This window comes from Suncus etruscus, chromosome 3 (assembly GCF_024139225.1).
Source record: "Suncus etruscus isolate mSunEtr1 chromosome 3, mSunEtr1.pri.cur, whole genome shotgun sequence".
In the NCBI taxonomy this organism is placed as follows: Eukaryota; Metazoa; Chordata; class Mammalia; order Eulipotyphla; family Soricidae; genus Suncus; species Suncus etruscus.
In genome coordinates this window covers 4940618-5012706 of record NC_064850.1, presented here as the reverse complement: position 1 = coordinate 5012706, position 72089 = coordinate 4940618, and the positions used below count along the sequence as shown (strand labels likewise).

The following is a 72089-nucleotide window of genomic DNA, read 5'->3' as shown; positions in this document are numbered from 1 at the left end:
ACACAGACGCGCACGGACACGCACGCCCCGCGCCCGCCGCCGTGGACTGCGCGGCTCCTCTCCCGCGGGGACCGGACCGGAGGGGCCTCTGGGGCGGCCGGCGGCCACGCGAGGCTCCGGGGCGGCTGAGACTGGCGGCCAGGCAGGCCGGCGGCGGGCGCGGCGACTGCGGAGGGTGGACCGGCGGCGCGGGCGCCATGGAGACCCCCTGTCACTCAGCCGCGCGCTCTGCCAATCGACGCGGCCGCCTCGGCGCCCGCGGGCCCCCCCGCCCCGCCCCGCCCCGCACCGGGGAGGCGCCCGAGGGCTTCGCGGGACCTGCAAGGGGGGGCGGATGAAGATGCGCGAGTGGTCAAGGGAAAGGGGACCGTCGCGGCCGAAGGGCGCGCAGACCCACCTCCTCCGGGCCGGGCACTCCTTCCCCGTCTCCCCCGCCCCTCCCCAGAAACCCCAGGAATCCACTGGGAGGCGAGGCGCGGGCTCGGGTCCGAGGGTGGGATCAGAGGGGAAGGGGCCAAGGAGAGTTGGAAACAAATAGCATCCTTAAAAAGGGGGAGTCCAGGGGCGGGGAGGGAGGAGCCGGGCCGTGCCATCTCTTCCCAACACCTAAGCCCCCCGCCCCCCGCTCCCTTTCCCTTGGGGGCGCTTGGAAGAGAGCCCGAAGCCCCCCAGAGATCCGGGCTGAGGATCTGTGGGGTTCTCCCCCAGTCTACAGCGCCCCGTCTTCTGGATTCAGAATAGGACCTGGGCCCCTCAGCCCTCGAACTCAGGTGCGAGCGAGGAAGCCACCTCCTCAGCAGGGATCGGTTTCGTCCCCCAGACCGATCTGCTGCTTTCCCCCGGCCCCGTCTCTCCCCAAGATTAACGGACTTGAGTCGACGCGCAGCCTAGCGACGCGGGGAGTGAGTCAGGTAGGTCGGGACGCAACCGAAAAGCTTCTTAACACGACCGTGCGTGTCTCCGGGCGTCTTAAAGACAGCGACTTGCTTTTTCCTCCTTCCCGGTTTGCGACCAAGTTCGCCCTCCTCGGTGGGAGGACGTGTAACTCTCGAGCTGCGACCAGAAACTCTCCCCTAGGCCTTCTTGCGACCACCAAGCGATTCAGTTGAATGCGGCTTAGGGAAAGGGAAAAGCACAGCGACTGGAGGGGGCAGAGAGCACCTCCCTGCCCACTGCCCACTGCCCACCGCCTCCCTTGGCAGACAGGACCGAGACTTGGCTGCTGCGGGCACCCCCAGCCCAGCGGGCCGAATTGACTGTTCTTAGATCCCCAACGAATGGCCACAGCATCCCACTTTTTTTGTTGTTTGTTTTTTTGTTTTTTGTTTTTTGGGCCACACCCGGCGATGCTCAGGGGTCACTCCTGGCTGTCTGCTCAGAAATAGCTCCTGGCAGGCACGGGGGACCCTATGGGACACCGGGATTCGAACCAACCACCTTGGGTCCTGGATCGGCTGCTTGCGAGGCAAACGCCGCTGTGCTATCTCTCCGGGCCCAGCATCCCACTTTCGGAGAACTCGGTCAAAAGAAGCCGCGACCTCGCCTGGGCCTTTGTCTGGGTTTATTTTAGTTTCGAGAAAGGACTGGGAAGAGGAGGGGAGAGTCCAATGCAAACCCCAGCCCAGCTTCTTGGGGAGACAGAGCCCGGCCCAGGAAGGAAGCGGAGCTCAAGAAGCGACCTGGCCTGGCCTGGGCCGGGCCGCCGGCTCTCCTTTAGTATCAAGCACAGCCCGAGAACCGCGGGTGCAGATCCGCTCACTTGGAAGGCAGATAGATGGCACCGATGGGCGGAGGTGTCGGGTCGCATCGCGCCACGCCTGACTTCAGGCAAAGCGCATCTCGCGCAGGAAAGCCTGAGATGATTTCCACAGGCCTGCCCAGTTCCCTCGAGTATACGTATAGATGGAATACAGATATTCTATGCTCTTTATATATCTATATTTTATAGTCTATATATCCTATATTTTGTGTATATATATACACAGAATACACACATAAATATAAATATATAAAAATATCTGGGAGAGAGGGAGAAAGGCACACACAAACACAGACCCAAGTATTGGAATCCTTTCTCTGAGGCTGCCGGCCGCCTCCCCCGAGAGTCTCGGGCCCCCCTCTTCCACAGCTCGTCTTCCTAAAAATGCGACCGGGGCACACCCCAAGGATCCTAAGGGGAAGGAAGGCCAGTGCAAACCTTCGCCCGCTCGCTCGCTCGCTCGGGCCGATGCCCGAGAAACCCTGCCTGGGCAACTTTCGGCAAGGAGCAACGTCCCCAAGACCCCCTCCTTCACCCCCAAAGCGAGGGAGCCATGCGGGCTGGGCCTGGAGGGCGGGGTGGGGGCCGCGTTCCCGCACCCCCAGGCTTCAATTTTCTGCCCTAATTTTCCCTCCCGGGCTCTCGGACACAGATTCGCCTCTCGCCCGCCTTCAGCTCCGCAGCAGTCCCGCGAAGCCCGAGGGAGCCCCGAATCCTGCGTGTCGCCCGCCCGCGGGAGGTGAGAAGTCGTTTGCACGCCAGGGACCTCGGCGCCTTCTTTAGGCAGCGGCTGCAAAGCGGCCAGTTCGGGGGTCGGCAGTTTGGGGGAACGCTGAAGTCTTTGGAGCGAGCCCGACTCTGTTTTTCGTTCCCCTTGTTTCGCGGTCCGACCTCAGGCGCCCGAACTCATTCTCTGCACCGCAGACCTGCAGCTGTTTGGGGAAAGGGCAGATGCACCTTGGGGCGCAGGCTCGGCTGGGCTGGGGAGGCCAAAAGCCTGCTCCAAGTCGCCCCAGAGCCGCCGGGGTCTTGGGCCCAGCTGCAGGCGGTGAGCTTCGACCCCCCGGACCGCCGGACCCGGTGGCGAAAGGCCTAGAGGCCGTTTTAGCCTTTGTGGGGGACTTGTTCCGATTTTCGTGGACCCCGAGGAAATAACCCGCCCGAGGCACCTTGGAATCAATCGCGTCTTCATTCACTCAGCAGCTTCACGCCGAGAAGGGACAAGCGGGGAGGAAGTGGCGAGTGGACCCTTCACCCCTGCAAAGGAGAAACGCTTTAGAAATAGGGCTCCTCATTTCTTCTTGTTCCTTGTTCTAGTGCAGAAGTCACCCCACCACCCCTACCTCGAAGGCACTTGGGGCAGGTGAGCCGAGCCGGGCAAAGGCTGCCTTCCGCTTGGCTTTGCGGGTGGACGAGGCCAGTTTTGTTGTGGTTTCAATACTCCTTCGGGAGCTTTGTGGCAGCCCCCAGGGAGCCCCCAACTTGCCCCGTCTTGCGTTTCCTGTTCTTCTGGACCAGGAAACCTCCAAGTGCGGCCAGGCCCCCTCAGCTCGGCGTGGGCCTATCTGGGTTGCAGCTCGATTTGGGGTGTGCAGCCTCAGGTGAATACTGACTTTTTTTCGCCAAGGAATCATGAACTTTGATTCTGCTCTTTGCAGATGTTTTACTTTATGGAGAGAGGCCATATCAAGAGGACAATGACCGGGGTCAGATGCTGTGCACAAGTCATTACTGATTTTCTTCAAGAAGAGTGCCCCAAAGAAGCTGTGAGGTCCTTTCCAGAAATAATAAGAATTCAGCCAGGACTTCCAGACACGTTTGGGTCATCTTCCTCCTTTTGCTCCTTTCAGTTTTCCTCTCAAAAACACACGAAGAGTGGAACAGGCTATATCTTACCAAATTTTCATTTTCCGCATTTCCCATTGGAACTCGTTTCCTGGTCAATACATTTTTACCTCTAGGTTCTAATCTCATCTTTTTTGGCTTTGCCTTTTTTTTTTTAAACTTTTCCTAAAACAAATATCTATTTTTTTAAAAAAAAACTTTTCCTAAAACAAATATTTTTTTTTCTTTGTTTTCTTTTCTACACAATTTCACAGGCAGGGATTTTAGGAAAGTGGCAATTGAATGCTTTTGGAATCCTTGATGAAGACATTCTTGTTGCCTGTGAGTCGCATACTGGAAAACAATGAGGCCACAGCCTTTTGTCTATGTCCATTTTCACTCTGGTGGGGGCACGGATCTTGTTTTCTCTCCGCTGTGCCTCAAAGCCCATCCGTGTGCTGCCAGAGGATGAGTCTGAGGTTTAACAACAAAATAGAAAAATTAAAAATCTTACTTTAGAATTTGCTTTAACTGTATTTGGAATTTTAGTTTAAAATTTTGCTTTAACTATATTTGGAATATTAGGCTAAAATGTCACACTAACCATTTACTCATTAATTTAGGGTTATGATATATCCGTGATGCTATAGTATCAATATAGATGTGTTTATGGAGTGGTCCAGATCTTCAGTTATGAAATGAATTCAATGTCTTAGTTTTAGCGTCCCAACTATCTCAACAAGCTTCCAAGACAGAGCTCTGTTTCAGGCATCCCTTTGCCATCAACATCCTAGAATAAAGAACAGGCATGCTTCTTTCTCAGGCATTCTAGGAATAAATACAACATGAAAAATATTTTGTAGATTTTCTGTCGCAGAGAAATTAATTGGCTAACGGCATCATTACAGTGGAACTATGCACTTGATTTTAATGAATGAGGATAGTTGATGTGGCTCGAATTGCTCACCAGCTATATTTTAAAGGATGAAAAGTTGCCTATCTGCTCACTGGAGGACATTCTTATAATTTTAAAATGGAGAAAATGTGCCCTTTCTTGGCTAATCGTAGGCTAACTAGGCAACTCCGTTTTGACCTCAATTTAAGGTTTCATAGTCATTTTGGTAAGTCTCGTAGTTAGGTCAATTTACAAGCCAATCTACATTCTTCTTTCTTTTTCCTTTTAATTTTTAATTATGTGAACAATGATGCAAAGGAAGAGGACAAGGTAAAGTTACTGCAGAAGGACAATCACCCAAAAACAGAGTTCTCAGAAGAAATCCCCCTGCTGACGTCTTAATTTCGAACTTACAGTCAAAGAAAGATAAAACAGAACCCATGTACAATTGCTTTGTCCCTCAAGACCCCAGATTGTAGTACATTATAAATTTTCTTAGCGGTACACCAAGCAATCTAAAGCCATAAGATTTATGTAACTCCTTAAACTTGAAGGCATAGCAGTTTTTTTTTTACATTTCCATGCACATGCATATTAGTTTAAGTGAACCTGAAAAGTTTAAGTTTAGAGTCAAAGGAGCACAGTAATAAGGGTGTTAGAGTGGCAATTATCATTTGCATAGGCCCACCAAAACACTGGGGGGGGGCATGGGAAGATAAAGCCTTGGCTTAAATACAAGGAGACCCTACCCCTGGAGTTTCCTGACACAAGACCAACTCTAGGCTCCGGGCAAACTAGTCTGTCCAATCCAGGTCATTGTAGTGCCAATACAGTTTTATTTTTCACACAGTCTCTGTTGTTGGTATCATGTTTCTGTATTGAAGGTCCTGGAATCTGTACATCCTACATTGAAGTCAGGATGGTGAGGAGCGTCCTCTAGTTTCAACTCATAATTTAAGGACAATGCAGAGAGCCCTGTTCAGTATGCAGGTCGTTGCTGTTGTTTAAGTCTTCTTAGTGTTAAGGGAAGTCTCTTTTGAGCAGCTCGATGTCAGAGCAGTGGCAGGGTCTCCCCGGTAGAGGATTGCTTCCAGGTGATGTCATAGACAACTTTGGATGTTTCATAGATGGCTTCCCTGGGTCAGGGGTGAATGGAGAATGCCCAAACATCTGAGGCCTGTGCCAGGTCATCATGTCAAAGTTCAGGGTGTAAGGTTCCCGTTGCACTACAAGATTTGTGTGTTCCTATCTCTAGTAGATAAGAACTTAACGATGGTCTTAGATACACTTCTCTCTCTCTCTCTCTCTCTCTCTCTCTCTCTCTCTCTCTCTCTCTCTCTCTGTCACTCTCTCCCTTTCTCTTTTCTGTGTCGTTTTCTCTTATTCTGGGGGTAAGCCTAAACCTCAAGAGGACTGCTGTTTGAACACCACTGCTTGCTTTATGCTGTGTATCATTAATTTCTCATGTTTAAAAATGTCATTATTCCCATCACTTACACATACTTTATTAGTGGTAATAAAACAGTAGTGGAATGATGAAAGAATCCTTACGTCATTGTTATTTACTGGAGTGTTCTTTTACCTACCAGCCAATCAAAAATCAAAAATTTAAAAGTTTGCGTAGCCACCTTTTATTCAAAGATGTGAAAGAGTATTACTCTAGGATGACTTCAGTATTATTCACATCGCATTGCTGGTGTGTCAGATATATGGATTCATCGCGTCTATTATACGTAAAATAAAAAAAAACTTTCAGAGTACTGCAAAAATAAAACGAAGCATCTAGTGAATAACATTAATTCCCGAATTGATCCAACTGATCAGCAGAAAATACTTAAAAAAACCTGCATAGAAAGTATTTTGCATGACAACTTAGCCTTCCAAACTGCACCTTTTATTTTTTATTTCTTTTTTTTTTTTTTTTTTTTTGATTTTTGGGTCACACCTGGCGGTGCTCAGGGGTTACTCTTGGCTGTCTGCTCAGAAATAGCTCCTGGTAGGCACGGGGGACCATATGGGACACCGGGATTCAAACCAACCACCTTAGGTTCTGGATCGGTTGCTTGCAAGGCTCAGGGGTTACTCCTGGCTGTCTGCTCAGAAATAGCTCCTGGCAGGCACGGGGGACCATATGGGACACCAGGATTCGAACCAACCACCTTAGGTTCTGGATCGGTTGCCTGCAAGGCAAACACCACTGTGCTATCTCTCCGGGCCCAAACTGCACCTTTTCAACGAGGACTTTGCTCCCTCCCTCGGGGGACATATCACCACGTCTGAAGATGGTCTTGGTGGTCACAGCTGTTCTCTCTGAATAAAGGCTAGAGAAACTGCTACCATTACAACACAGCCCAACAATTGAAAAAAAAAAATGTCCCTGGTACCACTGTTGAGAAATCTTTCTTGGGAGAATCTTAATCCTCAAGGCAGGCAAACAAAACCTGCTTAAATTCTGTTCTGGAGGGGCCTGAGAGAGAGCACAGTGGTATGGTGTTTGCCTCGCAAGTGGCCAACCCAAGACCAAAGGTGGTTCGAATCCCCGAATCCATAGGGTCCTCTGAGCCCGCCAGGGGCGATTTCTGAGAGTAAAGCCAGGAGGAACCCCTGAGCGTCACCAGGGGTGACCCCAAAACAAAACATAAAAAACGAACAGACATAAAATTCTGTTCTGGAGTTGAAGCCCTTTTGGTACAATCCGTTTTCTTTTTATTTCCCTTTAGGTCTAGGCCAGAGCTCTTAAAACTTTTTCTACTCCTGACCTTTTTACCAGAGAAACGTAAAAAAAAAAAATCTTGGATTCAGAGCTAGAGCAGTGGTCCAGCAGGTAGAGTGCTTGCCTTACATGCTGCCAAAATGGGTGGATCCATCCTGGGCACACCGTATGGCTCCACGAGGACTGCCAGAAAATATTCTGGAGCGCAGAGCCAAGGAGTAACCCCAGAGCACCACCACCAGGTGTGGCTGGAAACAAAACAAACAAACACAAATTTGGGTTCATTAGATGGTTGTATTCATAAATTTTTGCCTCCGAAGCCTTCTACTGTTGTCAATTTTTTTCCTTCCCCCAAATACATTTATGCGACATCATGTTGGGTTGCAACCAACTTAGGTTTCATAAGGTAGGGCTGGGCTGGGAAAATAGTGCAAGGTAGGGCCTTTGTCTAGTACACAGTTGACTCAGGTCCAATGCTTGGAGCCCCATTTGGTCCCCAGAGCCAGCCAGGAGTGACGCCTGAGTGTAGAACCCCAAAACTAAACAAACAGGAAATAAGCTAGGACCTAGGCTGTACCCATGAAATCTGTTCTTACCAACGATTTTTGATGATTTTCATTTTGGAGCCACACCCAGCGGTGCTCAGGGGTTCCTCCTGGCTCTGTGCTCAGTAATCACTCCTGGTGGGCTCAGGGGACCAAATAGGATTTCGGGTATCTAACATCCAGCCATAGCTTGCTAAGCTATGCTGTGCTATTGCTCTGGCCCCCCATTTGGGCTTTTTTTTTTATTTGTTTTTTTTTTTGATGTTTTTTTTTGTTTTTTTTTTGTTTGTTTTTTGATGTTTGTTTGTTTGTCTTCTTTTCAGGTCACACCCGGCAGCGCTCAGGGGTTCCTCTTGGCTCTACACTCAGAAATCACTCCTGGCAGGCTCACAGGACCCTATGGGATGCCGGGATTCAAACAACAGTCCTTCTGCAAGCAAGGCAAACGCCCTACCTCCATGCTCTCTGGCCCCTCAGCTTTTCTTTTTTATTGCTTTTATTGTTTTTAAATAATTGTTAAACTGAATCACCATGAGATACACATACAAAGTTGTTCATGATTGAGTTTCAGTCATATCATGTTCAACACACATCCCTTCCTGCCACCAATGCCCCCAATTTCCTTTCAGTCCTTCCTCCTTTCCTCCCCGTACCTGCCTCTAGACAGACATCTCTCTCTCTCTCTCTCTCTCTCTCTCTCTCTCTCTCTCTCTCTCTCTCTCTCTCTCTCTCTCTCTCTCTGCTATCTCCTTTGCAGGCCTTTGGTGTGAACAGATGTTGGAGTAAGGACAGATGTTGAGTCGTTCTGTAATTAGCAACAGGAAAATGGGATGAATACAGGCTTGCGGAGGAAAAACTGAAGTTGAAATACTCCAATTAGTTTGAATTTTTTAAAAAAGCGAAGCAAAGACAAACAAACAAACAAAAAATCCCTCTGACTTCTTTTGTCAGGTCCTTCAAAAGAATAACGGTAACACTCACTAGCATTTCTATAATCAACAAGCTGTCAACATTTCCATTATGGCCACCCAAGTCTATTACAGACCACAAAATTGTGATAAATGTTTTTTAGGTCTGCAACGCTGGCCTTCGTCTTCTTTTCAGCCTAAGGGCAATTTTTGAAGCCAATTTTGTTTCAATCATTTTGGATCAGTTGTGTGGTAATTTCGGAAGTGCAGATGCTGTAGGCCCACCTATTGAAATAAAGATTTTTAAATGGAAGCACAGAGAGGAGTCTGCTTAAGCCCCAGTGGGGACCAGCTGCAGAGCTCTGGCAGGGAATTATACAGGCCGGCACTGGGAGTAGATTTCTGAAAACCAAGGGACAGAGAAGTGTGTCGGCTGCCTTTAACAACCTATTTCCCCCTTGAGCACCTTCAGAGTTTAGAATTTTAATCTTGCCTTTTCTTATTTTGTAGTTTATTTTCTTTAACTTTACCCTTCCCAGATTTGATTAAATCAATTACACTTATTAAGATTGGGCTCAACAGATTTCTTTGAATTTTATTATTTCATTTTCATCCTTCATTGAATTGAATTTTCTTTTAGCACTCTCATTTTCTGTCTACTTTTTTTTTAAACTTGTTTGCCTCTATTAGTCTTTTTTTTTGGGGGGGGGGCATACCCGGTTATGCTCAAGAGTTACTCCTGGCTATGCGCTCAGAAATTGCTCCTGGCTTGGGGGACCCTATGGGACGCTGGGGGATCGAACCGCAGTCTATCCTAGGCTGGTGCACACACGGCTTGTGCCACTGCTTGGGCCCCAAGGATTAAATTTTTTAAGTTTAAAGCACTGTATTAACTACTTCTTTTTAAGTCATGTGATTGTACTTGGATAAATAGTATAATGCTTTGCATATAAAAATTGTAGGGATTAAATAAGATTATGAATGAATATTCCTTGTCTAGTTCCTGGCTCGTAGGAAATTCTCAGCATTAGTTCCCTTCTTGTAGAAAACCGTCTACAATGCAGGGGTCTCAAATTCAATTTACCTGGGGCCGCAGGAGGCAGTCGGGGTGATCCTTGAGTGCAAAGTCAGTAGTAAGCTTGAACATTGGGGGGTGTGACCCAAACAACTAGAACAAAACAAAAAAAGTTTCCTCTAGGGAGGGCCACAAAATGTTGTACGTTTGCGGCCCGCGGGCCACGAGTTTGAGACCCCTGGTACATGATCTATTAGTTTAACCCCTTATAGCTAGTGATGCCTCACTTTCCATCCTGTTCTTGGTTTTATAATCCTTAATGTTTTGTTTAGGTCTCTTGAAACCTTCCAGGAAAATATTCTCTTTTTAGTGGTGATGGGCCATGCTTTTTTTTTTTTTTTTTACTTTTTGTTTTGTTTCGAGGCCATACCCAGTGACCCTCAGGGATCCTCCTGGCTCTGCACTCAGGAATGACTTCTGGCAGTGCTCAGGGGACCAAATGGGATGCTGGGCTCCAATGCAGGTTGTGTGCATGTAATACAAAGGCCCTACATGCTGCGGATTGCTCCAGCCTCATGTGGTTCCCTATTTTTATAATTAGCTTTTAAAAAGTAAGCTTAGTTGTGCCAGTGGATGTAGTGAAAATACTTGACAAGATCCAACACCCCTTTGTGATAAAAAATGCTCAACAAAATGGAATTGCAAAAACTTTCAACATAGTCAAAGCCGTCCACCGCAAACCCACAGCCAACTTTCGAGGAACTGGGATGAAACTAAAAGCATTCCCTCTCAGATCAGACACTAGACAAGGCTGCCCACGCTCACCACTTCTATTTAGTAGATGCTGGAAGTCTTTGTGATGGCCATTAGGCAAGACAAAGATATCAAGGATATCAGGATGGAAAGGAAGAGGTCCAGCTCTCAAGATTTGTGGGTGACATAAGGCTAGGTTTAGAAAATCTTAAAGACTACGAAAAAGCTCTAGAAACAATAGATTTGTCTGACGAAGTCTCAGCCTACAAAATTAATGTGCAAAAGTTCATGGCTTTCCAATATGCGAGTAATGAAAGAAAAGAGAGAGAGCTATTCGAAATCCCATTCACAACTCTGCCTCAGAAAATCAAGTTCAGGGACTAGAGACAGTACAGCAGGTAGGACGCTTGCCTTGCACGCAACCAACCCAGATTTGATTCCTGGCATCACCAGAAGTAATTCCTAAGCACAAAGCCAGGAGTAACTCGAGTTTCGTGGAGTGTGCCCCCCCAAAAAAAATCATGCACCTCAGAATTAGCTTAACTAAAGAGGTGAGAAACCTATACAAAGAAAACTACAAAATACTAATTCAAGAAAAATAGATGCAAAGAAATAGAAACAAATTCTTTGCTCATGGTTGGGAAGGATTAACATAATCAAAAGGCAATATCCCGCAAAGCACTGAGCAGAGTCAATACAGTCTATATAAGGATGCCCAGGACATTTTTCAAAAAAATAAATCACACACTTCTGAAATGTATATGGAACAATAACCACCCCTGAAAATCTAAAGCAATCCTTGGGAGAGATTTTTTTGAGCCCAGATCTAGGAGTAAGCAGTTTCCCCAGGTGTGGCCCCCCAAAAACAAAAACATTGGGGGGGGGTGTGACAGAAAGCCTACTTTTGGGAATCTGTCCCCAGGACAGAAAAACATTCATCCAAAAGGATACATGACACCACTAGTCATTACAGCACTCAGCACAATAGCTAGGATGCTAAGATTGGCATCAACCTACATGTCCAACAACGGAGGAGTGGATCATAAAGATGTGGTAAATATAGACGCAATGGATTTCTACATAGCTCTGAGGAATGATGCAATTTGCTGCAACGTAGATAGAACTGGAAGATATTATGTTAAATAAAGCAAGCCAGAAGAAGGATAAATACAGAATGATATCACTTATACGCGGTATTTAGAATAACGCATGAAGACACACAATGGTCTAAGTGGGAGTTGTCTCAAACACTCTTGGCCCCAGAGTATAGAGAGGAGAAGGAAAGAAACTGAGTGAGGGGAGGAGGAAAAACACAAATATGAAAGGATGGAGGCCAGGGGCGTGGTCTCAGTACATTGGTGGTGTTAATAAAGTACAGAACAAAGTATCCAAGCCAAAGACAACAACAATGGAATCAAGAGACCCAAACTTTAACCATCAAAACTTAAAGTGGGGCTCTCATGCTGGTATCTGGGATACACTCTGGGAATACTGATGGAGGGAAGTCGACACGGGTGGCGGGATTGGCCCTGAAACGTTGTACGTCTGAAACCCGACTATGAAGAACTTTGTCAATCACAATGGTTTCAATAACATATATTCAAAAAAGAAGTGCGGTTCTCAGGTGGCTGTACTTACCCAGGGGACTGTCAAGTGGTAGGCTAGATTGAGCCTGGTCTCCTGCAGGCCAAGTGTGTGCTTAGTCCACTGAACTGTTTCTCTAGCACTGCTCACGGATGTAGTAAGAAATCTGAAGTTGGGGCCGGAGAGATAGCATGGAGGTAAGGCGTTTCGCTTTCATGTAGAAGGTCATTGGTTCAAATCCCGGCATCCCATAGGGTTCCCCAAGCCTGCCAAGAGCGATTTCTAAACATAGAGCCAGGAGTAACCCCTGAGCGCTGCCCGGTGTGACCCAAAAACAAAACAAAACAAAACAAAAAAAGAAAAGAGAAATCTGAAGTTAGGGACCAGAGAGATAGCATGGAGGCTTGGCGTTTGCCTTGCATGCAGAAGGACAGGGGTTTGAATCCCAGCATCCCATATGGTCCCCGAGCCTGCCAGGGCGATTTCTCAGCCTAGAGCCAGGAGGAACCTCTGAGCGCTGCCGGGTGTGACCCAAAAAGAAAAAAAAGAAATACATATAAAACTTAGTTGCCGGATTAAAAATTAATCCTATGGGGGGAATAAAAAATGATTTTATGTGCCTAATTAGCCTCTTGACTAACGTGACCTGTTTATTTATTTTTACTTTGGGGCCACATTCAGAAGTTTATTCCCGACTCTACACTGAGGGATCACTCCTGGGGGTGCTCAGGAGAGCATATGAGTGATGGAGACTGGACCCAGGTCAGCCTAGAAATTTAAAAGTAAGTACAACAGGTCCTCAAACGAACATTATCATTTTGTTATAACATTGCTGAGGCACACTAATGTGATTTCTAACTGGGCTCACTGCTTGTGAATTTTTGCAAAATTTCTCCAGGTCTACCGGGATTTTCTTTCAGCTTCTTTCTTCTTCAGCTTCTTACCACTCCCAAAGATGTGCATTTTAGGTAACTGGTGGGTTTCAATTGTTCCAGTCTGAGAAAGTTTGCTCTGTGACGGAAGGGTGTCCTGTCCAGGATTATTTCCCACGGTGTGTGATGAGCTGCAGAGGAAGGCTCCAGCAATTTAGGAGTTCTGAGCGGCAATAAGAAGTTTGGAAAACTAATTCATTAATACAAACTGTTATTTAATATTATAAGGGATCGGAAACTTTAGAAGTTTGGTGATATTTTCCTGACTGGAAATATGCATTGGAAACTTAACTCTAGCTTTTGTTCTGCTTTTGATTTGGGACCACAACAGGCAGTGTTTTGGGTCACTCCAGGCGTTTTGCTTGTGTGATGCCAGGGATCCAATCTTGTTTTCTCTGTGTGCCCTGCGTACACTAGGTCTTTGGGCTATTTCTCTACTCCCTTAATTTTTGTTCATATCAATTAACCTGTGGCAAAAGTAGTTTCATTATTCATGATTTCACAAAATGTTTCAGTTTTTAAGAATCTATAGCATAAAAAATGGTCACAGTAAAAATTGTTAAAATAAAAAAGAATCCATAGCATAGTGCAGATTAAATAACTTCTCATAGAACATAGAAACTTCTCATAGACATATCTGAGGGAAGCCAGCCTGTATCGAAAACAGCAGCTCAGGTACATAATAGAAAAACAAGAATGCATCAGAGTAGCTTAAAAGGGAATATGTATAATGGTTTGCACCCACATGGGAAGAAAACCACTAAAGAATCAAGGAATTACTTTTATTTTATCAATTTGGTATTCAAGGAAGTAATAAAGTTACAAACCTAATTTGAACAGGAAAGTGAGATGCCCTCATTCCAAAACTAATATCAAATGAGAAAATTAGGAAGGTTTTTTGTTCTCATATTGAAATGTAAATTTAACCATGGATGGTTAGAAATCCTGGCACACTTCAAGGCTGTTGTTTGTTTGTTTTTTTCTCCAACAAGATTGTCATTCAATTATATAAATTGAGTTTAAAGATTTACATTGCTTCACACCCTCTCTTATGTGTTTTCCCTAGGACTATTCTTAGAAGAATGGCATTTACTCCCTTGGAGAAGCTTGTGATTGAATTGGGATTATAGCTACTGCGGTAAACTACTGATTTAACCTATTTATTGAGACTGCCAAGGTGTTAGGGGTGGAGGACAATGGGGACATTGTCTACTCTCATGGGGCCATCACTATGATGAATGACATTTAGATGATGATTATATAAATAATGAGGAGTTATAACGATGCTAAAGGCTGTGGCGTATAAATACATCCATTCATTTATAATGGGAGTTGCTGAAACTGTGATGCTTGAGTTGACATTTGAAGAGCCACAAGGTTATTAAACAGATAATGAAAGAGCAATTCAGGGCGAGGGATCAGCAAGTGTGATGTTCCTGAGATGGAAAGGAGCGTGCTAAGAACGGAAAGGTCTGGAAAGCTGAATTGGAGAGAAGAAAATAGAGTTAGTATAATATGTAAAATTAGAGGTGCATAAGGACAGGTCCATAAAAGACCTTGTAAGCCGTAAGCATTAAAGAATAATATAAAATACTATATTAAAGTATGAATAGACACAGAAATCTTTCAACGTATATGTTTGTGAGTAAGAGAATAAAGTTTGTATTTGATAGCATCCTGGACTGAATGGATGGAAAATGCACAGGAGAGCCAGAGAACATAAATAAAGCCAGTTTGAAATCATTTATTTATCCAGGTAAGAATTATTATTCATTCTTATTCGGGTAAGAATGATGGTAACTGAGATGGTGACTAACGAGATGAAGAAAAGTAAATGAATGTGATAGATGTTAAGAAGTAAAGATGAGGGGCCGGAGAGATAGCATGGAGGTAAGGCGTTTGCCTTTCATGCAGGAGGTCATCGGTTCGAACCCCGGCGCCCCATATGGTCCCCCGTGCCTGCCAGGAGCAATTTCTGAGCCTAGAGCCAGGAATGACCCCTGAGCACTGCCGGGTGTGACCCAAAAACCACAAAAAAAAAAAAAAGTAAAGATGATAAATACGTGATAATGATGTGTAATGGAAAGGATGATTGTCAAGGCTGATGCATATGAACATTCTATGAAAAGAGAGCTAAAGAAAGGCCACGCTTTAGTGAGGAATCCCGAGCTGTGCTTTGGCTCATCGTGTAGGCAAAATTAGATGTGTTTCGAACTCGGAAGATAGGCATTATGAAAGCTGCTATTATTTTTAGACTATCCCGCATTTAAATCCACTCTTGTTTTGAAGGATGTTGAAGAGGATGGGAGAAAAGAAGAGATGGAGCACCTGGCTTAGGTTTTCCAGAGTGCCAGTCAAATGTTTGAATTGGGAATAATCGACACAGAACAGTGGACTCTGGGAACAATCTTTTCTGGCATTAAAATAAGACCGAGTTTGCAGGATAATGTGATAATGGTGAAATAAAAGCAGCTTACATTTCTACTTCTATTGATTTCAAGCAAATACAATATATACACACACATCTATATGTACAATTATAACAGAGTTGGTGCATGTGCATTTTATTTTAAACCAAATAATGGAACGGTTCATTCGCAAAATGGTGGTAGTAGAATGAGATACAGTTCTTAGTGCAGAGTTTTATCTTCATTATCAGTTCTGTGGTATGAGTTTGGGTACTGCTCTCTGCTTTGTGGTGCACTGTACTTTTCTAATCTTTGTTTGTTTGTTTGTTTTTCGACCACACCGTTTGATGCTCAGGGGTTACTCCTGGCTAAGCACTCAGAAATTGCCCCTGGTTTGGGGGGACCACATGGGACGCCAGGGGATTGAACCGTGGTCCTTCCATGGCTAGCGCTTGCAAGACACCTTACCTCTAGCGCCACCTCACCGGCCCCACACTGTACTTTTCAACAAATTCTATTTTGCCTAACCAGTACAAATTTCTATTATTTGATGTAATGAGTTGAACTGATATTAGACATCATCTGGACAAGAGAGAGCCATTTTTGAGTCACCAGTCTGTGGTTGTGTCAGAAGCTATGGATAGAGATACAATAGATACTTAAGAGTACAGAATGAGACAAGGTCTAGGATTGATTCTTAGTAAATTTTAACATTTAATGGTTGAGTAGAAGAGGATGAGTATAAAAGAGGAGAAATTAAATGATTAGAGTCAGGAGGGGAATCAGGTAACTACTTTGTCAGAGAAGCCAATATATCGGAATTATTGTTTTTCATTTTGCAATTGCGAAAGCTGAAAGTCGTGTTGATCAATTTTCTCTCAATTTAGACTCAACGAGTCAGGCAACTTAAGTTGGATCTATACGTCTCAGACTACACGGGCTGCTTATAGAGTCGAACAAATTTATGTATCCACACAAATACAATAGATCCACAGACATCTATATGCGCAATCGCGACAGAATCGATCCATGTGCGTTTTATTTTAAACTAGTAAATAAAGGAACCATTTGCAAAATGGTGACTGAAAATAAATCAGAACCATTCATTAATGGTTTCAGAATTTGGAAAAATGCTCAATGCCAAGTTGACTGGCGATGACTGATTGATCCAGCAATTCTTGGAGTCATATGTTACAGTTCCTATCATTTGAACCATTCTCCAAAAATAATAAAAAATATTTCAATACCATTAAGTCACAAACAAGTAGTCTGATTTAACTTATGTCATTTTGATTTTGGGGCCATGAAAGAGTCCCTAAAAACATACAAACAAATCAAATGAATCAATAACAAATTAAATCAATCAATCAATTAATTAAAAAATCAAAGCCTAATATTTCAATACCATTAAGTCACAAACAAGAACTGAGTACTTTGATTTAACTTACATAATTTTGATTTCTGGGCCAGGGGAGAGTCCCTAAAACAAACAAATCAAATGGATCAATAACAAATTAAATCAATCAATTAATTAAAAAAACCAAAGCCTAAAAAAAAAACCAAAGTAATATTTCAATACCATTAAGTCACAAACAAGGAGTAAGTAGTCTGATTTAACTTATACCATTTTGATTTTGGGGCCATGAAAGAGTCCTTAAAAACAAACAAATCAAATGAATCAATAACAAATTAAATCAATTAATTAATTAAAAAATCAAAGCCTAATATTTCAATACCATTAAGTCACAAACAAGAAGTTAGTACTTTAACTTACGTAATTTTGATTTCTGGGCCAGGGGAGAGTCCCTAAAACAAACAAATCAAATGGATCAATAACAAATAAATCGATTAATTAATTAAAAAACCAAAGCCTAAAAAAAAAAGTCTAATATTTCAATACCATTAAGTCACAAATAAGGAGTAAGTAGTCTGATTTAACTTATATCATTTTGATTTCGGGGTCACCAAAGAGTCCCTAAAAAGAAACGAAGAAACAAATGAGTTAAATTAATAACAAATTAAACCAATCATTCAAGGAATTAATTAAAAAACCAAAACCTCCTCCTCTGGCTCCCTTTTGCACTACAGCCACGCCCCCCTGGAGGACTGGGCAGGCGCGGCACGTGCCAGGCACAATTTCCGGGGTATGTGCGCGTGATCTCGCGGGAACTGCGTAGTCTCGCGGGAGTTGCGCCTCGAGGCGTTCCTGGACGCCGCCTCGGCCCGCCTCACGCGGCAGCGGCGGCCTGGCTGAGGCTTCGGATCCGGGAGTGCCGCCACGCTCGGCTTGCATCCTCCCCACGCAGTGCCGCGACCGACCGATGGACCAAGCAACAGGCCAAGCGAGCGTGAGTGACGCCCGAGTGTCGGGGATGCCAATGGATTAGGATTGAGGCGCTCGGGCCTTGGGGGTCGCGGGAGGAAGGCCTGAGGCATGTTGGCGGAGAAGGCGCTGTGGAGACTTCCGGGTTTGCGGGGCACGTGGGCGGGCCACCCTGGAGGACCTCGGGGCGTGCTTGTGGTGGTGGGGGAAACCAAACACGCATGTGCAGGGGTGGGTGGACCGAGCACCCGGATGGTCACATGACGCGACCACGTGACAGGACCACGTGGCCACGCGAATCCCGGAGCAGCGCCTTCCAGAACCTTCTGCCCTTCTCTGGCTGCAGGACCAAGTCTGGGGTTCGGGCTCGGGGTGCCGGTTGGTGGTGGGGCTGGGGGCTCAAGACTGGGGAGACATTCCTGAAGAGACTCCTGACCCAGGTCCCGTGTCTCTGTGTTGGGGGGCGAGGGGAGAATTGGGGAGCGGGACAAGGCAAAGGTCACGACCCCCTCTGCAGCCAGTTCCTGCTTGGCCTTTATTATTTTTTTTTTCTGGCTGAATTCTGCAGTTGTTCCCTTTTTTTTTTTATTTTATTGTTATTATTTTGATTTTTATTGAGACCCATGCAAATGACAACTAGTTCAAAGCGAACCCCCTTTTCAAAGAGAGGCATGCATCCAAAGTGGGATATTATGAACAGCGTGGTATGACCTGGGGGTAATATATTACATACATTTTATATTCTCTAGAATAAATAGCAAGAGTGAGTTATTTTTGTAAGATTAATATAAAACTGCCCCTTTTTTAAGAAAAAAAATAAAGATTTTTATTGGGTCCCAAGAGATAGAATGGAAGTAGGGTGTTTGTTTGCCTTGCATGCTTCAAGAAGGACGGTGGTTCGAATTCCGGCATCCCCTAGGGTCCCCCAAGCCTATCAGGAACGATTTCTGAGCGTAGAGCCAGGAGGAACCCCTGAGCGCTGCCGGGTGGGACCCAAAACCCAAAAGAAAAAAAGACAAAAAAGATTTTTATTGAGACCTTTGTGAATTCCAAGTCTTTAATATATATGTTATATATAATATATAACTGGAATTTGTAATGGGAAATAGCTAATTAAAAACCTCCCTTCATATAAATGTATTTTAAACTTGTTTTTTTTAAAATAACTTTTACTGAGACCAATGTGAATTGCAGCATGCCTCCCATATCTCCACCCTTAGCCCCCTGGACTGCTAGTAGAATGAGTCCCTTTGGTGTATAGCTTGTTGTAGTTTGGGTCTCTTGACTCTTTGGTTGTTGACTTTGCCTTGGGTATGTACGTTTGATCATTTTTATTTCTACTTTATACTCATGAGACTGCTTGGCTTCTGGGCCCCAACCACTTATTTTTCTCCTCAATTTGTAGGAAGACATAGAAATATGAGGCAGAACAAGATAATTCATACTCTAGGGTTCTGTTTAAAAAAGAAAGCGGATCCAGACATTCTGGATGGGGGAGAGGAAGGAAAAAGAGGTAGAAAAGGAGAGGAGAGAGTAGGGGAGTGGAGGAGAGGAGAGAAAAGAAAAAAATGTATGTCCCAGAGACAGGGAAATTGGAGACATCAGTGGTGGGAAATGTGCACTGGTAAAGGGTATTTATATTGTATGACTTTAACTGTGGAAAAAACAACAAATGTATTGAACAATCTTATAGCCATGGTGTTTAAATAAAGTAATTAAAAAAAAAAAAGAAAGCGGATGGAAGCCCCTGTCTAGAAGCTATAAATATAAATTAAAAGAAGAAAAATTAAAAGGGGGGGGTCAAATGTGGCATGTTTTTTTTTTTTTTGTTTTTTTTTTTTTTTTTTTTTTGGTTTTTGGTTTTTGGGCCACACCCGGCGGTGCTCAGGGGTTACTCCTGGCTGTCTGCTCAGAAATAGCTCCTGGCAGGCACGGGGGACCATATGGGATTCGAACCAATCACCTTAGGTCCTGGATCGGCTGCTTGCAAGGCAAACACCGCTCTACTATGTCTCCGGGCCCGCAAGTTTTTTTTTTTTTTTGAACCTGTGCCTGCCCTAGTAAAACGTGCAACTCAGAACAGTTCTTGTAATTTGCTTTTCTATTTTTTTTTTAAGGCGGCAGTATCCAAGAGGGATGACTTCCTATTTGTCAGTTTGGATAAGCTTTTGCTAGAATTTGGTAGGTATCAAGTAAAAATGAAGTAGGTGACTATTTGTATTTTCTTGGACCTTGTGTTGTTATTTCATTTTGTTTGGGGGCCATACCCAGCAATGCCCAACAGGTAACTCCAACTGCTCAGCTCAGGAACTTACTTCCCTGACAGTGCTTAGGGAAGTCTATGGGACGCCTTGAGATTGAATCCATTTGGGTGGGCTGCATGCAAGGCAAACAGCATGTCCGTTCCGTTCCTGGTACATTTTGACATTGAATTCACGAAAGAATTGTTTTAGTTTTCCAGTATGAGCAAGATAAAAGTGCTAAAGAAGATACGATTCACCGAATTAATGGTAAGTAGTTTTGCATGGTAAAGATACTTTTGTCTTAATCTTTGGGGGATCTCACCTGGCTGGACTCATATCTGACTCCTAGCTCTTGAGTCAGGGATCACACCTTGTGGGGACCAGGGACCCTATGGGGTGTCTGGGATGGAACCTGGGTTGGCTGCCTGCAAGGCAAACGCCCTATTATGGCTTCCACTCCTTAACTGCAGTTTTACTATTATGAATTATGTATTCAGCATTTAATATTTTGTGTTGAAGAATTTTGTTATAAACAGAGAAGATCTCTTCCATGCAGCTGAAAAGGAGCGATCCCTGAGCACAGAGCCAGGAGTCACTACACACTACTGCAGGGTGTTGTCCAAAAAACAATAAAGAAAGTGTTTCTCTTATTCATCACAGGTTATTTCAAACCATTTGAATTAAAGTTTATTTGAGAGAATTGATAGACATTCATTTTTAGGAATCCTAATTTTCAAAAATTATATTAGTGAAATGGTAAGGCAAATTACACAGATATAGTATTTTAAGGCTCTACATGGAAACTATCAAAGAAATTGAACCAATCATTCTAGCTCTGAGAAGGTATAATTTATCTTTTCTGTAACAAAAATAAACAAATGAATTTTTTTTTGTTTTTTTTTTTTGTTTTTTTTTAGTTTTTGGGCCACACCCGGTGACGTTCAGGGGTTACTCCTGGCTTTGTGCTCAGTAGTCGCTCCTGGCTTGGGGGACCATATGGGACGCCGGGGGATCGAACCGCAGCCCGTCCAAGGCTAGCGCAGGCAAGGCAGACACCTTACCTCTAGCGCCACCGCCCGGCCCCACAAATGGATGTTTTTACCTTGTTGTTCACTCAGTAATACAAAGTGAGTGGTTTGAAGGAGGTACACCTATTAATTGACATGGAATTAATAGAAATTTCCCGTTTGTAAATAAAAAGACTCATACTAGTATCATGTATGAAGAAATTTGTGCATAAACACATAGCATCCTAATTGCTGCTGCTCTCATAGATAGCCCTCTATGTTAAAGATGAAAGACTATTTACTTGATCTCGGAGCAAGTCTTGTTCTGTAGTTAGTATTTCTGTGATTTTTTTTTTTTTTTTTTTGGTTTTTGGACCACACCCAGCGGTGCTCAGGGGTCACTCCTGGCTGTCTGCTCAGAAATAGCTCCTGGCAGGCACGGGGGACCATATGGGACACCGGGATTCGAACCAACCACCTTTGGTCCTGGATCGGCTGCTTGCGAGGCAAAAGCCGCTGTGCTATCTCTCCGTTCTGTGATATTTTTTTAAGTAAATAGCACCCTGACCATCTCAAGCCTGCCTTTTCATTCTCAATTTTCCTTCTAGTTAAGTGGACAGATTCATTAAATATATATAGAGTTTTTCTTAATTTGTGATTTACACTTTAAGAGAAACTATCTCCTCTTCCAGAGTGCCTTGAAAATATTAAGGAAAACAAAGCAGCTATTTGTAAGATAAATGAAACTATAAAGACTACAGATGAGGAAATTGATTATTACCATAAACATAGTAAGGAGATCCAGGACAGTTGTAATAAGTGAGTATTTAAAATAAATTTTAATAATCACTAGATTCTTTTATTTAAGGTTTATAAGTTTATAGTTAAACTAGTATTTGAAGTAATATTTTATATTTGTCAAGTGATGACTCAACTTCTAAATGGCCTTCTTTGTCACTATTAAATGGGATCAAGGGATAAAAATAAAATAGGCTATAAGGGCCAGTGTTAGCACAGTGGGTTAGGGTGCATTACTTCCACTCAGCTGACCTGTGTTCAATCGACGGCATCCCATACGGTCCCCTGAGTTCAGAGCCAGGAATAAGTCCTGAGCATTGCAAGGTCGACCCAAACTCCCCCCACAAAAAAAGCTATGAAAACTTGCAAAATTTAATGTTCGATATGTTTAAGAACTTTTTAAAATGCAGATTCGGGTTTTGAGTTTAGTATTTAAACATTTTGAAACAAGAACTTGTTATTAGAACAATAGATTGCAAATACTTAAAATATGTTAGTTTCAGACCTGAGAGATAAAACAGCAGGGCGATTTGGAATCAAATGGCCACAGTTTGATCTCTGGCATCCCATATAGTCTTAGAGCACCTCCAGGAGTGAGTGATTCCTGAGTGGAGAGTCAGGAGTAACCCTTGAGCATTGCTGGGTGTGGTACCCCCAAAGTTAGTTTCTTGTCATTTATATGAACTAGTCTTTATAATAACTATTATTCTTTAGAATCAGTTGTTAAATCTTTTGTTGATAAAATTTTAATACTTATTTTTCTCCTATTACTTGTGGTTTTTTTGTGTTTTTTTTTTTGGTTTTTCGGGCCTCACCCATTTGATGCTCAGGGTTTACTCTTGGCTAACCGCTCAGAAATTGCCCCTGGCTTGTGGGGACCACATGGGACACCGGGGGATCGAACCGCGGTCCTGATCCTTGGCTAGCACTTGCAAGGCAGACACCTTACCTCTAGCGCCACCTCACCGGCCCCCTTTTATTACTTTTTAAAGAAAGTGACATATTGGAGGTACTGGAAAGATAATACAAAAGTTAAGGAAGGCACCTGCCTAGCATGTAGCTGGGCCACAAACTGCTTGGAATCTTGGCACTGCATATTGTCATTAGGCATGCCTGCTGAGCACCTTTTAGTGTAGTACAAACAAACAAACAAACAGTGAGACCAGAGAGAAACCTCAGTCAGCTGAGTGCATGCATTGCATGTAGAAGGCTCTGGTTTTATCCCAAGCATTTCAAGTTCTCCTGAGCATGGCCAATAACTTAGAACTTAGAAATATGATAAAGAAAATGTGTCCCACCCAATATCTAAATCAATCTTTGGGAAAAAGAAGATGGGAGGTATCACTTTCCCCAACTTTAAACTGTACTACAAAGTAATTAAAAAACATGATATTAGAATAAAGATAGGTATATTAACATTTAATCCTTGATTAAGGAACCAAAAATATGAAATAGAGCAAAGAAAGCCTTTTTAACAGTGGTTCCAAAAGAGCTCGAATTTTTTCTAAGACCATGAACAAATGTCAAAGCAAAATGGAAAAAGGATCTTGATATCAGACTCAAAACCGTAAGGCTCATAGAGAGAAATTTGAGCAGAAGTCTTCGACGTTGAAGCTAAAGGCATCTTTAAGGATGAAATACCACTGACCAAGCAAGTGGAAGCTAAGATAAACAAATGGGATCACATTAAACTAAGAAACTTCTACACCTCAAAGGAAATGGTGACCAGGAGACTAAGACCACCCACAGAATGGGTGGGAGAAATTGTTCACCCAATACCCTTCTGATAAGGGATTAATATCCAAGATATATAAAGCATTGGTAGAGCCCAACAAGAAAAAACAAATCCATCTCCCTCAAAAAAGGGGAGAAGAGCTGAATCGAAACTTTCTCAGAGAAGAAATACAGATGACCAAAAGGCACATGAAAAAAATGTTCATAAGTCATTAGGGAGATGCAAATCAAAACAATAATGAGAAATCATCTCACATTACAGAGACTGGCATAAATCACAATGAACAAAAACAACCAGTGCTGGCACAGATGCAGGGAGAAAGGGACCCTCATTCATTGCTTATTGGAATGTAAAATGGTCCAGCCTTTATGGAAAACAGTATGGACATTTCTCAAAAAACTTTGTGTTCTCATATGACCCAACAATACAGCTCCTGAGAATATACCCTAGGGCAGGGGTCTCAAACTTAATTTACCTGGGGGCCGCAGGAGGCAAAATCAGGGTGATCCTTGAGTGCAAAGTCAGTAGTAAGCCTTGAACATTGGGGGGTGTGACCCAAACAACTAAAACAAAGCAAAACAAAAAAAAGGTTCCTCTAGGGCAGGGCCACAAAATGTTGTACGGAGGGCTGTTTGTGGCCTGTAGCCACGAGTTTGAGACCCCCTGCTAGGGGCTCTAAAACACAATACAGAAAAGGCACCTGCACTCTATGTTCGTTGCAGTTCCATTCACAATACCCAGAATCTGGAAACAACCCAAGTGCCTGAGAACAGATAAGTGGAGAAAAACTGGTATACATCGCACAATGCAATACTACAGCTATTAGAAAAAATGAAGTCATAGGAGTTGCTTATACATGGATGGATATGGACAGTATTATGCTGAGTGAAAAACTGAGAGGACAGACAGAACGATCGCTAATTTTCAGGACATTAAAAAAAGATAGTATGAAAATAACTATAAAGACAATAGAAATGATTGTCAGAGTAATGGTCCATGGCACAATTAGAATTAAGATAATAGAAAGGATCACTGAATAAGAACTGGGTACTGAAGGAGGGCAAAGAGAATAGTGTCTGCCATAAAGGCAGGATGTGTGTATACGTGTGGGAGGGGCAAATAAGGAGGAAAGTTGGGGACACTGGCAGGAAATGTCCACTGGTGAAGAGGTGCGTGTTGGAATGTCATATAACAAAATCGACTTTTAAACTGATAGTGATTCATTAAAAAATGTGTATTGAAGTTCTGTAGTGACATATAATCTAGCCCTATCACATTTGATTTTTCTCTAGTTGTAGTTCCAAACAGATTTTATGTAAAAATTAATGAATATTGATACTTCAATTTATTAATGTTTCATGATGGTGGCAGTAATGGTGATGGAAATATTTTTCTATCTCGAAACTTATTTCCCCAGAAACAGAAAGAATACTGTATCTTTAATGATTATAGTAATTTACTATTATATTTTTATTACAGTGAAATACTACATGTTACTATAACTTATTATTTTGTGCTCATTCTGAGATGCTATTTATGATTTTTTTTGTAGTTGGAAACCTACCTGTGATGTCTTTCATAAACATGAAGACTATATGCAGAATCAGTTTGCTACTTATCAACGAACTATTGAGAAAGACAAGTATCGTACCTGTATTAATTTAGATTATTAATTTTATAAGCTTGAATTGTAATCATATTAATTGAAAAACAGTAATTTTGTTTGCTGCTTTCTTTGGTGGGGCTTTGGGGCCACACCTTGCAATCCTCAAAGATACTTGCTAGAGATACCTGGGGATCATATATGGTTCTGGGGATAAAACTAGGGTGTGTTGTATTCAACACAAGCTCCTTAGCTTCTCTGCTTTCTCTCTCTCTCTCTCTCTCTCTCTCTCTCTCTCTCTCTCTCTCTCTCTCTCTCTCTCTCTCCATATATATATATGTATATATACATATTCTTTTGGTTTTGGGGTCATACTGGGCAGCCTTGGGTTACTCCTGGCTCTATGCTCAGAAATCGCTCCTGGCAGGCTCAGGGGACCATATGGGATGCCGGGATTTGAACCACCATCCTTCTGCTTGCAAGGTAAATGCCCTATCTCCATGCTACCTCTTCGGCCCCATATATATATATATTTTCTTTATTTTTAAAGAGTCTTCTGGACTTTGGATACCCTTCGCGTCTGCAGAAGAACATTTTCTAGATCTTTAGAGATGTTTAAATATGGCCTTAGAAACTACCAGTAAAAATCGTAATAGAGTTCTTAAGTTAGTGGGTTTTTTTTTTTATAACTGAATTATATAAGCAACAATCTGGGCATAATTGCTGTAGAATTAGCTTATAAATTTTTATATTAGAGTATTTTATGTCAAACTTATTTTTCAGATTATTCATTTAGTGGGATATTATGGAGAACATCAATAGATATTTGGATTTATTTCATTACGTGTGAAGTCATATGATCTTGGGTATAAGTCTAATTCATTGATACAAAGAAACAAACATCTAGAGGGCAATGCACTTGAGACTAGTGTATACTGTCTTTTCTGTGACTTCATTGAGAAGATATAGAATATCAAAGTTTAAGAAGATTTTATTTGATTTTATATTGATGTCAAATCATATTGATTTGATACAGGCATCCAATTTTAAGGTTAAGCAATAAATGTCTCATATAATCACTATTTTGTAGTGACTATGCTTAACATACTCACTTTTAACAACTTTGATGTATCTATTAGCAGAACTGTCACATTCATTATGCGGTATGTGCTAAATTTTTGGAACGTATTCATCTCATAAACTTTGAAATCTCATTTCCTTCATTACTTAGTCCTGGCATGACCATTCACCACACTTTTTGTGATCACCTTTTTTATTTTGCATCGCCCCCCACCTTTTTTTCTTTTAAAGATGACACATTTAGGACTGGAGAGATAGCACAGTGGTAGGGTGTTTGCTTTGCACGCGGCCAATCCAGCCAAGCCAGGACAGATGGTAGTTGGAATCCCAGCATCCCATTTGGTCCCATGTGCCTGCCAGGAGCGATTTCTGAGGGCAGAGCCAGGAGTAAGCCCTGAGTGCCACTGGATGTGACCAAACATTCCCCCCAAAATTTCACATTTAAATGAGATTTGTATTTGTCTTTCGCTCACTTAGCTTACTACTTTTGAGTCCTACCCATTTTACCACAGATTGTAAGATTTCTTTTCTTTCTTTCTTTCTTTCTTTCTTTCTTTCTTTCTTTCTTTCTTTCTTTCTTTCTTTCTTTCTTTCTTTCTTTCTTTCTTTCTTTCTTTCTTTCTTTCTTTCTTTCTTTCTTTCTTTCTTTCTTTCTTTCTTTCTCCTTCCCTCCCTCCCTTCCTCCCTCCCTCCCTCCCTCCCTCCCTCCTCCCTCCCTCCCTCCCTCCTCCCTCCCTCCCTCCCTCCCTCCCTACTTCCTTCCTTCCTTCCTTCCTTCCTTCCTTCCTTCCTTCCTTCCTTCCTTCCTTCCTTCCTTCCTTCCTTCCTTCCTTCCTTCCTTCCTTCCTTCCTTCCTTCCTTCCTTCCATTTTTACTCATGGTTATGCACTCAGAAAGTGCTCCTAGCCTGGGATGCTGAGGATCCAACCGTGGTCCATCCTAGGTTAGTGCATGCAATGCAAATGTGCTACCACTTGTGCTACTGCTCCAGCCCCAGATTGCAAGATTTCTTTTGTTATATACCATAACTTTATTTTTAAATTTTAAACTTTTTTTGTTTGTTTTTCTTTTCTTTTTTGTTTTTGTTTTTGTTTTTGGACCACACCTGGTGACGCTCAAGTGTTACTTCTGGTTATGTGCTCAGAAATTGCTCCTGGCATAGGGGACCATATGGGACGCTGGGGATCGAACTGAGGTCCATCCTGGGTCAGCTGTGTGCAAGGCAAACACCCTACCGCTGCGCTATCGCTCCAGCCCCCAATTTTTAAATTTTTCTTATATTTTTTTTCAAGTTTTGTTGTAACATCATAATTTACCAAGTTGTTTATAATACAGTTTTTTCAGGAATTAAATGTTCAAACATCAGTCCCACCACCATCTCTTCACCAGAGTCCCCAATCTCCCACCCACCACCATAACTTGTCTGGATAAAGACAAATTTATTTCATAGTTTGTTATACATCAAAGGCAATGGAATCATCAAAACATAATTTTAAATGATTGTTATAGCTCTCCATGGTGTTACTAAAATCTGTCTAAGGATTTACTGGGCTGTGGTTGGTGTTCTTTGAGCCTTCTGTTCTTTTGTTTTGGGGGCACACCTGACAGTGCTCAGGGGCTGCTTTTGGCTCTGCACTCAGGAATTCTGGTAGTGCACGGGGATGCTAGGAATGTATATGAATATATGGGATGCTCGGGATCAAATCCAGATCAGCCATGTGAGAAGCAAGCACCTTACATATTTGCATTATGGCTCCAGCTTGATTTTCTTTTTTATTTTGGGCTACACCTGATGGTGTTTAGGACTTTCTCTTAGCACTGAACTCAGTTATCATTTGTGGTGGGGCTTGGGAGACCGTATAGGGGTCAGGGATTGAACCAGGGTCAGATACAAGTAAGGCTAGCATCCTACTCATTGTACGATCTCTCCAGCCCAAAACATCATTTTCTTTTTTCTCTAATATGTACTTTGTTTTCTTTATTCATTGATGTTTGTTTCTATATTTTGTCTGTTTGAATATTGGGGTGCAGTTATCTTTTTGAAATACAGATTTCATTTTCTTTGTATACCCAGAAATGGAATTGCTGTATCATATGGTGGCTCTGTTCTTAATTTTTTGTTTTGTTTGTTTTGGGTCAGGAGTTACTTTTGACTCTGATCAGGAATCACTCCTGGTGAGTTTGGGGAACCATATGAGATGCTGGCGGTTGAACCCAGTGTGGCCAAATGCAAATCAAGCACCTACCCACTGTACTGACTATCCAGCCTCCCCTTTTTTTTTTTTTTACTCTTTTGATGTACCTTCATATTTTCCTTATTAGTTATTTTAGTTTACATTTCATCACTAATGCCTAAGAACTAATGCACAATTTATCACAGTTTACCAATATTCTTGGCCTTTTATTATAGCCATTCTAGTATAAGAAGATAATTTAGGGGCTGGAATGATAGCACAGCGGTAGGGTGTTTGTCTTGCATGCGGCAAACCCAGGATAGACCCAGTTAAATCCTTGGCATCCCATCTATGGTCCCGGAGCCTGCCAGGAGCAATATGTGCTGCAGATCCAGGAGTAAATCCTTGAGCACTGCAGGGTGTGGCTCAAAACCAAAATAAATAAATAAATAAATAAATAAATAAATAAATAAATAAATAAATAAATAAATAAATAAATAAATAAATAAAATATACCATATTTTCCGGCATATAAGATGACCCCCTGCTTTTCCTGTTGAAAGGGTTTGGGCTCTATTCGCCGTATAAGACTACCTCTCTTTAAACGCACACCAAATGGAAATTAAAAACATAAGAGAAAAAGATTCAATAGTTATTTAAGTGGATATTTCACAGATCCAAATGTTGGGGCATTTCTCATAAAAGCTTCTCTTTTTATGATTTATTTTGTTTTGTTTTGAGGCTACACTTAGTAGTGCTCAGGGCTTACACCTACCTAGCTTTGTGCTCAGGCTTCACTCCTAGCAATGCTCAGGAACCGTATGTGGTGCCAGGAATCAAACCCAAGTCTGTTGTACACAAGGTAAAAATGTTTTACATGTTATACTGTATTTCCAGTACCTTTTACATTTAAATTTTTCTGTGGGGTTGTTTTTTTTTTGGCCACACTCAGTATTGCTAAAGGATTACTCCTGGCCATGCAGTAAAGAATTAATCTTGTTAGTGCTTGGAGAACTATATGGAATTCTGGGGATCATACTTGGATTGGCTCTATGCAAGGCAAGCTCCCCATCTGCTATGCCATATCTCCAGCCTCAGCCCGCACCTTTTTTAATGATTAATTTCTACCTTTCTGGCATTGTGGTCTCAAATACACTTGGTATAATTCTTGTAGATTAAAGTACTCTTTTCTCATCTTTTAAGATGAAATGATCATTATAGTATCTCTTAAGAAATGATCACATTTAGGATGTCTGATGTAGAAAACTTTGAGGAACAGACTGTAAATAATAGAAGATAGTAATGTAAAGAATACTGTCTATACTATCTCTTCAACCACAAAAACCATTCTTAGTTCATGTGTCATACAAAAAGAAGAAGCAAGGTAGATTTGTTTCATAGATCATAGTAACTTGCCCTAGTTTTAGCTCAAGCAAACATCAAATGAAAGTGAAGAATTATATTTTGTTGCAAGAATTTTAACCACCCTACTCAAGACATTATTCATTCTTGTACATAAAATAAAAAGAAATACTTAAAAACAAAAACAAAAACCTTGTGGTTCAGAGATGACAGTGAACCTCTACTTGAGTTTGATGAGAGTTCTCCTAAACTGTGCTGAAATTTTCTTTAGAAAATAGTTATGGAGGGGGCAGGAGCAATACCACAGTGGGTAGAGCATTTGCCTTGCAGCAACCGTCCGAGGTTTGATCTCTGACATCCATTATGGTCCCCCGAGCCTGGCAAGAGTGATTTCTGAGCACAGAATCAGGAGTAATGCCTGAGTGCCAGGGAGTGGTTAAAAAAAAAGTTGTGGAGGGGTTAAGAGATAATACAGTGGATAGATGCTTTCCTTGCACACAAATGTTGGTTCAATCCCTGGCACTGCATAAGATCCACCAAGGACCACCAGGAGTTATCACTGCGTGGAGAGTCAGGAATAAGACCTGAGCACTGCATTGAGTGTCCCACACATAATGGTTGTGGATTTGTTAAGAATGACGGTGAACCCTATGTTCTAATTCTTAGAACTTTACACAGTGTGATATTTTTGCTTAGAAAAATAAAAAGAAATTGAACAACCGTTGTTGTACAGGTTGTGCACTGAATGGAACAGAGACTCAGAACTGTTGGAGTAAAAAGATTCAGAAAGTTAGAGCCAGAGCAGAGGTAGGGCATTTGCCTTGTACATGGCAGATCCAGATTTGATCCTCAGAACCCAGTATGGTCCCCCAAACATCACTAGAACTGATCTGGACATAGAGTCTAGAGTAAGTGCTGAGCACTGCTGGATGTGTGCCCCCTAAAAAAGAGATCCAGTAATTAATTTACTTAAAGAACCAGGTTCCTTAGTGTCCATTAGTAGGGTGATAAAAATAAATGATTAAGTTGGACAAATAAGATCATACTAATACAGTGTTTCTAATGTGACTAAGTACTAACATACTAGTACCTTTGAAAGGCATAGTTCAATTAGAAAGGAAGGAGTGGAAGTTTAGTGGAAGGGATTAGGCAGTAAACAAGTGAAGAAAAAGAAAATAGAGAATTGAAGTGATGGAGTTCAGAAACGTTCTAAGGAAAGACTATTGAGGGAAGCACAGGATAAGCAGACACATGCTTAATTTGATGGACTTCAACACGTTGATTTAGAGTGTTTTTGATGTAACATCACTTCTAATTTTTACAGAAAAATGTATGATGATAATTTATGTGAATATAAAGAAGTTTTGAAGCAACACCAGCTGAAATACTCAAAAATACCCCTTTCATATGAATATTATGAGAAGAAAAGAGAGCTGGAAGAAATTCAGAGCCGAGTGTTGGCATGGACCGAACAACTGAAAAGGAACGAAACTCTTTTCATTGAGCTTTCAGGTATGGACTTATTGTTTTGTTTTAATCTTTATGGAATATTATGTTTTGATATTTATGAAAATAATGTATCACTCTAAAATTGTGTCTTTGCTTTCTAGTGCCTCCTCCCTTTCCATCACTTACTAAATGGACATTACATCTGTATCCATAATGGTATTTTAATGTAAAATTCATAATGATAAATATTTTTGTGTTTTTATTGTTTCAATATTTTACTAGTAGGAATCTAAAAGATTTACATTTTTATTTAATACAAAATTATAGGATTTTTTTTGTTTGTTTGTTCTTTTGGTCACACCCTGCGGGGCTTTAGTTACTCCTGGCAGACACGGGGGACCAGATGGAATGCCGGGGATCGAACCCAGGTCTGTCCCGGGTTGGCTAAGTGCAAGGCAAATGCCCTACTGCTGTGCTATTGCTCCAGCCCAGACAAAATTATAGGATTTTTGAAGATCATTTTGCATTGCTTTCTTTTTTTTTTTTTTTTTTTTTTTTGGTTTTTGGGCCACACCCTGTGACGCTCAGGGGTTACTCCTGGCTATGCGCTCAGAAGTTGCTCCTGGCTTCTTGGGGGACCATATGGGACGCCGGGGGATCGAACCACAGTCCGTCCTAGGCTAGCGCAGGCAAGGCAGGCACCTTACCTCCAGCGCCACCGCCCGGCCCCTGCATTACTTTCTTAAGTAATAATTTTATTTATTCATTTTTATTTTGAAATTTAATTTTTTTTTGAAATTTAATTTTTAAATATTTTATTGATTGAGATTCTGTGATTTACAATACTATTAATAATGATTTCTCATGTATATAATTCCAGTACTGCACCCATTACCAGTATTATTTTTATTAGTTTAGGAGATATGGAAGGATGATTCACAATTAATTAATCTATAGAAATTCATTGGAGGGGCTGGAGAGATAGCACGGAGGTAAGGCGTTTGCCTTTCATGCAGAAGGACGGTGGTTCGAATCCCGGCATTCCATATGGTCCCCCGTGCCTGCCAGGAGTAACCTGAGTGCCGCAGGGCGTGACCAAAAGAACAAACAAACATAAAAAGAAATTCATTGGAGATCTATTTTGGGCTAAGCAGTATGAAGAGTTAAGTTTCTGCTGTTACCTGAAGAATGTTCCTTTTTGTCATGATTTAGTGGTTTGGGAGTAGAAATGTTATTACCATTAATGTAAGTGAAATTTTTTATCTTTCTCAGAACCTAAAATATCAATTATACCAGATAGGAATAGTCTACTTTTTAAAATTATAATGGCTTTCTTTGTGGTGGGGGTTTATGTTACCCCTGGTGGTGCTCAGGAGTTCCCCCTGACTCTGAGCCCAGAAATCATGCGTGCAGGCTCGGGACCATATGGGATGCCGGAATTCGAACCACCATCCTTCCTGAATTGACTATGTGAAGGCAAACACCTTACCGCTGTGCTATCTCTCTGGCCCCAGTATAGAGATATTGAATTTAAAATGGTTTTTAATTAATTTAAGTCTTGTTTGTTAACATCTTCTCTGATGATCAATTTGGTACTTAATCTGCTAACCTCCACAGTCCTTCATATGCTTTTCTATGCTTCTACCTCTCCTGTTTATACTAAGTCGTCTATTTTTTTTTTTTTTTTTTTTTTGGTTTTTGGGCCACACCTGGCGGTGCTCAGGGGTTACTCCTGGTTGTCTGCTCAGAAATAGCTCCTGGCAAGCTCGGGGGACCATATGGGACACCGGGATTCGAACCAACCACCTTAGGTCCTGGATCGGCTGCTTGCAAAGCAAGCGCTGCTGTGCTATCTCTCCAGGCCCACTAAGTCTTCTTTATGCCTGCATTCTATTATACATCCTTCTTCATTCTAAACTATCTTTTTAACTCCTTTATTTATAGGCCTCTAGATTATTCTGTTATTAGCTATTTATTTGTTATATGTCTGTGTGTTAATTTCTTAGCAGGAAGGGCATAAAGTAGATGCAGAAGGTTTATCAGGCATTTAGGCAGTTGATCCATAGGATGGAGTAACATCATAAAAATAGAGGTGATGGAGAGGCATGGACTTAAATGTCTATTAAAGTTTAAATATACTACTTAGTAGTTATGAATATATATTTGTAATAGTGTTGCTATAATAAAATATAATTATAAAATTATAATTCACTGTGATTTTATGTTCTAGAACATAAACCATATATTTAAGACAGAGTAAGAAACGAGGTAAGGTTATGATAGTGACAGATGTTTTTGAATTATTGAAAATTTTAGTCGAGTAAAAATAGTTCTGATAGGGCCCGGAGAGATAGCACAGCGGCGTTTGCCTTGCAAGGGGCCGATCCAGGACCAAAGGTGGTTGGTTCGAATCCCGGTGTCCCATAGGGTCCCCCGTGCCTGCCAGGAGCTATTTCTGAGCAGACAGCCAGGAGTAACCCCTGAGCAATGCCGGGTGTGACCCAAAAACCAAAAAAAAAAAAAATAGTTCTGATAATGTTCTCATTTATGGGTTTTCTGTACAAAGTTACTGTGACCTGCCACTGTTGTGTTTATTTTAAAATTCTAATGGAAGGCTGGAGTGAGAGTAGGGTGAGAAGGGTCAGACAGTAGGGTGCCTGCCCTGCATGTGGCCTACCTGGATTCACTCTCCAGCCTTCCATCTGGTCTCCTGAGCACTGTCATGAATGATTCCAGAGAGCAGAGTCGGGAATAAGCCCTGACCATTTCTGTTGTGACCCCAAACCCCCCAAACAAAAAATTATAAATGAATTATAGAAAAAGTTAGAATCCATGCAGATTATTTGTTTACAAATGAGAATTTCTCTACTTGAAATTGAGCGTAGGTACAATTTAGGCAGTAAGATCATATTCTTCTAAATTCTTCAGAGGTTCTGATAAACCTCACCAGATCATGATAAGAAACAAGTAATGAAAAAATAAGCTAAGTTTGGACCTGAGTTGGTTATTATTAGTTATGTCAAGTGACACGATAAACTTGGATGCTGGAGCAATAGCAGTGGGTAGGGTGTTTGCCTTGCACGAGGCCAACCTGTGTTCAGTCCCTGACATCCCATATGTCCCCAGCCTGCCAGGAGTAATTTCTGAGCACAGACTCAGGATCTGCTCGATACCAGGTGAGGCCCAAAACACAAGCAAACAAACCCAAAAACAAGCAGGAGGCCAAAGCAATAGTACAATGGATAGGGAACTGCCCACCTGGCATTGGTCCCCCAAACCCTACCAGAAGTGATCCCTGAACACAGAACCAACCACGAGCCCCTTCTACTTCCCAAAAGCAACTGGAAAGATACAGCCAAATCCGTTCTATGTTCTATTCTTGGCACCATATATGGTTCCCTGAGCACCTGTAGGATTGACTGTACTGAACACTGTCATTTGTGGTCCCCAAGCCATAAAGCCAACCGAACAGCTAAAAAAATAAAGCAAACATCCTATGAAAAATTTAACCAAAAGCAAAAAATCCTCTCACTATTTTGAATTAAAGGAAAATTTAGGTTTAACATTCATACAAAGGGAATTTTATTACTTTGTTTGGCTAATTTTTATCTTTGTTTTACCTCTGTTGTTGATTGCTGCTTTATTTTTAAGTATATGAAATATATAAATAATATTGCATAATATAATTTATAGTACCAATATTATAAATGAAATTTACTTCTGTAGTATAAATCCTTAACATAAAAGGGTTAATTTGAGAGTTAAAACACAAGCTATTCTCAAGCAAGCCAACAACATCTCAAGAGGCTCGTCTGAACTGAAGAAAAAAGTAAAAGACATGGAAATAGAAATTAATTGCATAAATCAGGTATATCGTTTCTTACATGTTTCTAATGTGGATAATAATGTAAACGTGTAAAGGAATGTTAGTTGGCAATCTTAGTAGAGCTATTTCTAAAGAACCTAAACATAGAGGAATGCTTTAGATCATTTATTTGTTCAGATTACTTTTGGACCAAAATACCTTATAGGTATTGGGTGTCTACAATTCTTTTTTTTAACTTTATTTATTGATTGATTCATTGATTGATTGATTGGTTTCTGGATCATACCCAGCAGCACTCAGGAGTTACTCCTGGCTCTGCACTCAGAAATAGCCCCTGGCAGATTGGGGAACCATATGGGATGTCAGGAATCAAACCGGTCCCTCCCAGGTCAGTCGAATGCAAGGCAAATGCCATACTGCTGAGCTATCACTCCGGACCCAGAGTGTCTACAATTCTTAGTTCTGAGGAAATGAGTAAAGAAAGCAGATGAGAAAATAATAAGCCAGATTAATAGCAGGAATGAAAGCAATTAAAAGAACTAAAAGAGTGATCACAAAGAAAATAGGACAGTAAATGAGTTGAAGGATTTAATTTTGAAAACTCATTAGTATACTCTATAAAGTTAGAATAGTATTAGTCTTACCTTTAAGATGTTATGATAGCATCTTGAATGCTTTTCTGGCACAAAATATTAAAATGTGGCTTTTGTTGAGAAGTATGAGAATATTGCAAAATAATTTCCAAATTTTAGGTTAGAAAAGGATAGTAAAGATAGATAATTTTCTAAATTTTTGAAAATTGCTTTAAAGATAAATGTTTACCAATCATAGGTATGAGATTCCAAAAAATAATATTATGATTTATCTTTTTTACTATTTACTAAATATTTACTATTATTTTAGTATATAGATATCACTTCCTTTGAACTATAAAGTGGGGGAATAACTGTTTACTTTGCTTATAACTGTCCTTTTAAAGAAGTGATGGAGGAGCCGGAGTGATAGCACAGTGGTAAGTTGCACGCGGCCAACACAGGACAGACCCCGGTTGGAATCCAGGCATCCCATATGGTCCCCCAGCCTGCCAGGAACAACTTCTGAGCACAGAGCCAGAAGTAACTCCTGAGCGTTGCTGGGTGTGACCCAAAAACAAAAAACAAAACAAACAAACAAAAAGTGATGGAAATTCACTGAAATCTTGTTTCACGGATGAAATTGTAAGGAAAGTAAAATGAATTTTATTTATTGATAAATATGACTGTAGCAAATTTCACTAAGTTAATTAACACTATTTGTTTATTTTATGTATATCAATTTATCCAGTACTTATTATTTATTATTTAAAGTAAAGCATTTGTTGTTATGCTTTTAGTTAATATTTTTGCTTTTGCTTTTATTTTTACCTCAGCACATTGCAAAACTTTATGAAACTAATAGTCTTTTAGAAACTCCAGAAGAAAAAAATAAAAATACAGAAAAGAGAAAGGAATTGGAAGAAAGGTATAGATTGACTTTAATATTGGATTTTATGTGAATAGATATTTTGTGTCTAAAATTTGATTCTATATACTATACCAAATTACTAGTGTTACGTAGTACTTATATTTATGGGGGCCCACCTGGTGGTGCTCAGGGGCTGCACTTGGCTCTGAGTTCAGGAATCTCGTGGTGGGTGTGGGGGATCATAAGAGAAGCTGGGTGTTGAGCCCGGCCAGGTCAGCCGTGTTTAAGGCAAACACTGTAGCTGCTGTACTAGCTCATTCTGACTCCAGACTTACAAATGATTGTAAGACTTTCTATTTATTTCCTATAAAATTTTATGTTATTAAGTATAATGGGTAATATTCAAACCTGTTTTTTTATTTTAGTAAAAAGAGAAAGAACAACAACAGCACATTTATTGTTCTGTACATGTCAGTTGTACATTTCATTCTTTAAAAAATTTTTGGTCTTGGGGCCAGAGAGATAGCGTGGAGGTAAGGAGTTTGCCTTGCATGCAGAAGATCGGTGGTTCAAATCTTGGCATTCCATAGGGTCCCCTGAGCCTGCCAGGAGAGATTTCTGAGCGTAGAGCCAGGAGGAACCCCTGAGCACTGCCGGGTGTGACCCAAAAACAAAAACAAAAACAAAACAAAAAAATTGTTTTTGGTCTTTGGGTCACATCTGGCTGTGTTAGTGACTTTCTCATAGGATTCAGGGGACCATATGTGGTGCCATGGGGCAAACCCAGGTCAGTTCTATGAAAGGCAAGCACCCTATCTGCTGTGAGCTATCTTTCTGACCCTCATTCTGGTTTTTTTCTTTGTTTGTTTGTTTTTAATGCTAGGCCAACCAGTGAAATAAGGCACAATGGTGGGAGCAGCAGCATTGTGCTCACCTATTTAACATCCTGAGTGAAGATGTGCTAAAATATATATGATATATAGATATATGACAATGTATTTTCATAACTTTCATCTTAATGATAATAAAAGATAAAACTTGGAAAAATTAAAGTGATTTTGCCTGTTACTGTTACTTTTATTGGTATCTTTTCTTTTTTTTTTTTGGTTTTTTGGGCCACACCCGGCGGTGCTCAGGGGTTACTCCTGGATGTCTGCTCAGAAATAGCTCCTGGCAGGCACGGGGGACCCTATGGGACCCCGGGATTCGAACCAACCACCTTTGGTCCTGGATCCGCTGCTTGCAAGGCAAACACCGCTGTGCTATCTCTCCAGGCCCCGGTATCTTTTCTAATACTTATCTTTTTGCCCATATCCTCTTTTACTCTAAATTCCTCTCCTCAGGCTTAGTTGCTTGTATCTTTTATCTTCATGATTCCTTTATCTCATATCCATCTTTAATTTTATAATGAAAACTGGTGTTTTTCGTTTGTTTTGTTTTTGGGCTACATCCTGTGACGCTCAGGTTACTCCTGGCTTTTGCGCTCAGAAATTGCTCCTGGCTTGGGGGGCCATATAATGCAGGGGGATCGAACTATGGTCTGTCCTAGGTCAGCCGCATGCAAGGCAGGCACACTACCTGCTGTGCCACCGCTCCAGCCCCTGAAAATTGGTTTTAAATAGCCATCTGAAGGGGCTGGGGGGATAGCACCGCAGGTAGAGCATTTGCCGTGCATGCGGTCAACCCAGGTTTGATTCCCAGCATTCTGCATAGTTCCCTTTTCCAGAGTCTGCCAGGAGTAATTTCTGAGTGCAGAGTCAGAAGTTAATCCCTGAGCACTGCCATGTGTGACATACGTCCCTGCAAAAAAATAGCAAAATGAGCAGAATTTTATTTAACACATTTTCACATAAAAATTCCATGAAAAGTAACAATATAGATACCATTTATGGAATAGTTTGATAGTTTATGCCAAAAAAAGATCAATATTTAGATTAACTTTTAATTAAACAATGAAGATAATTTAAAGAAAAAAATTTCCTCAGCTTTTTGCTTTTGCTGTTCTTGATTCAGCAGTTAGTTTTGGTGCTTGCTGGGGGTTGTATCGCACTTAGGTGCATCACACTGGAGATCACACATGAAGTTTTCCTTCCACTAAAAAAATTAAAGATCCACTTATCGATAGAATTAATCATTTTAATTATATGACATTCAATACTTCTAATCTTAAAATATATCCGCTTTGAGCAATGTCATTCACTTTTCTCTTCAGAATTTTTGAAAAAGATGAGCATGTGCTTGCAATGAATAAAATTCCTCAAAGCAATCAATTACTTCCTCCTCACGAATCACAGAAATCAGTCAGACCAATAAAGATGAACTCTTCAGAAGCAAGAGTTCCAGGTACAGTATACTTATTACAAAAATACTTAGTTTCCTTTAAGAATACAGAAGAAGAAATAGAAGCCATTTTAGTTACTTTTTGGTATAAGTGAGAACAAGCGAAACCGGAGACTAGTAGATTCAGGGAAGTACCACTTCAGTCATTTCTGAGTAAAGAAGTTTTGACTTCGAGACCTAGCATGTTTCTCTTTGAGAAATTACATGATATTTAAAAATGTATTATGGTCTTGTTGAACATCTAGCAGAAGAGAATAATTTCCATCTTTTTCTTTGAGAAGTTTTATTATCATGTGCGTGATTAGGTGAACTGTATTATTGTATCATCATATATTATCATGACATTAGATCATTATTGGATTTTTTTCTCTTTAGTTATTAACATCATCAGTATATCTTCTTTGGTTTCTCATGATAAAGATGTTTTGTGGGGCTAGAGAAGTAGAACAAGGAGTAAGATGATTGTCTTCCATATGGCCAACACTGGTTGGATCCCTAGGGTTACATATGACCCCTAAGTACCACCAAGAGTAAACTTTGAGCATCTTTAAGTGTGCTGTCCCCCAAAATAAGAATATAAAGATGTAGGTTGATCAGCTGGTTTTCATATTATTTATAATTGCTGTAATAACATATAGCAAGATTCTGAAACTAATTTTAGGATTCTGTATTTTAGTTTAAATGAAATGTTTTATTTAAAAATTTACAAGTATGGTCTTAATATTGGGCATATATATTTGATTAAATATTTGATTCGACATCTAGAATTTATTTGAAATTGTTACTACTTAATAATCTAGATAAGAAAGAAGAATGTTTTATGAAGTGGTCAAAGCTTCCTAATATTGACTTCGGACAAAAAGAGAATGATACTCAGGTAGATATTTCTTTTCACAGTTAACTTACTTAAATGTTTGTTTGTTTGTTTGTTTGTTTGTTTTGGGTCACACCCAGCAGCACTCAGGGGTTCCTCCTGCTCTACACTCAGAAATTGCTCCTGGCAGGCTCGGGGGACCACATGGGATGCCGGGATTCGAACCACCGTTCTTCCGAATGCAAGGCAAACGCCTTCCCTTCATGCTATCTGTCTGGCCCCAAATGTTTACTTTAAATAAGCATGGCGTACTCCCTTTAGGAAGCACATTCTGTGTGTGTGGTGTGTGTATGCTCACATGCTTGACAGAGAGAAACTGAAAAATGTATTGAATTAGCCGTGAGTATAATGACGGTTTAAAACACTCAAGACTTGGACTTGACAAGGTGGAAGATACTGTACCCTTCTTTTAAAAAACAACATAAATATGTTTTAAAATACTAAGCCTTTTACCTGTTTGACCAGAAATAGGAGATTTTTCTGAAAGACAAAACAAGATTGGATTGAGGAGGGAAATTGTCACCAGGACTTATATGGGAGAATACTTTTGCAGAAGTTATAGGTTTGGGGACAGTGAGCAGAGCTACTGTTTAGGTTGCTTCAGTAGAATTTAATTTAGTTACTATCTATTGACTTTCGAGCCACTTCACTTTTGTCCAGACCTCAGCGATAGGATGGCTCTCTAGGTGGGAGCAGGGAATATAAAGCTTTGTTTGTAGGGATAGATGATACTCTTTTGCTTTGTTTTGGGACTGCACTCAGTGGTGCCCAAGTACTTGGTGCTAGGACCATGCAGTGCTAAGAATCTAGTCATCTGAATAGTCTTCACAGACCTAATATTTAGCTCTTTTTTTTGTTTGTTTTTTTGTTTTGTTTGTTTTGTTTTTGGGCCACACCCGACGTTGCTCAGGGGTTACTCCTGGCTGTCTGCTCAGAAATAGCTCCTGGCAGGCACGGGGGACCCTATAGGACTCCGGGATTCGAACCAACCACCTTTGGTCCTGGATCGGCTGCTTGCAAGGCAAACGCCGCTGTGCTATCTCTCCGGGTCCCATGTTTAGCTCTTTTGATGTTTCGTTTTGGGGCAACTCTTGTCAGCACTTGGGTTACTACCTTCTCTTTTGTTTTGGTTTTCGGGCCACACCTGGTGATGCTCAGGGGTTACTCCTGGCTATGCACTCAGAAATCGCTCCTGGCTTGGGGAGACCATATAGGATGCCGGGGATGGAACTGCGGTCCATCCTAGGCTAGCACTGGCAAGGCAGATGCCTTACCTCTAGCGCCACTGTTCCGGCCCCAATACTTGGATTACTTGTGACTCTACACTCAGTAATTACTCTCAGCAAACTTAGGAATCATAGGGGATGCCGGAGACTCAACCAGGGCTGACTGCGTGCACTGTGTCCTACCCATTGCACTGCCACTCCCACCCCCTACTGTATGGCTCTTTTCTTTTTATATAATTGCTTTATTTAATCACAGTGGCTGCAGAATTGTTCATAGTTGAGTTTCATCACAGAATGTAACATGTGGTACTTAATAGTGGTGAGGGAAAAGGAGCATGCCATGCCAGAAGCTACCTCCTAATGCTGCATATCTCTGTCTTCTCATATTCTTATGGAAATAATACAGAGGGAAATTCACAATGAAAAATGTCCTTGCTTTGGGTTAATCATCGTGATTACAGATAAATAGAGGGTAGAGATAATAAAAGTAATTAGTGAGCTTTAATAAGTTTAAATGTACATTACTTGGGGCTGGAGAGATAGGACAGTGGATAGGGCACTTGCCTCGCCTGCTGGGCTCAATCCTAAACAATCCCCATGGGTTATGTGAATCCCACTAGGGTGATTTCTAATGCAGGACAAAAAAAAGGGGGGGTCAAAAGCTCTGAACACAGCTTGATTTTACCCTCTCTACAACAAAAAAGGATATGTTAACTATTAAAAATATTTAAATCTGAAAATCTAGAACTGAAATTCCTGATGTTATTAATATAGTTGAAAAGATAAAAAGATAAGTGAAGGAAACCAAAACTTACTGGTTCTTTTTATTTGTTTGTTTTGGTACCACATCTGGCGGCACTGAGGGCTTACTCCTGGCTCTGCACTCAGGAATTACTACTACTTACGGTTCTTAAGGGATTATATGGGACTTTAGGACTTGAACCCAGGTCGGCTGCATACAAGTCACGCATCCTACATGCTAAATACTGTTCCAGTCCATGAAATACTTTTTATGTTGGAGAATAGAGAGGGAACAGATAGGAATACTAATTTTTCTGTTGTTAAAAAATGTAAATTTATGGAGCTGGAGAGATAGGTAGGTAAAGTGCTTATCTTGCAGTTGGCTGACCCAGGTTGCTCAGAGGTCACTCTGAAAGGGTTCTGGGGACTATATTGGGTGTCGGGATTGAACTGGGTCAGCAGTGTGCAAGGCACACCTCTTCTGTACCATCTCCCGGGCCCTAAACTTGTACTTTTAAGTATATTGTTATTTTGAGTCAAATAAGAAAAATCAGGGACTTTTCAAAATGAGTGATTCATTGATAATGAAAGACTTGAAAAAGTGTAAAAGATAGAGCAATGATTTAGATATTCATATTATAGAACATCTAACATTCTAAAGATTAACTTTTTATACATGTATAAAACAAAGTTGCAGGTTTTAGTTTTTTCAACCAATTAATTTTTAATTAATTTCTCATAGTATATTCAAGATATTATAGAAAATATACTCAAAAATCATGTACTCAGTTGAGAAAATGCTAAGATTCACTTGAAAATTAGTCAGGAATATGGGATAAGACTTAAGTAGTTACCTAAAATGTAGAAATACTGCCAAACATAGCATTGTAATCACTAGATACATCAAATTATTTGAAAGTATTAAACTTTCTTTGTTTCTCAGTATTTGACTTCATTTTGTATATAATGATTTCAGTTATTATTTGCAGTTGTTGCTATGGATGTGATGGGAGCAAGGTTGACAAGACTAATGGAGAGCCTGAATAGCCGTGAAAATGTTTTGAATGTTTTTTAATCCAGTTGTAATGCTTAATTTCTTTTGTTCAGGTATTTAATGATTCGTCTATGATTAAGCATTCAGAATCTCCACATATTAAGACTATTAAGAGCTCACAGGATCTTATGCAGTTCAGGTAACTTCAAATAATAGAAAATACTTTCATTTCTAGAATGATCAACTCACAAAATGACATAAAATTTTACTTATTGTATTTTAGATTATTAACCCCACAGAAAAAATCAAGTTGCAATCAATGGTATGAAAAAAGAGATGCAGGTAATGAATAACAATTACTCCACTTATTCTATAAAAGTGGTACCATTGACTTTTATTTTGAGGTTTTAAGATGGGTTATACTGTCAGGATAAAATTCTATAAATGTAAACAGATTCACTCTAATCGTAATGAGTTTATCTTTATGTCAGACATGGTTGTAAGTTTCAGCCAATTATTGAAGCAGATATCAGAAGGAGATTGTTGTATTTGGGAAGAATTATTTACCTGTCACAGGTATCTCTTCCACCTGTGTATAATCTGTATATTGCCAACTTGATAGAATTGAACAAGGGAGGAGGCTAATCTCTGGGAAAGTATAGCTCTAATAAAGGTAATGGTGTGAATACCTGGTATAATTCTAGCTATCTTTGACTCTATGATAAGGCATGATACCCAAGATGGTATTTAATTCTGTTAGAAGGAAAAAGGATTATTTGTTTTTAACAACCCCCAAACCCTATTTTTTGGAGGGAGGGTTGTGGTTTGGTCATCACCCGGAAGTTTCCAAGGGCTACTCCTATCTTTGTTTTATAGTCACTTCTATTGGTGCTCAGGCTCATCTATGATGACAGGGATTGGACTGGTCTCAGACACTTGCAAGACAAGAGCCTTAACCACTGTACTATTTCTCTAGTCCCTCTCAGCTAGTTTTTAAAAGAAGCTAATACGTTAAAAAATAATAGCTGTTAGTTAAAAGCAAGAGGCAAAAATAATAAAGCGTATAGGCTGTCATATACAGAAATATTTTTATTGCTTACGGAAAAATGCATGGATAAAGAAAATATACATACACAATGGAGTACTTCGCACCCTGAAGAAAAGATAAGTCTGCTTTTCATAACAACATAAAACATGGATGACAGGGTTCATGTCATGCAGAGTAAGGAGAAATATTGACTGCCACTCGTGTATATAATATAGGATGCAAATCAAGGGAACAAATAAAAACCAAATTCAAAGAAACACTTGAACTCAGAATATAAAACTTAAATTACCAGAGGAAGAAGGGGGAGGCATCTAAAGGAGGAGTGTGTCCAGTGGTCTGTGATGGAGGGAGATTGATCTGTATGTGGTGGGTGTAGTGTGGTAACATTTGGACGAAGGGTAAAATTATCCCTAAATACAGTCTTTTAGAGTTTTGGGTGTCACACCCGGTGGTACTCAAGGCTTACTCCTGATGTGCTTGGAACCAATAAGGAATGCCACGGATCAAACACAGGTCAACCCATGCAAGACAAGCAGTCTGCCCACTGTACTACATCTCTCTAGCTGATAAATGCAGTCCTTGTAAACTAGCGTCTTTGCCGTAAAAACAAAAACCATTTAGGCATGGAGACGTGGCTTAGTGTGTGTGTTACAGGAGGGACCCAAGGCATAGTAAAATATTTTCATAATTTCAAAATGGGTTCTTAAATACATAGTTTAAGTTCCTATTATAAAAAAAGATCGACAGGGCCTTAATTTTCCTTTGTGAAGAGGAAATTTTCCACTGGACTCTTGAGTGAAGGATTGAAGGACCTCTTTAATGGACTTTTCTTATGTTTTTTTCTCCAACACACTAGCTGCCCTGGACTTCACTCCTGGAGTAGGTGGTAAAAGAAAATACTAGGGTGCCCTGTTCTTGTCATGTCTGAGGACAGTTGACTTTACATTTGAAAAAGAAACTTCTTATTTGCAATTACATCAAACTTGCTTTCCAAACAAACAAAATATGATTATATAAAATTATTTTTCTCACTCATTAGAAGGCACCATAAAAAAGAGTGAAAGACACACCACCAAATCAGAGTATCAAAAATTAACTATCAAAGGACATTTTTCCAAAAACATATGAAGAGCTTATATAAGAAGTAGAAAAAGACAGCCCAGTTGGAAATTAGTACAAAATACACAAATAGGCAGTTCAAAAGAGAAAATTCTGTGCTACATTAGCAAATCGTTTAGGTGGTAAAAAATTATATTAAAATCAATTATAATTATACAGGTACCTGATTAGCAAAATTCAGCTTGGCTTTTCAAAGGCTTGATGAGAGGGGCCAGAGTGGTAGCGCAGCGGTTGGGTGTTTGCCTTGCATGCGGCTGACCTAGGACAGACCGCAGTTAGATCCCCTGGTGTCCCATATAGTCCCCCAAGGTAGGAGTGTTTCTGAGCAAATAGCCAGGAGTAATCCCTGAGCGTCACCAGGTGTGGCACCCCCCCCAAAAAAAAAGTCTTGATGAGAATGTAGGACAACAAAATTTTGTAACTATCAATCTGTCATTTATAAATAACTTATCTTGAGATCTGTTCATATTATAATTGAAGCTAATAATTTGGTGGAAGAGACTTTGTGGAGTAGCTCAGGATGACTGGTTGCTAACCATAGAAAATGGTGCAACTCTCTTTAGTAAAAAGAATGTATGTATTTGTACCTTGCAATTTTAATCCCAAGTATATGTTTAGAACAACAAAAGTATGTAAGTACATATAGGTTGTTGCATTAATTAATTAACGATGGGGCTGGATGGCGGTGGATGGAGGCCTTTGTGCTTAGGCCCCAGCCACGTGGCTTCATCCCCCATCCAGCTGGCAAGTTCCAGGCCCAGGTAATCCGCGTAATCAAGACTCACTCACACGCAGGCTTCAGGAAGAATCATCTTTATTCATGCCCTTGCCACCACAGGTGTGTGGCCTATGTCAACCTTTCAAGCACAGCTATATTTTGCTAGCCCTGCATCTTATCTCCTGTTAGCCATCTTCCCTTTGGGCTCCAAGCGGCCCAAAGATCCAAAAGCCAGGAAGCCAAGCCGGGCCAAGAGAGAAACGGCAAAAGGGCAAAGAGCCAAAAGGGCCGAATTCCCTTGGTCCCAGCCTTATCTACCTTTTTCCAAACCCCTCCCAGGAATGGGAGGGGCTTGCAGGTAAAGTTACACCTACTATCCGGTTCAGACCCCTCCCAGAAATGGGTGGGTCTTAGGGTACACCACATTTCCCCCTTTTTTAAATATTTTCATGCGCCAACGTAATAAAGTGAAAATTAATATACCAGCCCTTTTCAAAAACATATCATTTGCAAAATATACTTTACACCTGTAACCTAAAATTCTATTAATGCTTTTTTACCAAGCACTATTTTGGAACTTTTATGTTCCTATACTTTTAAACTATATTGGGGGAACTTCACTGTTCCTATATTTTTTTTATACACAAGTACTTCAGCATACATGCATAACATACATTTTAAAAACAGGCTAAGTACATTAAAATACACAGTAAAACATTTTGCAATTGAAAATATTAACTCTGAAAGACAACAAAACACATTTAAATTATAAAGAAAATGACTTAAGACAAAGATGCAGGTGGTTAGAAATTAGATGTTTAAATGAGCTAAACTGAATGACTTCCCTTTTATTTTTATTTTTTAACTACTAAGTAAATGTTGCATTAAATAATTAACGATGGGGCTGGATGGCGGTGGATGGAGGCCTTTGTGCTTAGGCCCCAGCCACGTGGCTTCATCCCCCATCCAGCTGGCAAGTTCCAGGCCCAGGTAATCCGCGTAATCAAGACTCACTCACACGCAGGCTTCAGGAAGAATCATCTTTATTCATGCCCTTGCCACCACAGGTGTGTGGCCTATGTCAACCTTTCAAGCACAGCTATATTTTGCTAGCCCTGCATCTTATCTCCTGTTAGCCATCTTCCCTTTGGGCTCCAAGCGGCCCAAAGATCCAAAAGCCAGGAAGCCAAGCCGGGCCAAGAGAGAAACGGCAAAAGGGCAAAGAGCCAAAAGGGCCGAATTCCCTTGGTCCCAGCCTTATCTACCTTTTTCCAAACCCCTCCCAGGAATGGGAGGGGCTTGCAGGTAAAGTTACACCTACTATCCGGTTCAGACCCCTCCCAGAAATGGGTGGGTCTTAGGGTACACCACAATAGGTAAGTAAAATGATGCTTATAAAGTAATTTTTTCTAGTGGACTCAAAGCAGAAAACTCCTAAACACCCATTTGAAGTGAAATGAATGTATTGTTTTGTATTTATACATGGAGTGCTTTTACATCCATAGAAGTAAATAGGCCATATAGATATAGCAACACAAATGACTTACAAGCAGTTTGCTAAAGAAAGCAAGAATTTGGAAGGGAGGGGAATACTACAGCAGGAAGTACTTATCTTGCACGTGGCTCAGCCAGGTTTGATCCCCGGCATTCTATATAGTCCTCTAACCCTTGCCAGGAATGATTCCTGAGTGCAGAATTCGGAGTAACTCATGAGCCCTGCTGGTTGTGGCCAAAAAACAAAAACCAAAACCATACCCTAACTCATTTAGTTGTCATGTTACATTTAAACAGGCAAACTAGATTCTATTATTTATAGTTATAAAATGTTGTTGTTTAATAATTTTAGCAATGTTGAAACTATTGTCATAAAAGTTAACAACGGTTATCTTTGTGAAGTTTATGAAGAGTATACAAGTTTTCTAGAACTTTTAATGTCTTTTTTTCCTTGACCTGGTTTATGTTTACATAATTTTATGATTCAACTGAGTTTTATTTTTCAATGAACTCACAAAAAAGAAAAATGGTGTTCTCATATAACAAACAGATGCTGAGTCTGGAGATAAAGGGACAGGAAAACAATTAAGAGAATCAAAATGTTCTTCACAAGTAAGTCAGATGTTTGCTTTCTAATTTGTCATTTTCCTATGGCCTTTATAGTTATATTTCTAAGCAAATGTTCCTATTTAAAATATTGGTTGTTTTAGATTTAGTATAATGAGATCTAGATGTTCTAGCTTGATAATTAGGTTTCTGTGGCATTAGAAATTCTGTCCTTAAAAGTTTTAGATTAGGGCCAGAGCGATAGCACAACAGGTAGGACATTTGCCTTGCAAGCAATTGATCCAGGACACAGTGGTTCCAATCCCGGCATCCCATATGGTCTCCCCCCCCCCGCCCCCGATCCCCCCCCGCCCCCCCCCCCCGGTGCCTGCCAGGAGTGATTTCTGAGCACAGGAGTAACCCCTGAGCGCTGCCAGGTGTGACCCAAAAACCAAAAATAAATAAATAAATAAATAAAATGGTCATGTTTAAAAAAAAGAAGTTTTAGATTAGGGAATATTCACTGGTGAAAGGGGGGGGTATTCTTTTTATAACTGAAATCCAACTACAAACATATTTGTGGTTAAATACAAATGTGGTTAAATACAAATACATGGTGCTTAAATACAAATATTATTTTAAAGAAGAAGTTTTAGATTGGTCTGGAGAGATAGCATGGAGTCAAGGCATTTGCCTGGCATTCAAAAGGAAGGTGGTTCAAATCCTGGCATCCCATATGGTCTTCCGAGCCTGCCAGGGGTAATTTCTGACTGTAGGGCTAGGAGTAAGTCCTGAGCACCGCTGGGTGTGACCCAGAAACCAAAAAAAAAAAAAGAAGAAGAAGAAGAAGAACAAGTTTTAGATAAAAAATGAAATATCAAAGGTTTACATAAATATATACCATTTTATTAATTAGTTATATGCTGATACAAGTCATGACTAAACAAAGCAATTTTGTTTGTTCTGATTTAATGACTTGACATAGCAAATCATGACTAATAGTTGCCAATAAGTTCAAAATAAGGTGGAAAGCTTATGTGTATAATTTATCATAACTACTAAAAACAACATAACTATTAAAAACAACAGCTGAGGCAGGAGCAATAGCATAGAGATAGGGTGTTTGCCTTGCATGTGGATGATCCAGGATAGACAGGATAGACACCAGTTCAATCCCCGGCATCCCATATAGTCCCCCTAGCCTGCCAGGAGCGATTTCTGAGCGCAAGTCAGGAATAACCCCTGCGTGTTGCCGGGTGTGGCCCCCCCAAAACAAAACAAAACAAAACTAACTCAGCAGTATTCTGTTTCAAGGGAAAAACACATAAGTTGTATTTCTTTGATTGAATTTGGACTGGTAAATATATTATGTAAAATTAAATATGGGAAATCAGTATTCAGTTTCTCAATCTTTGCAGAGAACATATGAGAGTTTATAAGAGGTACAAAGTCCATTATGAGACCAAGATTACTTAGAAATGAATAACTTGGGGCCAGAATGATAGAATAGTGAGGAGGGTGCTTCGCAGGCGGCCAACCTGGATTCTATCCTTGGCATATCATATGGTTCTCTGAGCCTGTTAGGAGTGATCCCTGAACGCAGAGTCAGGAGTAAGCTCTGAGTACAGTCAGGTATGCCAACGTCCCCCAAGAAAAAGGATTACTTTTCCAAATGTCATGGAATTACATAAATCAGCAGGGTGGGAAACATCTCGTTCACAGGTCCACACTTGTGGAAGCTTGTGGGATTATGTGGTCTGGCCCTCGTAGAGGACAAGACAGACACATAATGGTCCGTAGATGCCACTGGCCCTTTGGTATTATTACCAAATGTCGACATTATTTGGTCTACAAATGTTATAAATACACATATGGTCCTTGGTAGCAAAATGGTTTCCCATTGTGATCTTGAGCCTGGTGTGGTAATTTTAAGAGACATAATTTGGGGCCAGAGGTAGTAGTGCAGTGGGTAATGCACTTGCCTTGCATACAGCTGACCTGAATTTAATTTCTGCCATCCCATATGGTCCCTAAGCCTGCTTGGAGTAATCTCTACGTCAGGAGTAAACCCTGAGCACTGCCAGGTGTGCCCCCCCCAAAAAAAATTCCCATAAACAAAAGAGGCATCATTCATGGGCCAGAGGGTCCTCAGCACTGGACAGTCCCAGCCCTGCCAGGATCCCTCCCCGAGAGTCACTGGGTGTGGCACAAATAACAACAAAAAAGCATCAGTCCGAAACATTCCTTTAACAATTTGAGTATGTTCTTATCATTTATTTTTTTTCAGGGGGAGATGGTGAAGATGAAGCTAGAAAGAAAGTAAAAAATAGATTATGTTTTCAATTTTCCATTTGATGTTAGCTTTATGAATTCATTCTTTACCTTTTATGTTTTATTTCGGTTTGGGGCCACATCTGGCTGTGATCAGGACTTATTTCTAGCTCTGTGCTAAGGAATTGTTCTTTTTTTTTTTTTTTTTGGTTTTTGGGTCACACCTGGCAGTGCTCAGGGGTTATTCCTGGCTCCAGGCTCAGAAATTGCTCCTGGCAGGCACAGGGGACCATATGGGGCGCCGGGATTCGAACCGATGACCTCCTGCATGAAAGGCAAACGCCTTACCTCCATGCTATCTCTCCTGCCCCAGGAATTGTTCTTGTGATGCTTGGGGAACATATGTGATACCGGTGATCAAACTGGGGTCCCCCCATGCAAGGCAAGCACCTTATCCCCTGTCCTAGCTATCTAGAAGTAAAGACATTTGCATGTGTTTTTTTATGAATACAATAACATTATTTTTTGTACATCTGTTACTAACTTGCAGGTTATATGTACAGAAGAATTGGTGAAGCCTGTAGAAAGTAATAGTGATGAAGTAGAAGAAAGGACTAAGAGTCTTTCAAAAACTCCTGAAATTCCTATATTTTTAAGAACTTCTGAAACTACAAAAACACCTGAGTCTTTGGAGAAAATACTGTTCTCTAAAACTCCACCATCTGAAATGTAGGATATTAATTATTATAATAAACAAATCAGCCTCTTTAGTACAGTTCTGCACAAATTGATAAAAATAACAAAATTCTTATGATTTTTAACTTAAACGGTTTTATTATGGAATAGTTAAGATATTATAATTATAATTACAATATCTCCTCTGATAAAGAGACTAGAAGAGTAAATATAATCTACCTACTATTTACCTGTTATTCTATTTGAACATTTATTAACACTCAACCATTCTCGTTTTAGAAAATGTTTTCCACTATTTTCTCATAACATTTAACTGAGTATTGTCATACACTCTTAGTACTATCCAGTATAGGACTACTTAGATTTAAGTTTTTTTTTCAAAGGATAAATAAAAGTATGAACGATTTTTAAGTGTCATACGACTGTCTCATATAGTCGATCACAAATACCATCAAAATGTCTTATTAGACATCTGCCCTTACATGTACTTAAAGTGTGCTATGAGAGATACCATTCTCTATTAACCTTGGCAGGGATTGCTGTTTATATTTTTGTTATTTAACTTCAGAAACTCTATATTTTTCTTTTCTTTTTTTTTTCAGAAAATGTATATTTTTAGGGTACTGCCAAAAATGTAGTGTTGCCATTTAATTTAATTTAATTGGTTAGTTTATTTTCTTCCTTAAAGCTGAACCTTAAAATTCCTCTAAAACATATGTAATATAGTTCTTTTTATCTGGGTTTTATTTACTTTTCTATTTTTAGTGTATTAAAAGAGTTTTATGTATTACTGCCATTATTTACTATAGTATAGCCTATTTCATGTGAAACCATCAAATATAAGAACTATAAAGGAAGTGATAATAATGTATTTTACTCTCTTTATAGATGAGAAAACTGTTGTAGGGGTCGGAGAGATAGCATGGGGTTAGGGTGTTTGCCTTGCATGCAGAAGGACGGTGGTTCAAATCCTGGCATCCTATATGGTCCCCCGAGCCTGCCGAGAGCAATTTCTGAGCATAGAGCTAGGAGTAACCCCTGAACGCTGAGGGTATGACCCCCCCCCAATAAAAAAACTTGTTGTAAATTTAAGTGGCTAAGTAATGGTTATATAGATAGTTAGGGAAATATAGACAGACATTGTCGTATTTAACAGTGATATCTCATTGACATGTATAAGCATTTTATGAAATGCTGCTTATTCCAGTCAAAACTTTGTAGAGCTGTAAGTACATTATTTTACGTAAAATGAGAAAACATAATCATAAGTAATATTCCAGTATTTTTTTTAAATCTTCATTTAAGCACCATAGTGACAAGCATAATCCTGTTGGGTTTCAGTCATAAACAAAACCCTCCTTCACCAGTGCAACATTCCCACCACCAATGCCCCTACTCCTTCCCAGCCTATATTTGAGACAGGCATTCTACTTTTCTCACTCAATAAGATTATCATGACAGTCGTTAGTGTAGTTATTTCCCTAACTGCACCCGCTACTCTTGGTCTCTTTGTGGTGAGCTTCATATTGTGAGCCGGTCCTTCTGGCCCTCATCTCTAGTGTCTCTGGGCATTATTACAATAATGTCCTTAGTTTTCCTTAAAACCCATAGATGAGTGAGATTATTCTGTGTCTATTTCTCTCTCTTTGACTTATTTCACTCAGCATAATAGATGCCATGTACAGCCAGGTATAGGAAAGTCTCATGACTTCATCTCTCCTGAAGGCTGTACAATACTTCATTGTGTCTATGTACCACAGTTTCTTTAGCCATTCATCTGTTGAAGGGCATCTGGGTTGTTTCCAGTAATACTCCATTATTAATGGAGTAAAGTCTCAAACTAAGGCAATTCTGCCTTCAGAATTCTTGCTTTCAATGTGCAGCTATGCTTTTGCATATACTTTTGTGTTCAGTTACTATTAATGAATCATTTAGTTGTCTCCTAATGCCATTATCTGTAAGGGCCCTGCTTCTCATTAAGACTGAAAATCTTGTGACTGGCTTTCAAGATCTTGGAGATACTTCTGCATTTGGATTAAGAGTTTAAACTTCTAAGGTTTTGAAGGATAGCTCACCTGGTTGAGTACTTGCTTTGCATGTAGGAGGCCCAACTTTGATTCCAGGCACTACATTGGCTCCTTGAGCACCTGCAGGAATGATTCCTCAGCACAGGACTGTGCTTCCCCCTAATTTTTTTTTTTTGACTTTCAAAAATAGATTTCTACATTCAGTCTAACTCTGGCACTCACATTCTTTTGGGGCCACACCCGCAGTTCTCAGGGCTCACTCCTAGCTCTCTGCTCAGGGAACCATAAGGGATACTAAGGATTGAATTTGGGTTGTCTATGTGTAAGGTAAAGTAGTCTGCATGCTGTACTATATGGCCCCCTTTTTATTAATTTTTTATTTTTAATTATGAGTAAAATGATGCAAAGAAAGAGGACAAGGTAAAGTTACAATGAAAGGACAATTACCCCTAAACAGAGTTCTCAGAAGAAATTCCCTCGCTGACGCCTAAATTTTGAACTTACAAAGAACATTAAGAAAAATGACACAGGGGCCAGTGAGGTGGCGCTAGAGGTAAGTTGTGTGCCTTGCAAGCGCTAGCCAAGGAAGGACCGCGGTTCAATCGCCTGGCATCCCATATGGTCCCCCCAAGCCAGGGGCAGTTTCTGAGTGCTTCACCAGGAGTAACCCCTGAGCATCAAATGGGTGTGGCTAAAAAAAAAAACAAAAGAAAAATAAAACAGAACCCATGTACAATTACTTTGTCCACAAGTCCCCAGATTGTAGTACATTATAACTTTTCTTAGCAGTACACAAAGCAATATAAGGCCATGAAATTTATGTGACTCCTTGAACTTTGAAGGCATAGTATTTTTTTATATTTTCATGCACATACATATTCGTTTAAGTTAACATCAAAAGTTTAAGTGGTTTTTTAAGGTTTAGAGTCAAAGGAGCACAGTAAAAACGGTGTTAGAGTGGCAAATACTGTTTGCATAGGCCCACCAAAATATGGGGGACATGGAAAGGAAAAGCCTTGGCCTAAATACAAGGAGACCCTACCCCTGAAATTCCTGGCATAAGGCCAACTCTAGGCTCCAGGCAAACTAGTTTGTTCAATCCAAGTCATTGTCTGTCGTGCCAATACAGTTTTATTTTTCACGCAGTCTCTATTGTTGGCATCAGGTTTCTGTATTAATGATCCTGCAATCTGCATATCCTACATTAAAGTCAGGCTGGTGTGGAACATCCTCTCGTTTCACCTCACAATTAAAGGGCAATGCAGAAAGCCTGTCCAGTAAGCAGGTCGTTGTTGTTATTTCTTCTCAGTGTAAGGGAAGTCTCTTTTGAGTACGTGGATGTCAGAGCAGCGGTAGGGTCTTCCCTGGTAGAGGATTGCCTCCAGGTGATGTTATAGACAACCTTCGATGTTTCGTAAATGGCTTTCCTAGATCAGGGGATGAATAGAGAATGCCCATTCTTTTTTTTTTGTTTTGTTTTTTGTTTTTTGTTTTTTTGGACCACACCCGTTTGATGCTCAGGGGTTACTCCTGGCTAAGTACTCAGAAATTGCCCCCTGGCTTAGGGGGGACCATATGGGATGCCAGGGGATCGAACCGCGGTCCTTCCTTGGCTAGCGCTTGCAGACACTTTACCTCTAGCGCCACCATGCCGGCCCTGAAAATGCCCATTCTTCTGAGGCCTGTGCCATATGGCCCCTTTTAAAAGCAAATAATTATAACCTTTCTATGACTTTAAGATCCTTTTCTTAAAATTGAGGTAATAGCTATTTATAGGATTATTTTGAGTAATAAATTAATACTGATGAAATAATCTTGAATCGTCTGATATACATCCTTAGTAGAAATTACTATTAGTATTCTTCAAATAATTTTTCTACTTTAGTTAGTATATTCTTCACCCCAAATGCAATAAATTAATTACTTGAATATTTGTTCTTCCCTTTTCCTACTGTGCTCTTTTTATTTTTATGTCATTGCTATGGTTCTAGAAAGTCTGTAGTGTTGAATGAATTTTTAAACAATTTTGCTTCTTATCTTTCTAACAGAAATGCAAATGAAGTACCTGGAGGTCAGACAAGAAAGGATTCTCCTGGATTTTCTTTCTTTCCGATTTGCACTTCTAGATCTCCTGGGTTGAATTTATTTGGTTCTTCTATCTTTGATTCCGAAATGTCATCAGTTCAGGTAATATGAGGAGCTAGTGTTTTGTTTCGTTGGGGGACACACCTAGTGGCATTAGGGCTTTCTCCTGGCTCTGTGGTCAAGGATCACAAGTGGTATTTGGAGGATCATAAGGGGTGCTGAGGCTCAAGCCCAGGTCAGCAGCAGGTAGTTAACTGCTGTATATCCAGACCTCAGTCGGTCTTTTTAAATAAGCAAACAATAGGTTTTGAACAAAAGTTTTAGCATAATTTTATGTAAAGTGCTTATTGTTGTGTATGTAAATATTTTAGGGGATTACTATGTTACTCACCCTAACCTGATTGGTGATTGTGCCCTACCCTAGGGTGTGACCTGGCATTCTGCCCCCACCCTAGGGTAGTACCTGATTCTGCTTCCACCATTGGTTGGTATCTGATCCCACCATTGGGTGGGACCTGATTCTGGGGGATAAAAACAAGGGTCTGTGGAAGGCCGGGGCTTTTTTGCTGGATCTGAGGCTGAGTCTTTGGACTTCAGTCTTGTCCACCGAATAAAGCTAATATTTCCACAAGCCTGACTATCTGCGAGCTGTTTACCCGCCATTTCACCTCAGAACCGTCGGCTAGACAGGGTGGCAGACGCGTGCTCTGAACTGGAAGAGAAAGGCCTCATCCTCCATCCCTCCATCAGTCAACCTCTTCAGGGGCTGACCACCCAATGGTGGGATCAGATACCACCCAATGGTGGAAGCAGAATCAGGTACTACCCTAGGGTGGGGGCAGAATGCCAGGTCACACCCTAGGGTAGGCACAATCACCAATCAGGTTAGGGTGAGTAACATAGTAATCCCCTAAAATATTTACATACACAACACTTTTTATTTATTCTAAGTCTTCTTATTTGAAGTGAAAGTTAGATGTAAAATGCATATAAACTATTCTCTTATTCTGTGAGTAACATTTAAAGAAAATTATTTTTCAGTTTGATGAAAATCCTGCAGTAAATATAAATCCTCTCTCATCATCTCAACAAGAAATTGGTAAGTGATTGAAGTCTAATAATCATAAAAATAATTTAACTTTTCTACTAATATGTTTTGTTTTGTTTTGCTTTCATTTGTTTTTACATGGAATAACTCCCAAGGCTTCATACATACAAAGAATGTTTTCCACATCCTCAGAATGGCATTTGATTTTGATTTTACTTTTTGAGCTGTTGATTGAATTTGTTGTTTAAGAATTACTTCCCTGTGACATCCACTGGTTTTATTATTTTCTTTAATTAAAAAATTTTGGTTTATGGGGCTAGAGCGTTAGCACAGCAATTGGGCATCTGCCTTGCATGCAGCCGACCTGGGATGGACCACCTGGGTTCGATCCCTCGCATCCCATATAGTTTCCTGAGCTTGTCAGGAGGGATTTCTGAGCGCAGAGCTAGGAGTCACTCCGAGCGCTGCCGGGTGTGGAAACCCCCCCCCCCATTTTTTTTTTTGTTGTTGTTTATAATTTTGATTTTGGACCACAGCCAGCTATCTGCTCAGGGTTTACTCCTGCCTTCATGCTCAGGTATCACTTCTAGCAGGGAATGGGGAACCAGATGGGATGCTTAGGGGACTAAAAGGGGATCAAACTCAAGTTGGCCTCATGCAAGGCGAGCACCCTACCCACTCTACTATCATCCCAGTCCTACGTTGATTTTATTTTTAACTACTACTCTCAGTGCTCTAGCAAGAGTTAATTTCTTCAATATTACTAGTAACTTCCCAGTTATCAAAGGTTAAGTGTAGTTTGTATTTGTTCCAATACTCTCTCCTGGCATTTGATATAGATTTATTGTTCGCATCGTTTTTCCTCTGGGAGCTTTGGATTTCTTTCCTCCAATCTCTAGTATTTACTCTTTATTGACTTTTCTTTTCTAAATCTCTTTATAAATTCTTTCAAACTTTAGATGTGTACATGCATATTTTGTATTGTTATTACCTTTGATTCTCTGATTCTTGGTGGACAAGTTTTCGTAGGGTTTATGTTCTAGTGGGAGAGAGTGAAATGAACATATGATCATGTCATATGAGGAAGTAGTGCTCTAAATATGGGCTTGGAATGGTCATCAGATTCACATGTTCTACGTTTTCATTTGATACTCGGTTTGGTTAGATTTGCATAATATACAAAACAGATAACTGCATGTACAACATCTTTATCTCAGTGAAAAGTCTACTTTCTAGCCAAGTAAAAATAGGTATTATTTTGTTATTTCACCACTTAAAACACATAAACTGCCATGAACAAAAGGCATGATTCATAGCTGTCACCTTGATGTGCAAAAACTGCAGCCTCCATATCCTCCCCAAATCTTTTAATGCCATTCTCACCACAAGACAGAATCTGTATTATAACATAGCTTTTCTAACTCAGGTGCTACTCTGCAGTTGAATAGGCAGTCACAAAGTTATAGATTCACTTCATTTCATAGTTTTTTTTTTAAAAACAGTTCTATGAGGATCCAGACTCATCATTGTTTAGGTAATAAGTTTATAGTAGTGTTTATTTATGGTTTTGATATACATAATGGGAATTCAGGTTCTGAAGTCACTCTTCCAGAGGGGTCTGGATAAGCAGAAACATGATGACTTAATGTTATTACTAGATGGTAATAAAGAAAAGAAAAGCAGAATAAGAGAAATTAATAGGATTTACTTCGACTGAAAAGGTGTCTGTGTTAAGAGCGTTAGGGTGGGCAACCTTAAAATGCAGTATTAGAGCGGACAGACACCCGAGGGGAGCATAGGTTAGGCTGCCGGGGTCTAAATATTGTAAGCAGAGTGTGTGCAGGCTTTGATATGGAAACATGCTCAGCTTATTCATGTTATACTAGGTAAATTTATATGATAAGACTCAAATAAGGAAGTAGGGCCAGAGCATAACGCAGTGGTAGGGTGTTTGCCTTGCATGTGGCTGACCCAGGACAGAGCTCGGTTCGCTCCCCAGTGTCCCATATGGTCCCCCAAGCCAGGAGCGATTTCTGAGTGCATAGATAGGAGTAACCCCTGAATCACCATGTGTGGCCAAAAAGCAAAAACAAAGAAAAGGTATGTAGAGACACAAGATAATGACAGCGCTTAACAAGAAAAAGAAAGAAAATATATGGGCTGGAGTGATGGTGCAAGCAGTAGGGCGTTTGCCTGGCACGTGGCTGACCTAGGACAGATGTGGTTATATCCCAGGAGTAACCCCTGAGCGTCACCGGTGTGGCCCAACAACAACAAAAGAATAAACAAGGAAGTAGAAATTGGTTGGAGATTGAACCAGGGGGTGGAAAGTTGGGGGAGAGAGAGAGAGACAGAGAGAGAGAAATTACATGGATGCTTAGTCGCAAGGATTTTTTTTCTGAGGGAGATAAGAAGCTATGGAGTGTTTGAGCAAAGAGATGAGTGATTTGGCAGGTTTTAAAATAATTACTTAGCTTCTTTATAGATAAAAAAAAGAAGACGAGTCCAGGCTTATATGAGAAAGATTGAGTAAAAAGCTGTTAAGATAATAACAGAATTGATGGTGATAAATGACATATTTTAATAAGTTTTCTGAAGGTGAAACTCTAAAAGCTTTCTTATGACTTAAGTATTAAAGCAAGAATGATGCCAGTATTTTTATGTGAGTAACAAACAGACTGGTGGATGACAGGACTAACACATGTGACAGTAAGATAGTTTTTCCAGCTTGTTTTCATTATTTCTTCTTGAACAGCTTACTGTTTCTCGCTACTCCTGGCAAGCTGAATTACTTTATTTTCATTTTTCTTTGGCTTTTATTTTTGGAACACACCTGGGTGCACTCAGGGTCACTCCATATGCAGAGCCAGGGACTGCGACCTGGTTAGCTGAACGCAAGGCAAGTGCCTGGAAGGCATGGCACTGTCTCAGCCTTGATTGTTGTTCGTACTCTACCTATGCATCTTTGTTTGTCTGTCTCTTTGCTAATGTCTCCACTGGAAGTGTTTTACTCCTCTTTCTTCCTTACAGATTTTTATATGATCTAGTTCAGATTATTTGAAAGTGGTCGAATTTGATTCTCTTTGACCTTCCTTAGCACCAACATCAATGTTTTGTACATAAGAGGAATGCTCAATAAACACACAAAAAATTCAGTGTTATTCTGTTTATTGGATGTAGTATATATAATTCACTAGTTTGTGCATATTATGTAACAGAATATCAGGCTAATGTAATGTTTGTCTTTCCCAGGAAATTTATTTGGGAAATCAGAAGGAGAAGATACCTTTACATTTTCATTTTCAGCGGACTCTTCAACGCACACATTTGAAACTAAAAAAGACGATTTTAGTTTTCCATTTTCATTTGAACAGAATGAAAGCACGATGCCTTCTACTGTAAAACATTTTTCTTCACCAAGTATTTCCTCACAGAATTCAACACAGTTTTCTTTTTTTTGAACTCATTACTAATTTGCTTAAATTATTTTGCTGCTCTGTAATCATTACATTATTAAAAATATCAAGGCTGCATTTTGTTGATTAAAGCTATAATGGGCTACCATTGTTATGTGATTTGATTATATTTATTGAAATATAGAAAGTAAAGCTATGAATTCTAATTTTGTTCTTTATTGTGGCATTAGCTTTTTTTCTTTGCATTTTGCAAGTCCTATTCAGGAGAACATTTTATTAATCTCTGTTTATAAATATTAAACCTCCCCAGATCCTAAGTGTAATTCTGGTAATATGTAAGAACAAGAGCCACTTCAGATCATGAGATCTTTTCAGAGTAATTGTACAGAATTAGTACAAAAGTAAAAATTTGGTACTTTAGGTGCCAAAATGTTTTTTAAAATTAGTGTTTGTTTCATTTTTTCTTCATTGTTGCCAGATCCAGAATGGTACTTTAATATAAAATTGGTTATACATTGTGAATAAAATGTGCTATTTTCATACAAATAATATTAAAATTCCAGCACAGTTAATGGAAGAGTAAATGTGAAGGAGAATTCCTAAAACTTGGATGTATTGATAATGATCTGTTACTATCTTGATTTTGCTTAAATCATTTTAAGAACATTTAAAATTTTATTTCCTGTATTCAAAAACATCAGTTTTACATTTCACATGAAACATTTGATTATCAAGTATTTAGTTTAAATGAAGATTTAAAATTTGGGGCCGGGCGGTGGCGCTGGAGGTAAGCACTAGCCTGCACTAGCCTAGGACGGACCGCGGTTTGATCCCCCGGCGTCCCATATGGTCCCCCAAGAAGCCAGGAGCAACTTCTGAGTGCATAGCCAGGAGCAACTTCTGAGTGCATAGCCAGGAGTAACCCCTGAGCGTCACAGGGTGTGGCCCAAAAAACAAAAACAAAAAAAAAATTTAATGAAATTCTTTTATTTTGTTTGTTTGTTTTTTTGGGGGGAAGGGGGGTCACACCCGGCAGTGCTCAGGGGTTACTCCTGGCTTTGGGCTCAGAAATCGCTCCTGGCAGGCTCGGGGGACCATATGGGATGCTGGGATTCGAATCACAGTCCTTCTGTATCAAGGCAAATGCCCTACCTCCATGCTAAGTCTCTGGCCCCAAAATTTGATGAAATTATATAAACATTACTCTATATTTTTGTACTTTTACTTTTTTTTTTTTTTTTTTGGTTTTTGGGCCACACCCGGTAATGCTCAGGGGTTACTCCTGGCTATGCACTCAGAAGTTGCTCCTGGCTTGGGGGACCATATGGGACACCGGGGGATCGAACCGCGGTCCGTCCAAGGCTAGCGCAGGGAAGGCAGGCACCTTACCTTTAGCGCCACCGCCCGGCCCGTACTTTTACATTTTAAGTTATTTATAGGATTCCATTCATTAGGCTTGTGTAATTCCTTTCTTTTCCTTTATGGGACTCTGTCTTATCTCTAGAGAATCCCATGCTCTCCTGTATGTACTTTCCTTTCTCCCCATTTAATAAAAAACAAGTACCTCACTAAAAAATTAACTGAGTTATAAAGAGATTGATTCCATATTTTGTGACTGATGTCAGATGCATTGGTTCTCAAACTTCTTAAACAGGGGTCCAGTTCACTGGAGGGCCTGACTATAGTAAAAACAAAAACTATGAACAAATTTCTATGCACACTGCATCTATCTTATTTTGAAACGAAGAAACCAAACAGAAACAAATACAATATATGGCCTGTGGGCCGTAGTTTGAGGAGCACTGGATAAAAAGCCTCCTCTATTGTTACCCTTTTTGACCAAACTGGTCAACTTGATGACAATGTCTAGGTTGCAATCCTTTGGCATCAGTGGAAAGTCTAAACTATGTAGAGGAACTCTTGATTTCGTGCCTCCCCCCATCTAATCAAAAGTGACTCTCCTTTTTCTTCTCTGCCACACCATTTTTAATTTATTTTAGTTTAATTTACTTTATTTTAAAAAACATGTATCACATAGTTGACATAGTTGATCATGATTCATTTGTTTCCAGATAACTGGGAGCAAAAAATGTAAAGAAATAAATAAGAGGAAAAAGGGGGCCGGAGAGCTAGCATGGAGGTAGGGCATTTGCCTTGCATCCAGAAGGACGGTGGTTCGAGTCCTGGCATCCCATATGGTCCCCTGAACCTGGTAGGAGCGATTTCTGAGTGTAGACCCAGGAGTAACTAACCCCTGAGCGCTGCCGGGTGTGACCCAAAAAACAAAAAATTAAAAAAAGTATTAAGCAAATTTGTGAAAATTACATATCCAATGAGGTCATTAAATCATTGTCAGAAGGATTAGTAAGCTCTTCATGCTAGCTGACCTTTCAGTTAATTAATTTGTTTCTGAACATCAGATGGCTTCAGATAACACATAAATTGGTAGGTTCCTATGGGGATGTTAGAATTAAACAAAAATGGGCAATCACCCAGCTGCAAATGCAGCTGTATAGTCCAAGTACTACTTGGACTATACTTGAATTCCAAGTACCACTGCAGGTGCTGGAGCCTTTGTGGGGCATGTTTTGCCTGCCAGGCTTCCGGATGTATCAACACATGGGAGGATGAGGGCGCCTGCACTCATTCCAAACATTGCTGGTGATATCAGCCCAGATCCTGGCAGCCCTAGCGTTTTGATAAGATTGGTGTCTCTAGGGCATTTGCCTTGCATGTGGCCAACGTGGTTTGACCCCCAGCATCCCATATGGTCCCCCCAGCCTGCCAGGAGTGATTTTTTTTGTTTGTTTGTTTTTTGGGCCACACCCAGTGTTGCTCAGGGGTAACTCCTGGCTGTCTGCTCAGAAATAGCTCCTGGCAGGCACGGGGACCCTATGGGACGCCGGGATTCGAACCAACCACCTTTGGTCCTGGATCGGCTGCTTGCAAGGCAAACGCTGCTGTGCTATCTCTCGGGGCCCAGGAGTGATTTCTGAGCACAGAGCCAGGAATGACTCCGGTGCACCACTGGTGTGGCCCCACTGAAAAAGATGCCTGGTGTCTCTGAAGAGAGTGTAGAGGAGTAAGGAAGCAGGGACATTGGCAAAATGGCGACTGAAGTGATGGGCACAGCAGGCGTTGCTTTGACAAGGCGGGGACTTGGCCATTCTCTCCCCCAAGATTGCCAGCTTTTAGCTGCATGTCTGCCAAGTCATTTTCATAGCAGGTTAGTAAACCTTTCATCTTCTGAGAAAAATGAGTTTGTAAGCATTAATCCTCTTCATGCCCTATTTTAAAGTTGCACATATTTCAATACTTCCACCTTTTAATTTATCTGGTTTGGGAATGCTACACCAAGCAATTATCAGGGCTTACTCCTGGCAGAGGTGGAAGGCCATACGTTGTGCAGCTGAGTCACAAGGCAAGAACCCTACCTGCTGTACAGTATCTGGCCCTCAAACACATTTTTTTAAATCTCTCCTCTTTTATGGGGGTAACGAGGCCCCTCTGGAGATGCTTAGCACCCTGAAATACTTGGCCAGGTTGTTCCATGCTGACAGACACATGGGCAGTGATGCCTTGCTACTTGGCTGGGCAGTTTTAGGGATCATGCAGTGATGGAAATGGATCGAACTCAGGGCCTCCTAGATGCAAGGCACATGCTCCATTCCTTTGAAATACCTTCCTGGTCCCCCGTTTAAGTTAGTGTGCCACAACATGGTTAACATCATAATGACAAATAAGTCTTTTTAAAGATATTTTGCAAGTCAAAAGGACAATCTAGATAGTTTAGAAAAAGTATAAAGAAATTCTGGTTCATACTTAAAAAGCAAACAACAGCAAACTGGTTGAAAGATGGAAATGTAGGTAAGAAGCTAGAATGCGCTTTTCTGGAGGGGCCGTCCTCCGCAGTGCTCCACTGTGATGCTCTCTCAGGCGATACACATCGCTGCTTGGATGATGCTTGGAGGCCTTGAGCTGTGTAGAGGACTCGGCTGCATTGCGGAAGTTAGGGACCAACAAGGGCCGCCCCTGCGGTGCTCAGGAAGCGACGTGGTGCTGGAATCAAACCTTGGCATGGCACATACCGAACCGCTGGATTAGCTATGTATGTATGCGAGCATTTATTTGCATATTTGTGGGTTTTGGGTCATACCCAGTGGCGCTCAGCGGTATTCCTGGCTCTGCCCTCAGGAATCACTCCTGGCAAGCACAGGAGACCATGTGGAATGTCGGGATTCGAACCACCATCCGTCCTGGGTTGGCTTTGTGCGAGGCAAATGCCCTACCACTGTGCTATCTCTTCGGCCCCACATTTAACTTTAAATGGAGCTCAACCCTAGTTTTAGAGTTGTGAATTCGTACTTGGGAGAAGTAAAGGTGTCCATTTGAATGTACTAATTCCCTGTGACTGCTCCAGCAAATTACCAGAAAATTGGTAAATTGGCAGAAAAAAAGCAAGTTTTGTACAGTTCTGGAGGCCAGAGTCAACAACTGGCTCTCAGCTGAACTCAGGGGATCTGCATTCTTTCTCCTGAGGCTCTGGAGGGCAATCCATTGCTGATCCCTTTTAGTGTTTGCTGGATGCTAACATTCCTCCACGTCACTCCAATTTTCAAAACCATTGTTTCAGGATTTCAAGAAACACAGGCAATGGCATTTATATTTATACCTACCAACCTATGTATTTTATTTAAAGGAATTGGAAATTATGATTCAAGTGGCTATAAATCTGAAATCCAAGGACAAGTTGTTGGACTAAATATTTTCTTTTTTTTTTTCAAGTCATTGTCTTGGACTAAATATTTTCAAATAAGAGTCTATATTGCCACGCCAGAGCTATTGTATAGCAAGTAGAGCACTTATCTTGCACATGGCCCACTTGGGTTCAATTTCCAGCATCCTCTACGCTCCCCTGAGCTCACCAGGAGTGAATCTTGAGTGCAAAGCAAGGAATAACTGCCAGGTGTGGCCCAAAGGCAACAACAACAACAAAAGTTTGTACTACAATTTTTTTTTTTTTTGTCACATCCAGTGTTACTCCTGGCTCTGCGCTCGGAAATCACTCTTGGGCTTGATTCTGGTTGTTTGAAAAGTTTGATTCAAAACAATGGATTTCAGGAGCCGGAAAGATAGCACAGTGGTGTTTGCCTTGCAAGCAGCCGATCCAGGATCTAAGGTGATTGGTTTGAATCCCGGTGTCCCATATGGTCCCCCGTGCCTGCCAGGAGCTATTACTGAGCAGTCAGGAGTAACCCTTAAACACCACCGGGTGTGGCCCAAAAACCAAAAAAAAAAAAAAATGGATTTCAGACCAAATTACACAATTTATATCAATAATCTGATAATAATCAAAGTTACATGGTACCTCCTTTTCTACTTCCGGAATTATGCAACTCTCTTTCACTTGCTCTATAGATTTTTTTGTAGCCATTTCAGTCTTTCTTGAATTTTGGTTGATAAAAAAAATCTTGAAACACTAGTGGAGGGCTGGAGGGCTAGCACAGCGGTAGGGCGTTTTGCCTTGCGTGAAGGACCCAGTTTGATTCCTGGCATGTATACGGCATCCAGCCTGCCAGGGACGATTTCTGAGTGCAGAGCCAGGAGTAACCCGTGAGCACTGCTGGGTGTGGCACAAAAAACAAAATTAAATTATGTTGGTGACAGACAGAGAGATAATATAGGGCTTAAGGTGATTGCTTTGCATGAAGCCAACCAAAGTTGGATCTGTAACATCGTGGGACACAGCAGTGCGGCCCTCCAAAGCGATTTCTAGTTTGTCTATTTCTTTTGCCATTCTATGTTTATTTAAGAATCGTTTGTTATTTGAAATTTTAACTGAGATTGCATTTACATCTATAGATTTAGCATCTTAACAACGCTGAGGGTTTTCTTGGTATTACTACAAAGTTCTTCATGATTGGATTTCAGGAGTGCAAGGTGTCAACACTAACCCCTTCACCAGTGGCCACCTAAGTCTACCAACGCCCCTCTTCCCCACACAAGTGCCTCTATGAGAAGCCCTTTTTTTTTTTTTTTTGGTTTTTGGGTCACACCCAGCAGCGCTCAGGGGTTCCTCCTGGCTCCACACTCAGATATCGCTCCTGGCAGGCTCAGGGAACCCTATGGGATGCCGGGATTCGAACCACCGTCCTTCTGCATGCAAGGCAAACACCCTACCTCCATGCTATCTCTCCGGCCCCCAAGAAGCACTTTTTAGTAACTTTTGAGACTGGCTTACAGTACTGTTGCCAATAAGTTTATAAGTTTTATGCATAACAGTTTGCTGCTTTTCAGCACCCTGAGTCCTGTCAAGAGTGATTCCTGAGTGCAGAGCCAGGAATAATCCCACAACACAAACAAGAAAAGATATTTCCTAAAAATTCATCAGGGAGCTGGGGTGTAGCTGAAAGGTAAAATGCATGTTTGTGTACTTAACACTTGAATTTGACCCCCCAGCTTTATACAAACAAATAAAACACAAAATAATTTGGGGGAAAAATAACAAGCAAAACGGGGGGTGGGGGGGCTGAAAGGAATAGTGCCATCTTGCAAGCAATTGTAAAAACTACAGTTCTCCACTGTAAACCATGCAGCTCTGCTCTCACCAAAGATAGTTTCCGGATATACTACAACCAAGTGTGTGTGAGCACCACAAAAACAAATGTGAACCCCAGAAAAGCCCGCAGCTTAAAACAAAAGTGCCTCGATCACAGCCAATTGTGTGTGCAATTTAAATTAGCACAACAGCAAGAGAGAAGGGAGGAAATCTTAAAAATTCACAATGCCAACTCAAACATAGATGGTTAATTTTATGTGTCCATTGACTCACAGGGAAACAGTTATTCTGATTGTTTCAGTGAAGATGTTTCTAGATGGCTTCAACAGCATCCTCATTTAGAAAATAAACATCATTGAAGAACTACTGTCAATAGCGAGAATCTGGAAACAGCCCAAGTGCCCGAGAACAGACAAATAGATAAAGAAACTGGGGTACAGCTACACAAAGGAATGCGGCATAGCTGTTAGGAAAAATGCAGTCATGATATTTGCTTAGACATGGATGGATATGTTGACATGATTGAGAGGGAGAGGGCTAGACACACAATGATCTCACTCATTTTGCGGATATGAAAATAAGATAATATGTTAATGATATCAAAGACAAGAGAGATAAGGGCCAGGGGAAGCTTGCCACAAATAGTGGGGAGGTACCGTTAGAACAGAGAAGGGGCTACAATGACAATGATAATCGGAAATGATTGCTCTGGACAAGAGCTGGGTGCTGAAAGGAAATAAAGTGATATGCATGGTATCTGTTCACTAGCATACATTGCAAACCACAGTGTCTTAAAGAACAAAAAGAAGAGAGGAAAAATGTCTGCCACAGAGGCAGGCAACAAGGGAAGAAGGGAGGGCAAGAGGGAAACTGGGGACGTTGGTGGTGGGAAATGTGCACTGGTGAAGGGTACGATACACTGAATGTCTGAAAAACAACCATGAACAACTTTATGTGTATCTCATGGTGATTCGATGAAAGAATTTATTTTGAAACTTCATAAAAGAACGAACATCACCAAAGAGAAATGCAGGGCTAGAGAGAGAACTCAAAAGCCTAAAGGCGAATGTTGCACTGGTGATGGGTGGTGTTCTTTACATGACTGAAACCCAAACACAATCATGTATGTAATTAAGGTATTTAAATAAATTAAAAAAAAAAAGCCTAAAGGCATGCTTTGCATGTAGAGGCCCAAGTTTGATTCCTTAGCACCACTTAGTCCCCAAGCACCACCAGAAGTACTCCCTATGAATTGCTCGGTATACCCACAAACCCAAAACGCTAAAAAAAAAAAAAGACACACAGAAACAGGCACATTTAAAAAATGCCCATTACCTCTAATAGTGTCAAGGAAGGGCAAGTGAAAAGGACAAGATGTCAGACCTATTTGAATGGTTGACATCCAAAGGCCAGAAACGGGCTGCAGGAGTCAGTGGGCAGGGATGTTGAAATAGTAAAAAGCATCTGAAAAGATGCTCCCACCATACACCTTCAGAAAAATATGATTCTAAATAACAGTAAGATAGTACAACACATTAAATTAACCCAAATCCAGAACACACTGATGGTACCCAATGTTTTCCAAGATGTGGTGCGACATGAATTCTCCGTTCATTGCTGAAGGTAATGCAAAGTTGCAGACCCATGTTAGAACAATGTTTGCCAGTTTCTTATAAAACTATCTGATCGCAAGAAGGATTCGTGGTATTTTACTGGAAGGAGTTAAAAAATAGATGTCTACACAAAAGCTTCCAAAATATATTTATAGCAGCTTTATCTTTACTCACCAGAAGTCGCGTGTTTATGAAGCAGAGCAGAGAGGAATTTTAGGACAGTGGAAGTCCGGTGCGTGGTGCTTTAATTCTGGGCTTGTGTCACTATAAGTCTACCCAAGGCAAGTAAGGGACATTTAATTTGGTACCAACCTGGCTGGCCAGTTAGTGCTTTCCCTTTGAATTTAAGGTGCTGCTTGCATAACTCGCCTTTGAGGCAGAACGGCTCATTTAGAAATCTCATTGACTTGCTTTTGTAGTTTGTTCTTGATTTCTTCAAAGTTGACACAAGTCACTTGCAATCAGCGATATATCTTTAGTGGGTCGAGTCCTGGCAAGATATTTTCCGACTGCAAACCCAATTGTTTGCTGCTTCTAGGTATGTAACTTAGTATTTTTTTTTTTTTTGGTTTTTGGGCCACACCCAGCGTTGCTCAGGGATTACTCCTGGCTGTCTGCTCAGAAATAGTTCCTGGCAGGCACGGGGGACCATATGGGACACCGGGATTCGAACCAACCACCTTTGGTCCTGGATCGGCTGCTTGCAAGGCAAACGCCACTGTGCTATCTCTCCGGGCCCTGTAACTTAGTATTTTGATGTTAAATATGTTACTGAGATCTTATTACTTAAAACACCATTTCTCAGCCGTGTGCCATTTTCTCATTTGATAGAAATCTCTCCCTCCTTTTCTCTCCTCTCCCTTCTCTTTCTCCCTATTCATCCATCCATCCATCCATCCATCCATTCACCCATCCATACATCTGTCATCTATCTTTCCATCAATTCATCTATCTATCCATCTATCTATTCAACTATTTATCATCCATCCATCACCTAAACATTCATCCATTTATTCATCCATTCATTCATTCATCTACCTACCTATCTACCTACCTACCTACATACCTACCATCTATCTATCTATCTATCTATCTATCTATCTATCATCTATCTATCATTTATCTATATATCTCATCTTCTGTCTTCCCCATCTCTCCCTGGCAGGATACCACTGAGTCACATGCCAGATCCTGAACATCCCACTTCTTTTAAAACTACCCTACCTCTTTTCTTGTTTGTTTGGTGGCCACCTACAGTGGTGCTCAGGACTTTATTTCTGACTCTGTGCTCAGGTATCACCACGCCGCTGAGAACCATGTGCGGTGCAGGGATGGAACTGGGATGGCCAGATGCAAGGCGAGCACCGCGTCCCTGTGTTATCTCTCAGCCCCACCCCTACTTTTTTTTTTTTTTTTTGTGGTTTTTGGGTCACACCCGGCAGTGCTCAGGGGTTACTCCTGGCTCCATGCTCAGAAATTGCTCCTGGCAGGCACAGGGGACCATATGGGACGCTGGGATTCGAACCGATGACCTCTTGCATGAAAGGCAAACGCTTTACCTCCATGCTATCTCTCCAGCCCCCCACCCCTACTTTTTCAAAGGTTCTCCTGCACCTCCCTTGGCCTTTAGGGAGTGTCTTTAGAACTTTTCTTTGTTCTTGCCTCCTTGACTCAGGGCTGCACATTTGGTTGTAGTGTTTGCCAGGAGTTTTTCCATGAACTATTTGCAGCACCAGATTGTTGAATCAAAAGAGAATAGCAACGGGATGATGGATAGAATATTGAATAGAAGCTGCGAGTGTGAGCCCGGATAGATGCTAAAATGCAACTCACAGCCAATTGTTTATCCTCTCTGCTTCAGGCTTTTCATTATAGAGAGAGAAAGTGAGAGAGAGAGAGAGAGAGAGAGAGAGAGAGAGAGAGAGAGAGAGAGAGAGAGAGAGAGAGAGAGAGAGAGAGAGAGAGACTGAAGATCATCTCCAAAGAGGGTTGTTGGGTGGGTGTGAAAGTGCTTGATGGTGCTTGCTCAAGGTAAATCTTGATGAATGGTAGTTTAACTGGATTTAGAGATAAGAGTTTAGATGTAGGGCTGGAGACATAGCATGGAGGTAAGGCATTTGCCTTTCATGCAGAGGGTCATCGGTTCAAATCCTGGTGTCCCATATGGTCCCCCGTGCCTGCCAGGAGCAATTTCTGAGCATGGAGCCAGGAGTAACCCCTGAGCACTGCCGGGTGTGACCCAAAAAACAACAACAACAAAAAAAAGAGTTTAGATGTTTTCAAGCAATAGATGATGATTTGATGTAATATTTTAAAACATTTCTTAGAATATATTATTCTAACTAGTTAATATTTAAAACATTATCATTCTAAACCTATGAAATAATCAACACAAAATATGCTTTAATGCAGTCTCTAGTTTTTGTGCTCCACCCAGAAGTTCTTCAGAGCCACTTCCAGCATCATGCTTGGGTTATTTCCAGCTGCAGAACCTGGGGTCCTTCAAGCAATCTCTTTAAGGTAACCTTTAGAAAGCTTTAGAAAGCAAATATTCAAAAGTAAAGCAATTTTGTATTATTTTGCTATACCATGGTTAAAATGGGTCTGAGATAATATAACTACTTACAAATGTTATGAATATTTTTCTGCCAAAGACGTAATAATTCTGTCTCCCAACACATTATAGAATGACATTAAAATATTTACACCCTATTGTCATTTTATTCCTTTTACTTTTGTGACTAATTGAATTATGATTTTATATGTGATATCTGTATGATTAGTCTGTCTCATTTATTATTCTGTTTGGTTGGCAGAAAAATAAAGGAAGTTGGGCTGGAGCGATAGGAAAGTGGAGAGGACATTTGCCTTGCACAAGCCTGACTCAAGTTCAGTCCCCTGATCACAGAGCTAGGAGTAACCTATGACCACCAGCAGATGTAGCCCCAAAATAAAATAAAATAAAATAAAATAAAGGAAATATCAAAAGGTTTTAAAAAAAAGTGTGGTTAACCTAATAATTAATTCCAGAAACATTTGTTAAGGCGACCAAGTGGGAATTTGGCTTACACAAAACTTACAAAGTTCTGGGGCCAGAATGGTGGCACAAGTGGTAGGGTGTTTGCCTTGTACTCGATAACCTAGAACAGAAAGTGGTTCAATCCCTTGGTGTCCCATATGGTCCCTCAAGCCAGGGGCGATTTCTGAGCACATAGCCAAGAGTAATCCCTGAGTGTCACCGGGTGTGGCCCAAAAAGATGCAAAACAACAACAAAAAACTTACAAAATTACAAAATACTTAAAATGTTCTAAGTATGGGCATAAGTGGGCAAAGTCTCTAGGGAAGAACTTAGCATGTTTAGTAGGTGGGGATATCTCTGGCATCACCAGAGAATGAAAAAAGAATGAAAAAAAAAAAGGAAAGAGTACTGTCTAGAAAATTCTGTTTTTAAAATCCCCCCAATCTAGAAAATCCTTGAACAACATTTCCTTTGTTGTCATTTCATTATCACAGTGATGAGGAGAAATCAGTCCCTAGCAGGGGACATTCCTTGCCCATTCTTGAAGGTTCTGCCATTTTTCTCCAGGTAACTCTGCTTCTCTCCCAGATGCCAAAGCTAGACTTATTAGGTCACTGCCATTGGTCCCATCTGAGTGTGTGTGTGTGTGTGTGTGTGTGTGTGTGTGTGTGTGTGTGTGTGTGCGCACGCATGCGTGTCCTGTCCAAAGATTGTTCCTGCTCATAAGTACTTGGATAAGCAGGTTGGGAAAATTATTGTTTAGTAATTTAGAGAATTTATATTTGTTGATATTTGTGTATGTCGTGAGAACGTCGCTCTTGTTTATATCAATTAGGAGTGTTAAAAATCAGTTTTGTCTGACTTTGGGTCCAGGGCTATAGTCCTCGCAGTAAAACATGTAATTTGCATGTACAAGCCTTGGTATCAAGTCCCAGTATCACATCGCCTTCCTGGCACTGCTGGGTGTGCGTCCCACACTGTAACAGCAACAGCAACAATGACAGCAAAAATGGAGCTTTTTCACACAGAAATCAAACCGGTATAAAAAGTATAATTGAGACTATAATAAAAGAAACTTGTTACGATCACGTCACGTAACACAATGAGAATTATTTATTTTTGCATCTCTGCTGGAATTAAACCTATGCAATTAACATTCCATGATTGCACAAACAAAATCTTGACAATAGTGTATATCTTTCTTCCTCTGTTAGAGAAATAAGAGGAACATTTTATTATTTGCTTCCAGTGGTTGAAGTACCATGAAATGTTCTTTACTCACACTTTACAATTCAGCCGAAAGACACTCTGCAAAGTTTCTCTAATTTGAACCAAGCATATCTTGGTACTTTCTGTAGACTCTGGGCCAGAGCAATATTTGCACAGCAGGTGGGCTGTTTCTGTTACACAAAGCCTACCTGTGTTCTGTCCCTCAAATCCCCTATGATCACTTGAGCCCACTAGGTGCGATCCTTGAGAGCAGAACCAGGAGTAAACCCTGAGTACCACTGAGTTACCCCAAACAAAACCCAGCTTTGTTCCTACCCATTATCACAATCCAGAGACATAACACCTTGCATGTGGCCAACCTGAGTTTCACCTCCAACTCCCCATATGGTCCTTGAACGAAAAGCCAAAAGTAAGCCCAGATCACCTCTGGGTACTGGCACATCCAAAATAAAAGAATGAAACAAACATACCCATTATCATAATTGATGATACGTATTTTCTTATTATTGATCTATTTCATTAGACTGTATTCCACAAAGACAAAGATTATGGCCTAGGTTGGTTATGTAACCAAATGCAACAATCCATTGTGTCCATTAATGGTTTAATTATCTTTATAGTTAAGTACATTCCATGTACTTCCCT

The 72089-nt window shown here is 40.7% G+C and overlaps 1 protein-coding gene across 1 annotated transcript; it reads left to right on the top strand.

Moving 5' to 3' along the window:
- Positions 1–17770: 17770 nt before the first annotated feature.
- Positions 17771–59067, top strand: C3H14orf39 (chromosome 3 C14orf39 homolog). The gene is made up of 18 exons (XM_049770263.1): positions 17771–17890; positions 19777–19840; positions 20113–20169; positions 21602–21728; positions 24995–25084; positions 30986–31173; positions 31272–31314; positions 34858–34978; positions 36345–36436; positions 38592–38722; positions 39520–39596; positions 42668–42753; positions 42838–42896; positions 47484–47545; positions 50301–50479; positions 54516–54660; positions 55600–55657; positions 58859–59067. The coding sequence occupies exons 1-18, from the start codon at positions 17771–17773 to the stop codon at positions 59065–59067; spliced, it is 1908 nt and encodes a 635-aa protein (XP_049626220.1).
- The last annotated feature ends 13022 nt before the right edge of the window (positions 59068–72089 follow it).

What these genes read in the sequence shown, in the direction of transcription:
- C3H14orf39 (XM_049770263.1), top strand. Translation starts at nt 17,771, where the DNA reads ATGTTGGCGGAGAAGGCGCTGTGGAGACTTCCGGGTTTGCGGGGCACG. An exon ending in ATCCAGGACAGTTGTAATAA is followed by an intron (nt 21,729 to 24,994) that starts GTGAGTATTTAA and finishes TTTTTTTTGTAG; the next exon opens with TTGGAAACCTACCTGTGATG. An exon ending in GTATGAAAAAAGAGATGCAG is followed by an intron (nt 42,897 to 47,483) that starts GTAATGAATAAC and finishes TATAACAAACAG; the next exon opens with ATGCTGAGTCTGGAGATAAA.